The sequence below is a fragment of the Mauremys reevesii genome, linkage group 16, assembly GCF_016161935.1.
Source record: "Mauremys reevesii isolate NIE-2019 linkage group 16, ASM1616193v1, whole genome shotgun sequence".
Classification (NCBI taxonomy): Eukaryota; Metazoa; Chordata; order Testudines; family Geoemydidae; genus Mauremys; species Mauremys reevesii.
The window spans coordinates 8,294,696-8,361,090 of NC_052638.1; the positions used below are offsets into that span (position 1 = coordinate 8,294,696).

Here is a 66,395-nt window from a genome sequence, read left to right on the forward strand (position 1 = left end):
CCTGGGCCTGGGGCACCTGGAAGACTCTGGTGTGCACATCCGAATCACAGTCCTGCGCGTATGAACTGCCCGCGCAGGACGACACTGTTGCATGTCTGGATGGCCATGGAGGAGCTAAAAAGCCCTGGGCAGAGTCTCCCTCTCTAGCTGACGTCACTCGACACGGCACCAGGGATCAGTACTGGGAGGCATACTGGTACCGGGAGCGAGAACGGGACCTGCGACCGGAGCGGTGCCGGGAGGTCAACCGAGATCTCGAGGCTTGACGTCGGGAGTGGCTATGGGAGTCCAGTGCCTGGAGCTGTGCCGGGAGCTGGATCCGCGCCAAGTGTACCGAGCCGGCGAACAGGACGCTGATTGGTGCCGCGAGTATGACCGGTACCGAAATGGAGAACGGTGCCGGGACTGCGAGTGGCGTCGGCACCTGGATTGGCGACGGGACCGAGAACATTTGCGGGACCGCGATCATGAACGGTGCCACTCTGCGGTGCCGACGCAGGGTGGTCTGATCAAGGCAGGCTTGCCAATCGACTATATAAACCGCACCGGCGGTGCCGGGGGTTGAGGCAGCGCAGGCGCTGTCATTGCAATCAACTCCCTTGCCATGGAAATGTCTCCGGCGTGGAGGGAATAGTGAGCTCAACCATGGCTCGCACTGAGGAGCGTTCAGGCACCGGACTCGACGGCTCTTGCGTGGCCGGAGTCAACGGTGCTGATATTGTCGGTGCCACGGCAGATATCGGAGCCGGGCGGTCCGACTTAGTATAGCACTCGGGCTGCGGAACAGGCAGCTCTGACGCAGCTTAATAGTGAGCTCAACCACGGCTCGTACTGGGGAGCTTTCCGGCACCGGACTCGACGGCTCTTGCATGGCCGGAGTCGACAGTGCCAATATTGTCGGTGCCACGGCAGGTATTGGTGCCGGGCGGTCCGACTTAGTATAGCGCTTGGGTTGTGGAGCAGGCGGCTCGGACGCAGCAGGAGTCTTGTGCCTCTTCATCCTCCAGGAGAGGGATCCATGCCGAGCAGACGTCGGTGCTGGCGACGGCCGGTGCCGAGAGGCCTTGGCAGTACCGGCGATCCGGTGCCGAGGGAGCGCTTCTTGAAGACTGACCAGTGCTCGGTGCCGAGACCGGAGGAGTAAGAGCTGCCTCCCTCAGGAGCTGCTTGAGACGAAAGTGCCGCTCCCCTATTGTTCTCGGCTTAAAGGCCTTACAAATGTGGCACTTATCTGTTAGGTGAGATTCCTCGAGGCACTTAGGAGAGGATCTCTTGTCGGCATCGGCTTGTGGTCAGCCGAGCATGGTTTGAAACCCTGTGAACTGGGCACAGCACCCGGCACCGGGTGCAGGGAAGGGGATAATCCCCGAACCCCTGTGAACTATATACACTAACTATACTACAAATGAATAAAATTAATTACAACTGTATAAAACTGAACTATATATACAAAAATTAACAAGAGAAACTACGAGTAGCTAGGGAAGTGGAGGTCAGCTAAGCCGCGCTCCACTGTTCCAACGACCGACACGGGCGGTAAGAAGGAACTGAGGGGTGGATGGGTCGGCAGGAGTATATATTCGGCGCTATAGCGGCGCTGCTCCAGGGGGCGCCCAGCCGACCCACCGAGTGTTGCTAGGGTAAAAATCTTCCGACGAACGTGCACGCGGCGCGCACACACCTAACTGGAATGCATATGAGCAATCACTCGAAGAAGAACTTTTCCTTATCCACTTTCTCAACATCACTCATGATTTTATATACCTCTATCATATCCCCCCTTAGTCTTCTCTTTTCCAAGCTGAAGAGTCCTAGCCTCCTTAAATCTTTCCTCGTATGGGACCCTCTCCAAACTCCTAATCATTTTAGTTGCCCTTTTCTGAACCTTTTCTAGTGCTAGAATATCTTTTTTGAGGTGAGGAGACCACATCTGTACACAGTATTCGAGATGTGGGCATACCATGGATTTATATAAGGGCAATAATATATTCTCAGTCTTATTCTCTATCCCCTTTTTAATGATTCCTAACATCCTGTTTGCTTTTTTGACCGCCTAGAGACCCTAAAATACCCATTATTAGGAACTGTAAACTCATATTATGATTTATTCCTGGCAAGGACTGTGGCTTATCACACCAGTTTGCACAGTGAGCATGCTGAGCATGGTTTTTAATAATGCATCAGTATTTAAACTGGACTTTGAAAACAACACTGCATGTCAGAGGTGTAATTCACACTCCTGCTGCTGCTGGGGAAGTGAGAACTTTCTGCAACGGTGGGTTTGGCAGGGCAGCGGTTGCAGTGGGCAGGCTCCTGGCATGCTGTCAATGAGCTCAACTGTGAGTCTTTAGGGCAAGGAGTATTTCTTTACTATGTGTTTGTACAATGTCAGACTGAAGAAGGCCCTGAGCCCTGAATAGAGCCTCTAGGCTTTCCTGTGTGATAATAGTAGCAATCTGTAAACATTATTCCTTGTACAATGTATCTCTGCTCTGAAAAGTGACCCTAACAATGGCCTCCTGGAACTCTGTCAATTACCTTTCAGTGATCACAGGACAAATTTGCTCAGTATACAAGTAAAACTATGTAGGTTTTTCCCTATTTGCCATCCCCACGCATTCTTGATTAAACAGGGCTCATAACCTCTTTGGATCATCACCAGTAAGGGTCTGCAGAGCAAAATAGCCCCTGCCTGATGTGTGTGCAGCTCCCCTGGTCTTCAGTGGAGGCTGCCTGGATGTAATATAAACAACCTAGAATTTAGTACGCATTTCTAATCTGAATCCAGTTCATTCTCCCCGCAGTGTTGGCTTCTGCTGGGCTAACGAGGTAAAATGCAGCAACAACTCAGCTTTGTCAGTCCAGCCAGCAGATGTAAGTGCATGCAGGAAGCAGCAGAAGTAAGGGCGGGGGAAACTGTGCACTAGTTCCTCTTCAGAGAAGAGCTGCACTTGAAAGCCGTGTTTCTGAGAATGATGAAGGAACCAAAAAAAAACCCCCAAAACAGACATAATCACAGGATCCAGGATTTTATAGATCCCACAAATTTCCACTGCTTTTAGTAATAGCATTGGCAGCTCCGCTAATGTGCTTCAACCCTGACTTGCTCATCCAGTCCTAGTTCTCCGCACAGCTCTGCTGACACATCTTAGTCTTGCTGTGCAGCACCACCCTACTCTTCCTGTCCTGGGTCCCTCAGTTGATCAGAGATTCCCAATCCTGCCATCCCATATGCTGGGTTTGTGATGTGGGAACTACACTCCAGGAGCCATAACGTTCCACGCGCCCCGCACAAAGCGAGGGAGGTACAGGCACTCAGTGCCAGGCCAGGGAATTTACCTTGCAGGGTAGATGGCATAGTCAGCCTGTAGAAGGCAATCAAACTCATTGTCGGTTGCAATCTGAGCCAGCACTTGAATTCCCCTCTCCACAGCCGAGAAGCTGATGCCTTAACCTGGCCGCTTCTCTACCAACTGAGAAAACAGTGAACCAAACCTGGAGAGGAGAGGCTTAGGAGAAAATTGCAGAAGAGGTGTCAGCTCAGCTCCTTCACCTCTTCAATGGCTCTCTGCCTCTGCTCTAGGGTTCCCCACTAAACACTACACCTGGAGTTACAATGTGCGGAAAGGGGAAGAGATTCTTTTGGTCTGACTTGTTCTCAGCCCACAGCTGCGAGAAGTGGGTGATGTCCCGTACTTGGTAGGCCCCCACGATGAGCTCCTCTACCATAAAACTTCCTCCCCTAGAGCCAGCTCCTCCGCTGCCATACAGCAGCCCAGCTCCATTCACTTCAATGGAGTCGTTGCCCCTTGTGCACCAACTGAGGACCCAACCTCTAGCATTTCCTTTTTAAAAAACCTCGGTTGGTTTAATCTCTACATCTGCATGAGGTGGAGCTGCATGAGAGCACTTCCTTTTCTGCTGCACAATGCTGTCTGTGCAGCTCCGGGACTCGAAGCTGCTCTCAGACACACATGCCTTGTGCAGCGATCTAGGCACAGAGCGAGGGAGAGGAGACCATATGCACTAAGGGCAAAGGGACAAACGAACCTGCTTGAGGAAGTCACCATCCTGCAGGAGGATGCAAGTAAGTCCTTTGGTTTGATCTGTGTTGGCCCAGTTCTGATCTTGCACGCAGCAGAGTAAATCAGGAGTTGCTCCAGTGCAGTTACACAGGGTAAAAGTGGTGTGAGAGGAGATCAGGCCCACTTATATTGTGATTGGTGGTCCCCTCAAAGGCTCTCCTGGAGCCAGAGGAGGCAAATGGGGTTGTCAGCCTCTTGGATGCAGCCTGTGAAATGCCCAGTCTACTAAAGGAAACAGAAAAAAGTGTCACACCCTAGAACTGATTTGAGTTGGGATGTGTGATGGGTAACACAGGAGTGAGCACTACAGAGAGATGATTGGGCTCTCACATTAACTCTCCGTCTTAGGGATTCCAGTCCCACCTATTGCTGGGGTGTCTAAGGGTATGTCTCGGCAGCTGGTCCATGGGACCATCCTACCTTGCAGGGTCCTAGAGCCTGGGCCCCAGCCTGAGCCCACATGTCTACACTGCAATGAAACAGCCCGTTGGTCTGAGTCCTGCGAGCCTGAGTCAGCTGGCAGGGGCCGGCCGTGGGTTCTAATTGCAGCGTAGACAGACCCTAAGTGCTCAACAGGTTATTTCTAACTGCCCATAGTGGATCCAGCTGTTTGCCTCTCCCAGGGGAGCTTCCAGTTCTTTCTTCTTATTGTCCCACCCCGTGTCTGCTGGGGTGCAAAGGGGTTTCTTCATCCTTTTCCAGTTTTTCCCTCTCTTTAAGCTGTTTCATTGGGGGAGGAAGGGAGGTGCAGCATACGAACCCCAGCGGGAGGAGGGTCACAAACATGCTTCAGGGGGCTTCAATCACCTTCCCTTTCTTTCTGGCTAACGGGTAGTGGATGCTGGAACCGTGTTCTGCTGTAACACGTAGTCCTAGGAGAAGAAGAAGGTGCGACACACCAGGGCCACCCAGAGCAGGGGGCAAGTGGAGCAATTTGCCCCAGGCCCTGGGCCGTGCAGGGGCCCCCACAAGAATATAGTATTCTAGAGTATTGCAACTTTTTTTATGGAAGGGCCCCCCACAATTGCTTTGCTCCAGGCCCCCAGAATCCTCTGGGTGGCCCTGCGAAGCACTGATCTGTTTCTTTCTTTAGCACGCTGCATCTTTCTCTCCTTGCTGAAGTGAAGCGATAAGAGGAGGGTGTGTGGGTGCGTCTGGCTACCCTGGAGTTGGAGATGTAATTTCCAGCGCAGTGAGACGTACACCCACTAGCTCTGATGGCACTAGCATAGTAGACACGACAACAGCAGTGTAGCAGCCATGGCGGCACAGGCTGTCTGTCCCACCCAAGCCCCTTGGCGTGTATTCAGGGGACTAGCCACCTATGTAGCAGCAGCTACACTCCTATTTCTAGCACAGGAACTTAGATCTGGTGGGCGTACAGTACATCTACCCGAGCCAGTAGTTACACTCCCAGCTGCAGCCTGGACGGCCCCTGTGTGTCTGGCTGTAGGAGAGGCAGAGTTCATGCTCTGCTGGGAAAGCCTCAGCCCCGGTTCCCTGGGGGCACTGGCCAGCTCCTGGGGCAAGCTCTGTGCTGGAGAGCGTGCTAGGCCACAGCGCATGTGAGTTGTCCCAGTTAAGGCTGGTCTACACTGCAGGGGGGGGGGTATCGATCTAAGATGCGCAACTTCAGCTACGTGAACAGCATAGCTGAAGTCGAAGTATCTCAGATCGATTTACCTCGGGTCCTCACGGCGCGGGATCGATATCCGCGGCTCCCCCGTTGACTCTGCTACTGCCGCTGGCTCCGGTGGAGTTCCAGAGTCGACGGGAGTGCGTTCAGGGATCGATATATCATGTCTAGATGAGATGCGATATATCGATCCCCGAAAAATCGATGGCTACCCGCCGATACAGCAGGTAGTTTGGACGTACCCCTAGAGGAGCCTTGGCTCTTGAGTTCAAGCAGTAACAGCTCTTGCTTTGAGCTTGGGAGGTCCCTGGTTCCAGCCTCGGTGCATCAACCGAGATAGCAACTGTCACATGAGAGCACCCTCTGAGCAGCGCTCCATACCCGGCTTCTGCTCCCACTCAGCTGTAGGCCAGACTGCCACAGTGAGGAGTGTCTGCCCCACACAAAATCCAGCCTCCGCTCCATCGGTGGAAAGATCTTTTCCATTGGTTCATGTGTGTACAGTGAAAATGACATTTACCAATAAAAATTGAATCCTTCCAAGCCTACTTGTTGGGGTTGGGTAGCTTTAATCTCTGCCTAGGCTGTGTAGCTGCCTCACCAGCACAGGCTGTCGGGAATACGTGTGGAATCAGCACATCTCCCTTTCCGGTCTGGGCCAGGTTGTTCCAGGGCCCCAGGATGGAAATGGGATTGACAGCAACTTGTGCCATTGCGTTCACGCCCTTGGTGGACTTTCTGCTGCTGTACCCAATGGGCCCAATTCTCCTCTCACACGGCTCGATGTAAATCCACCAACTTCAGTGGGGTTACTTCTGATTTCCACCAGTGACAGAGTTAGAGTCTGAAACTCACTATGAAAATGAAAAACTGTAAGTGGACACTTACTATTATTGACCATACTAAAATGACTCCACCGATTTTAAATCCAAAACCACTGCACTGAAGCTCAGAACTAACTGACAGCGTCACTTTATCGCATAGAAATAGTGCTCAGACTAGCATAGCAAAGTACCACTTTTCTCTATTTGATTCTTACCTATTTTCAGACATGCTTACTAGCCAGTTGTGTTTATAAATATTGCTGCATACCAATATGCTCCTGTCTATTTCCTTTCCATGGCCTAATAAGGTAAAGGTAAAAGTTAATTAAAGTGCCTGGATCAAAGTTGTGCTCTCCTGCCAGAAGAGGTTAGAAGTGGGTGTCTGTGTCCACTTTCTGTTACATTGGAATGACTATTTATTGCATTACATGGGTGTATTGCTGTTTCGTATTAGTTTAATATTTTTGACAGTGCTTTTGGGACTGGTCTACCTGTGCCCTGAAGATGCCACTCTAAGTGGCAAAAATTAATTTATTTTCCCCTTAGATTGTACATTAACATAACACAGATGAGCTGTCCAATGACAAATGGATTTGTGGACTGGCTGCCTCAGAGGAAAGGCACAGGGACAATGGAGCCTTTCACCCCTAGGTTGCCCATTCTAATCTGTTCCAGGCTGCAAACCACTGTCAGCTGGTGCCTCTGGGAAATGAAGGGCTGGTCTCAGTCCTGTTCTTAGTGGACAAATATCCACATCATTACAGCCATCCTCCTAATTGCTAGGCCTGTGGCATCCTTTGTGGGACTCTCACTAACGAAGACTAAAGGACCATGGTGACTGAACTATCATCTCTGGGCTGTCGAGAGAGGATCCCGGCAGCTTTGAGCTGCAGTGGCAGGGCAGTGGGGGGTGAGCGGGGGTACTTGCACTGCTGCAATCACTGATAATAAACCTCAGCCCTTTATGTAGGCACTTTTCAATCTGTGGATGACAAAGTAGTTCTCAAAAGGAGGTCAAAGTCCTTATCCGTGGTGTATGGACAGGGAAACTAAGGCCTAGAGACTTGTCAGAGAGAATCAGTAGCAGAGTTAGGAGTAAACACAGGTCTCCTAATTTGCAGGCCAATGCCCTACTCACAGGAGCACATCACCTCTCCAGGCAGCCAACAGCTTCCGGCCCCAAGACCATCAATCCAGCCCCTTGCAGCAGAACTGAGATAGTGGTTAAAATGCATCAATACTATATTGAAAATTCATACTGAAAAATATATCATTGAATACAGTGAGCATATACACAAAGCTTAGGGAAGGGAGGGTCCTTGGATCAGGGAGCTACCCTAAAAAAAACAAAAACACCTCCCCTTCTAGTGCAGATTTTTGTGTATTCACCATGTTTATTGGTAACAAGGAGCAGGGCAGGAAGGGGAAGTTTTTACCATGCTACAACTTATTTCATTCTCATGCCATATCTTCCACCCTTATTACAAGTGAACTTCCTCTTCTAGATTTAAGCAGTAAAGATGCAGGTGGGCGTACAGTGCATCTACACAAGCCAGAAGTTACACTCCCAGCTCCTCTACAGTGCCCATCACCACCAGATAAAGAAACAGGTCTTAAGATGGTTAAAGAAAACTTAGCTCGATAACATCCTGTCTGGCAAGAAATCACTTATCAATGGTTGTGGTTGTGAAACCCTCATTTCTGTATTGTTTTATCTTTATGGCTCCCACTTTTCTATTGTTAAGCTGTCTGGCTCTCTAGGAGGGATAGCTCAGTGGTTTGAGCATTGGCCTGCTAAACCCAGGGTTGTGAATTCAACCCTTGAGGGGGCCATTTGGGGATTTAGTTAGGGATCAGTCCTGCATTGAGCAGGGGGGTGGACTAGATGATCTCCTGAAGTCCCTTCTAACCCTGACAGACAGTCTATCACATGAGCTACCCTGAAACTTTCAAACCATCTGCCAACAGTTTACACCATGTTAACAGCTGTCTGTGAGACATTTGTTGTTCGTTGTGTGAGCTATACATAGCTCGGGTATAGTAAGAGTGAAGCCAAGGAATTGGAGAAATGCTTCGTTGCCCTCTAAGAAATTCCTTTTTTGGGGGCACACAAGTCACTCAGTTCCCAGCCTAGGAGCAGGGGCGGCTCTAGGCACCAGCAAAACAAGCTGGTGCCTAGGGCGGCCAAATCTAGGGGGCGGCCGGCTCGGCTGGCGGACCTGCCGCAGTCACGCCTGCGGGAGGTCCACCGGAGCCCCGGGACGACCGGATCTGCCGCAGGCATGACTGCGGAGGGGGCGCTCGTCCCACGGCTCGGCTGGACCTCCCGCAGGCATGACTGCGGCAGCTCAAGCGGAGCCGCGGGATCCGCGAACCGTCCGCAGCCGCGGGGGGGTCCAGCCGAGCCACGCGGGACCAGCGGACCCTCTGCAGTCATGCCCGCGGAAGGTCCGCTGCTCCCGCGGCTCCGGGGCGCCTCCCGCGCATGACTGCTTGGGGCGGCCAAAACGGTAGAGCCGCCCCTGCCTAGGAGCATGATGGATTTATTATTTGTACTACAGCCGAATCAACTGCCCAACTCAGACTGAGCTGCTGTTGTGTTAGGCATTGGCACATACATAGGAAGGGACAGGCTCCGCCTCTAAAAGGGTATAATCTAGCAAGATAAGAGAGACAAAGAAACAACATTTAAGGAGGGCAGAGAGATTAAGTGTCTTGCCCAAGGTCACAGAAGACATCAGTGACAGAGCAGAGAATTGAACCCAGATCTAAGGCCAAGCCCACTGCCTGAAACACAAAACCACCAGCTGCAATGATTTCTAGTCCCATCAGTGGAACTCACACTGCTAAATTTTCCCACCCACTGGTTCCAGCTGTTAGAGCGCTTTCCCTTCACCCTCTCCCCTGGTTCCAGCTGTTAGAGGGCTGTCTCTTCACCCTCTCCCCTGGTTCTTGTCATGCAGACAGAAAGCAGAAGACCAGAAGTCCAAAGGGCAGACAATGCAATGTTTTTGGGGTTAATTTCCAAGCGAGCATGTTCCAAAGCCCTTCACACCAGTTGGGCTTATCTCTGTACGTCAATAGAGTTTGTTCCCCAGTGTTCTGTTCCCAGCTCCGACGCCACAGAGCATTTACCCTGCATCCCCCTTCCTTGCAGAGCCTTGCCTGTGTCCCTGTTCCCTATTCTCATTCCCCACCCCTTAGCAAACATGATTTCAATTTGACCCCAGTTTATATAGTAATATTCTCAGCTATACCTTAACCAATCATTTTACTGAAATGTAACTAACCAATCCTAACATATGTTAACATAATTCTCTAACCAATTATATCCCACTACCCTAATTAACTTACACCTAGCAAAATTAATTATACAGCAGACAGAAACAATTAGAGAACCAGACAAATTAACAATAGACAAGTGGGAGCCATAAATTTAAAACAATACAGAAATGAGGGTTTCACAACCACAACCATTGATAAGTGATTTCTTGCCAGACAGGATGCTGTCAAACTAAGTTTTCTTTAACCATCTTAAGATCTGTTTTGTTAACTGGTGGTGATGGGTACTGTAGAGGTGCGGACTCACCCCTGCAGCGCCTCCCGCTGGTCTGTTCTGGGAATTAGCTCTCCAGCCTCCGGAGCGCCCTCTGCAGGGCGGTGATCGGCTGCCTTTTGGCCCCTGTGTCCTCCCAGGACCCGGTGCCCCTTTATCTGGGGTGCTTCTCCCTGGAAGTAACCCCTTTCTCTTTGGGTCTCCCTTCTCCGGGAAACGCTCACCCACTATCCCCACCTTGCCACAGTATCAGGCTGCTGCCAGTCATTGTCTAGCCCCATGCCCTGGGGCAGATTGCAGTATCAGCCAACTCATCACTGGCACTGGGTTTGGATCTGCTGCCTTGGCCTACCCCTGGGCTGCCCTCTGCAACCCCCAGTACCTGTTGCCCTTGTGCTAGGCTGCAGCCCAGGGCTTTCCAGGCTGGAGCTCCCCAGCTCCTCTGCCTTTCCCAGGGCTGGCTCCAGGTTTTCTGCCGCCCCAAGCAGCCAAAAAAACCCCCACAAATCCCCCCAAAAAACAAAACGCCGTGGCAGTGCTATCGCGCCACACCGCTCCACTCTTTAGTGGCAATTCGGCGGCAGGTCTTTCCCTCCGAGAGAGACTGAGGGACCCGATGCCAAATTGCCGCTGAAGACCCAGACATACTGCCCCAAAAGCTGATGGAGGGCCACCCCTTGGTATTGGCTGCCCCAAGCACCTGCTTCTTCAGCTGGTGCCTGGAGCCAGTCCTGGCCTTTCCTCAGCCCTGCTCCACTCAGGTACCTTGTCTCAAGCTCCCTGCAGCCAGGCCCATCTCCCTCTACAGGCAGAGGGACACTGACTGGGCTCCTGGCTCACAACCTTTTATAGGGGCCAGCTGGGCCTGATTGGGGCTTGGCCACAGCTGAGCCTACCTTCCCCAGTCAGCCCAGGCTTCTTGCCCCAGCCACAGCCCTCTCCTGGACTGTTTTCCACCCAGAAGGACAGAAGTGGGTAACCACCTTGCTACACACACACACCCTCAAAACCCCCACCCCTGGGGTTGGGGGCGGAGACTCATGGCCTCAGCTCCCCAAAGTTGGCCCTCTAGCGCCGCTACCCTCCTCTCGGCTGCCTCCCAACCTCGGCCCATCTTTCAAGTGTGCGCTTCCGCCTTCTGGCGAGCTAACTCCGCGGTCTCCAGGCGCGCCCACAGATCGGGGTCTCCCAGGCCCTCTTCCCTCAGGGTCTGGGTCCATTTAGTCCCTTGTTCCACCACCGCCTGGGCCCCAGCCTCTTGCTGGGCCTGCTCAGTCTGGGTTTCATCATCGGCGACAAACCTCAGGCCGGTCTGGGTTCCTCCCTCTCGCAGGGATCCCTCCCCTCCAGGTCTCCACCTCTGGCAGTTTTGGGCCTTCCGGCCTCACAGGCACCTCCTCTGGCCTCTCCTCAGTTCCTCTGACGGGGCAGTGGCTCCTTATATGCCCGGGTGCCCGGCAGCCCCAGCTGACATCCCACCTCCGTGCTGCCCCAGGCCTCAGCATCCCCTTTTTGTCCCTCATCGGGCCAACCCTCCCTGGGTTGCCCTGGGCTGTGTTCCTCAGGGCGGGGCACTCCCGCTCTTGGTGTCCCCTTCGCCCGCAGGCCCAACACACCCACGGCCACCTGGGTTCCCTCACCCAGCAGACTGCTGGAGGGATTGGGCACCGTCCCAGTTTGGGGTGAGGTTCCCCGCCTCCAGCCCCGTCGGGACAGCCCTGTTTTAAGTGTCCTGTTCGACCGCAGGCGTAGCAAGCCTGACGCTCTGCCACGGGCCTCCTCGCCCTGACAGTTGGCTCCTCATGCCCTGCTCCCTGTTATCGGCAGTTCCTCCTAACCTCCTCGTAGAGGAGTTTCACCAGGGCCCGCTGCTCCCTCACCAGCTGAGCTCCTTGGCCATGGAGGGCCTCCTGCCCCTCCCAAAGTCCCTCCTGGGCCTCCCATATTCCCTTATGGTCATTGGTCCCCTTCTATTGGGGCACTGACACCGCGGCCCAACCAGGGATAATCCCTGGGGTTTCCCCATAGAACACCCCAGTGTATCCAGGGTCCATCCTCCCCTGCGTCTCTAAGTCCGGGCAGTAGTCCCACTGTCCTGCCTTGCCCCTTAGGTCAGGGGCAGACCACCTATGCCCACATTATCCACCACATGTAGAGGTGCGGACTCACCCCTGCGGCGCCTCCCGCTGGTCTGTTCTGGCAATTAGCTCTCCAGCCTTCAGAGCGCCCTCTGCAGGCCGGTGATCTGCTGCCTCTTGGCCCCGTGCCCCTCCCAGGACCCGATGCCCCTTTATCTGGGGTGCTGCCCCCTGGAAGTAACCCCTTTCTCTTTGGGTCTCCCCTCCCCAGGAAACCCCCACCCACTATTCCCACCTCACCTCAGTATAAGGCTACTGCCAGTCATTATCTAGCCCCCGTGCCCTGGGGCAGACTGCAGTATCAGCCACTCATCCCTGGCAAGGAGGGTTTGGACTTGCTGCCTTGGCCTACCCCTGGGCTGCCTCTGCAACCCCCAGTGCCTGTTGGCCTTATGCTAGGACGCAGCCTGAGGCTTTCCACGCTGGAGCTCCCCAGCTCCTCTGCCTTTCCCCAGTCTTCCACTCAGGTACCCTGTCTCTAGCTCCCTGCAGCCAGGCCCTTCTCCCTCTTCAGGCAGAGGGACACTGACTGGGCTCCTGGCTCACTGCCTCTTATAGGGGCCAGCTGGGCCTGACTGGGGCTTGGCTATAGCTGAGCCTGCTTTCCCCAATCAGCCCAGGCTTCTTGCCCCAGCCACAGCCCTCTCCTGGGCTGTTTTCCACCCCGAAGGGCAGGAGCGTGTAACCACCCCGCTACAGGCACTATCAGGACAGAATCGTCTTCCTAACAGCCCAATACCACCTTATTTCAATGTGACCGGTTTGGGATGTGAGGACATGACCGTTCTCTTCCCAGCTTATAGCTGCCCCTGCTGCTTAGCCAGCCATTAGCCTAAGAACAAGGCCTCAGACTATCCTAGGGAGAGAAGGCCCAGACACAGGCAGACTGTGATTTTGATTCTTTGTTTTTATACCTCTATAACTAGCTACGTGATAACAATACACCTACGTTCTTAAAGTGCAGGCCTGAAAATCTATATTCTAACACCAGCACTGACATATTATTAGCATTTTAGGTGCAAGATCCTTCCCTCTCACCAGTAATGAGGCATTACATTAGCCAAGAATTCCATCAATCTACACTCAGAGAATATTGCTAAGTCATCAGGGCAATGTCACCTGAAATGACTGCGCACAAGAGCACCAAACTAACGGGGATCTTGACTACCCTCCCTCTCAGTCCCAGACACTGAACATTATTGCAATCTATTATAAAACAAGGAGAATTTCAGCAACTTTTTTCAGAAAAAAAAATCAAATGTTCTCCTCACCGCAAACACTATTGGTCAGTCCAATGCTGCCCTTACCCAATCAAGACCATGGAGCTGCCTGGATCTAACGAGGGACAGAATTTGGTCCTATGTGTCCAGTCCTGACACCTTTTCCTCACAGGCCACTCCCTCCAATGGTTATTTGTTTTAGCCATGCCCACTGGCAGTTATTCTATTCCCCACCCCCAAGGTGGGATCCCTGGAAAATGCCCGGGAAGCAGAGATACCATCTAACCCTTGCAAGGCAAGAAAAACTGTGACGTTGTCTAATTAAAATGTAACCAGGCAAACCATTGTTGCTACCACTGCTATATCATTGCAGCAAATCTTATACAAAATATAACTCGTGGCCAGAAAGGGTTCAACAGCCTGCAGGCTGAATGACCCAAAGGCCACCTTTAAAGTCATGTTAGAAAGGTATGCGAATGGTAATGAGGGCCATTCATGCTCAGTAGGCTAGAACTTTGAATGCAAACCTGTATTGTTGGAAGTTAGATGTAATATTAATGGTGTGTATCTTAAATGCTACCCGTGTAAACAGACAGTTCCTGTCTGTCACTACAGCTAAGTCAGAGATCAAAAGGGAATATTAACATTTAGATGAATCTTGGGTAAAATAATGTCATTGTCTATATGTTTCTTTGAAGTTTGTAATAGACTGACCACTGGATAAATTGCCCTATGCTAATTTGTGTAACTAATTACTGGTGGTATTTAGAAAGCAGAAGGTTACATCAAAAGCCTATTGTTTAACCAGGACTGTGTGGTCAAGTGGATGCTAGAACACTGTATAAAAAGACCCTTGGGCATGATCCTGTATCTCAGATCCAAGTAGGCTTCTTCAGGGGAAGACTGAGGTCCCAGTTATGCTGGTATGCCCTGAATATGAGATTTGAACATTGGACTATAACCTATGAACTATTTCTAAAATAACTCTTTGCAACTACAAAGCTCACCATCTCTGCTATGAATCTGCACATAAGTGGACTGAACTTGTATCTGAATGTTAGGGCTGTCAAGCAATTAAAAAAATTAATCTCAATTGATCAGACTGTTAAACATTAATAGAATACCATTTATTTAAATATTTTTGGGTGTTTTCTACATTTTCAAATATATTGATTTCAATTACAACACAGAATACAAAGTGTACAGTGTTCACTTTATATTTATTTTTTATTACAAGTATTTACACTGTAAAAAATAGTATTTTTCAATTCACCTAATAAAAATACTGTAATGCAATCTCTTTATCATGAAAGTTGAACTTGCGAATGTAGTATTATGTACAAAAAAACCTGAATCCAAAAATAAAACAATGTAAAATTTTAGAGCCTGCAAGTCCACTCAGTCCTACTTCTTGTTCAGCCAACCGCTCAGACAAACAAGTTTGTTTACATTTGCAGGAGATAATGCTGCCCGTCTCTTGTTTACAATGTTACCTGAAAGTGAGAACAGGTGTTCTGATGGCACTGTTGTAGCCGGTGTCACAAGATATTTATGTGCTAAAGATTCATATGTCCCTTCATGCTTCAACCACCATTCCAGTGGACATGCGTCCATGCTGATGTCGGGTTCTGCTCAATAACCATCCAAAGCAGTGCGGATCAACGCATGCTCATTTTCATTATCTGAGTCAGATGCCACAAGCAGAAGGTTGATTTTCTTTTTTAGTGGTTCAGGTCTTTAGTTTCCGCATCAGAGTGTTGCTCTTTTAAGACTTCTGAAAAAGCATGCTCCACACCTCGTCCCTCTCAGATTTTGGAAGGCCCTTCAGATTCTTAAACCTTGGGCCGAATGCTGTAGCTTTAGAAATCTCACACTGGTACTCTCTTTGTGTTTTGTGAAAATGTCCTTAAAATGAACAACATGTGCTGAGTCATCATCTGAGACTCCTATAACAAGAAGGTGTGAGTAACAGTGAGTAATAGTTGGGGATTGGTCCTGCTTTGAGCAGGGGGTTGGACTAGATGACCTCCTGAGGTCCCTTCCAACCCTGATTTTCTATGATCTGTGAACATGAAATATATGGCGGAATGCAGGTAAAACAGAGCAGGGGACTGTGGTGTGGTGGCTGCCCCACCCCAATGCTAGAGGGGGCTGCAGCAGGCCAGTGGGCCTGCGCAGATGAACAGCCAATAGGAAGAGGGCTTATTGGGAGCCAATCAGGGCCAGGCTCAGCCCTATAAGAAATCTGCTTATGGAGAGAACAGTCAGCAGTGCTTCTATATCCTGGGAAATTTCCCAATATCTGGGAATTTTTGAGTAAAATGTTTCAAGTTGGGAAATTGGGAATTTTCATTCAAAACCTAAATAATCCTGAGAAAATTTCATAAAAAGTAAAAGACTTTCCAAAGCTCAATAATCCTGGGAAGTTTTCATAAAAAGTAAAATATTTGCACTTCTTTTAAATTTCCCTCAAAATGCGTCCTTCCATTGGTGAATATTTGTCACGTGATTTTCATAATCGGGCTGTGCTGCTCTCCTATTGGTGGTGCTTCAACGTACTATATCATGATGGCACAAGTGAAGTGACAAGTGCGCACATGCACTCACAACAAACCAACCTCAGGAACAGCTGGCTGGCGGGTAATGAGAAGATGGTTATCAAATTTATCTTCTAGGTAAGGTTTCTTCCAATAATTAAATATATTGCAATACTTACTGATTATGATTAGTTTCTTGATCTGTCATTAAATCTCTAAAATTTTGTCTTTCGTGCTTGCAGTTGCACAGAGAACGTGGACCAGAGCATTCGGCTGTTCATAAATTTGTAACAACACCTTCCTCCAGGCAAATATTAAATATCTTTGCCTACTGTATTAGGTAATAATATATATTAAGTTCCCTTCTTTGATTTAAATATAAATTGAAATATACATTATACTAATTATTGCATTCCATTATTTCAGAGATCTCTTTCCATTTTTTATCTAACGTAAAAAATGAATTAAGAGACCGGTAAGGCTGGTGAGACGAGGAAGAGGACTGCAGGAGTAGACAAAGATCCATCCACGTCGAAACGAAAACAACTGGATAGCACCCCTGACAGAGTAAAACTCAGAGATCATAATAATAAGGAAAATTATATAAAAGAGTGTTATTTGTTCTTTCTCTTTGCTTTTTTATCTTATTTTATAATCATATGTTTACTTTTTATTTTTTGAAAGTAACTTTGATGTACGGTACACAGTACACCACAGGGCACGTATTAATACTGGTGTATTGTAATACTTTAGTGAAATTTGTGTAAAATACATTGTTTTTTATCATTTCAATCCTACTCCTCATGTGTTAAATATTTTATTTACTGAATAAGTAACAAATTTAAAATTGAAAAACATGTCTATACGTATAAAAATTATAATAAATGTGAAATATCTCGAACGAGTAAGAATAATTTGGATATAATATATATTATATAGTTATTAAAAACACAAATATTAAGTCCCCGCCGAGGAGGGAGCAACGTGAGTCCAGACCACAACTGAGGAGCAGATGATGGATGGGAATCACCAGCAGAGGGTGCTTCCCAAGGACTGAGCTAATTCCCGGAACAACCAGTGGGAGGCGCCACGGTGGTGAGTCTCAACCCTGTCACACGGACATATAATTCTCTCCCAAAGAGTTCAGTCATAAATTTAATTAAACATTATTTTTTTAACAAGCGTCATCAGCATGGAAGCACGTCCTCTGGAATGGTGGCCGAAGCAGGAAGGAGTATACAAAACTTTAGCATATCTGGCAGGTAAATGCATTGCAATGCTGGCAACAAAAATGCCATGCAAATGACTGTTCTCACTTTCAGGTGACATTGTAAATAAGAAGAGGGCAGCATTATCTCCCGTAAATGTAAACAAACTTGTTTTGTCTTAGCAATTGACTGAACAAGAAGTAGGACTGAGTGGGCTTGTAGGCTCTGAAGTTTTGCATTGTTTTGTTTTTGAGAGCAGTTATGTAACAAAAAAAGTCTACATCACTAAATTGCACTTTCACAACAAAGAGATTGCACTACAGTACTTATATGAGGTGAACTGAAAAATCCTATTTTTTGTTTATCATTTTTACAGTGCAAATATTTGTATTAAAATAATATACAATTTGATTTCAATTACAACACAGAATACAATATATGTGAGAATGTAGAAAAACATCCAAAATATTTAATAAATTTCAATTGGTATTCTATTGTTTAACAGTATGGTTAAAACTGCGATTAATTGCAATCAATTTTTTTAATCGTGATTAATTTTTGTGAGTTAATTGCGTGAGTTAACTGCAATTAATTGATAGACCTACTGTATGTATATTGATCTTTAAACCATACTCTCTCTCTCTTTTGTTTTTTTAAATAAATTTTAGTAGAGTTAATAAGAATTGGCTGTAGCGTGTATTTGGGTAAGATCTGACACATTCAATAATCTGGGAGGTAATGTGTCCGATCCTTTGGGATTGGTAGAACCTTTTCTTTTATATGATGATATAAGATTTACAGAAATCACCATATTTGATGTGGGTGCCTGGATGGAGGCCTGAGGCTGGATCACTTTAAGTGAACTGTGGTGTTTGGACTTCTGAGTAACCAGTGAGGTAATAAAGAAACTGTTTTATGCTGGTTTGGTAAATCTAAGTATTGGAATATCCACCAGCTTTTTGGGGATTGTCTGTCTCATATTTTGCAATTCACCCTAATTGAGTGACCACAGCTGGCCCCCACTGGGACCCCGGTCACAAAAACATTAACTCTGGGCTTCTTGCAGCTACAGCTCAATGAATCTGCTCTTGTCTTGCTATATATCAGGAATAACACTAATGTACACTAGAGTGCACTCAAAATAAAGGGCCGTGGCTGTTGTCAGAAACATTTCCTCTTTCCTCTAGTCTAATCCTAAATGGAGCAGCTCCCTGTTATGGAAGGAGATCCAATCCTTGAGTTGTCTTTGGAACTAAGCAGCAAGGGTTAGGAAGAGATAGGGTGTGACAGGCACACAGCAGGGCTTCCTGAATGTGGTTACCACCACTAAGATTATCATCAGAATCCAAATCCTCTGTTTACTGTCATCCGATAAACCACCACGCTGGTTACAGTGAGGACGATATCAGAGAGTTTAAAAATGCCCTGCGATAGGCCCCCCTTGGGTTTTAGATCATTTATTTGGATTGTAAAATGCACAGAGCAGAGATTACATCTCCTACTGGCTTGTACAGCACTGTCTGTGCACCTTGTCAGCACTTTAACAACAGTGGTAACTGAATCCAGAAAGCAGAGCCTGTATGTCTCTTGCAGGAGATGAGCTACATTTGGAGCACCACGCGGAGGGACTCACCCTTGCGGACCTGCCTCTTCTTGTATCTTGCTGCTCTTCTGCTCCAACAGGCAGGTATGGATAGTTCTTTATTCGGAGTTCTGACATCTCTGCTATCGTTTCGCCTAGCAGGCCACCCTGACATCTGCCGACAGTGATTATACCAACCTGGGGACAAGTCCGGCATCCCGGTCAGGACCCCCCACATCTGCTCTCACAGGAGTCGCTGAGCGATTGCAGTCACTGATGCTTTCCTTCTAAAAGTTTTGTTTCTGACAAAGTGGCCTTTTCCAGCAAAAAAACATGTTACACAAAACACACACACACACACACACGTGCAGCTGCAGCAGCGGAAGGTCTCTGCGGATCCAGGGGCACATGGGGAGCTGTGGTGAGAATCAGTCTCTGTGAAAGCAGCAGCGTGCAGGGCTCAGCTCAAGCCCCTCTTTCATCTCCCCAAAGGCCTTTGCGACTCTCCTCCCTGCCCTGGTGGCAGGCCACTTGCTCCAAGTACAAATTCATTCACGAGGTGCAGCTGTGAGAAGATTGCAATGGCGGGATGGAGTCCTCACGGCCCTAGCCCAGGAGGGGGAGGGGGCGCTTTTTATCTAAGCCAAGGGAAGGTGGGGGGAGCTCTCCCTCTGCTTTCCTCGTGCTCTCCTGCATACCTTTACTCTAACCCCCAAGATCTGTCAGGTGGCGGCATGTCACGGGATGGCACACGGGTCAAACCTTCCCCACACGGTGCTGCCACTCCACCCATCCTGACACGGCTCGTTTCCCTCCCAGACCCCGTAGAGGCCCAGGAATGCCGTCATGTACCCCCACAAGAGGGAAGCATGAAGGAGGCGGTGAACATGGTGGCTAACATGGACGACTGCATGGAAAAAGGACACTGTGTACAGTGTAGGAAGCTTGTCAGGTGAGTGGGGAGCACACACGGGCTGGGCCACCCAGAGAATTCAGGGGGCCTGGGGCAAAGAAATTTTGGGGCCCCATTCTATAAAAAAATTGCAATGTTATATTTTCCTGGGGGCCCTTGCGGGGCCCATGGCAAATTGCCCCACTTGCTCCCCCCCACGGGCGCCCCTGGGAAAAATAAACCTTCCGCATTTCGGCACAAACCCAGTTTTGAGAAAACTTCTTTACAAGGTATCACTGGTTCTCAGCATAAGCTAGTGCTAAAAGGTGCTAAAGCTCATTAAAAGAGTTGGACAAATATTTTCCATCAAAACTTTTTCAGGTTCGAAAACTAGGGGTTTTTAAAAAGCAGAAAAAAATCACGGACAATGTCTGCTTTCCTTCAAAATTTGTTGTGGTTTTTTAAATTGAAAAGCTGAAATTAGTTCACCAAAACCTGAACATGGTTTGAGGTTTCAGAAGTGTGTGGCCAAATATTTGCTGCTGTGTTTGATTGTTTAAAGAAACAATAAAAAAATTCTGCTTAAAAAAAATCCAAAACTTTTGAACCACCTTAGCTTGTAACCAAACACCTGAGCCCATCCAGGCAGAGATTTTTCCAGGTTTCTGATACTCTGCTGGCTTCCTTGACTCATATATGTCTCCATAACTTTGGCTTCATTTAGGTTAGAACATAAGAACAGTCGTACTGGATCAAACCAAACGCCATCCTGCCCAGTATCCTGTCTACCGACAATGGCCAATGCCAAGTGCCCCAGAGGGAGTGAACCTATCAGGTAATGATCAGGTGATCTCGCTCCTGCCATCCATCTCCACTCTCTGAGAAACAGAGGCTAGGGACACCATTCCTTACCCATCCTGGCTAATAGCCATTAATGGACTTAACCTCCATGCATTTATCTGTTTCCTGGAGACTGGCTCCATGGTGTCCCTCACAAACTGGAGATGGTTACTGTGGGTTTGTCTTTAGTATAGACTATGTACATACTCCACGAACTGAGCATTTGAGCTTGTTCCAGAATCTGGGATGAGCCTATGTTGTCAAAACTGAAATGCTCAAAATAGCACATGCATGTGAATGGACACAGGGTGCTAAAATTAAATTAACCCAGGGGTTCTCAAACTGGAGGTCAGGACCCCTCAGGGGGTCAGGAGATTATTATTGGGGGTCGTGGGCTGTCAGCCTCCACCTCAAACCCCACTTTGCCTCCAGCATTTATAATAGTGTTAAATATATAAAAAAGTGTTTTCAATTTATAAGGGGGGGGGTCACACTCAGAGGTTTGCTATGTGAAACGGTCACCAGGACAAAAGTTTGAGAACCCTTGGTAGGGTTGGGAAGGCTATTGCTCTTCTCATGTGATCCCTCCCCCCCAGTGGCTAATTTTAAATGAAGCTACCCTCCCCTGACATGAATCTCCCTATGGCACTGAAATTAAATATAGACTATAACTTGGCATTTGATAAATGAAAGGGATGGGAGCCCTAATGGAAAAGCTAACAGCTCGGCTCTTCTGCAAGCCTCAAACTGCTGAATGAGCTTTAGGGTAGGGAAGGCTGTGCCTCCCAAACAGCCTGGACCTGCCCCCTATCTGACCCCCACCCACTGCCCCCCTCAGGATCCCCGACCCATCCTGCTCCTTGTCCCCTCACCATCCCCCAGAGCCCCCCCACCACCACCCTGGGATCTCACCCCTGCTCCCTGTCCCCTGACTGCCCCAACCCCTATCCACACCCCCCCCAGAACAGCCACAATCCAACCCCCCCATTCCTTGCCCCCTGACCGTCCCCCCAACATCTGCCCCCTCCCTGTCCCCAGGACTCCCTGCCCCTTAGGCAACCCCCCTGGCCCCAGCCTCTTACCCCCGGCTCCCTCCTCACCCGGAGCCTCAGCGCCTCGCAGAACAGCTGCAGCGTGTGGCCGGCGGGGCCTGAGCCCCGCCCCACTCAGAGCCGCGTGGGCAGGGGGCGGGGCTGTGAGCTCCACGCCGATCGGAGGGAGCTGAGCTCAGCGTGGAGCTCGCAGCCCCGCCCCCTCCCCACGCGGCTCTGAGGGGGCGGGGCTCAGGGGCCCCGCCGGAGACACGCTGCGGCACTGTCTGAGGACGCCGCTTGATGCGCTGAGGCTCCAGGAGAGGGGCGGAGGTGGGAGCCTCAGCTGTTCTCTTGGGGGCCCCTGTGGAGCCCGGGGCAAATTGCCCCACTTGCCCCCCCCCCCCGGGTGGCCCTGCACAGGGGGCTTTGCCAGACTACACTCTGAGGCCAGCTCTCCAAGCCCAGAGAGGCATTTTGAAGCAGAAAACAGCGTTTTGATCACATGGAAATTTGAGTGAAAAAAACTGTTTTTGTCAAAAATTGGGGGCGGGAGGGGTCAACAAACTAAAAACGCAGAGATAAAACAAATCAGGTTTCAATAAAAAGCTAAAAAAAATTTTTTTTTCACAGAACGTTTGCCACAAATGAACATTTTTCTCTTTTACTGAAATGTTTGAAAGGGGAGAACAATTTATTTCCAGCTGCATCCACAGCCTCCCTCCATGTCTAAAGCAGGTTACAAACCTTGCTCCCGCCTCATAACGCCTCAGGGAAGCGGCTCAGTATCATCGCCCCCATTTTACAGATGGGAAAACTAAGAGTGTGTCTACCCTGCATAGAAAAACCCAGGGCACCGAGTCTCAGTGCCAGGATCACTTGATGTGGGCTCATGGGGCTCAGGCTGCAGGACTAACAATAGCAGCCTAGCTCTTCGGATTCGCACTGGGGCCCAGGCTCCAAGCCCCTCCCCCCCTTGCCGGGTTTCCGTGCCCAGAAGGTCCCAGTGGCGCTCTAGGGCTGCTCCGAGCACTCAGAGATTAATTGTGTCAGAGGAATGGCTAAACTCAGAGGAGGAATTAAGCCCCTACGTAAGCAGCTTCTCCCAGACTGCTCTACAGTCCATAGGCTCAATGCAGACAGCCCAGAGTCAGCCCCCTGCCCCAGACCAGAGAGAGGGGGAGAGACAGGATTTGCTGAAGGTTTTTAGGGCTAGCACAGGGGAAGAGCAGAGTCAGGGTTAGTGTAGGGGGCGGAGAGGTGAAGGGGAGGAGGTGGAAAGGGCTGGGGTTCACTCACCAGGGTAGCTGTGTGGCAGCAGGCAAGCGAAGCTGAGACACCCTTGCTCTCCTTCAGGGCATCTCAGCTGAAGGGGGAGCTAGTGAGGAGGGACTGGTGAAGAAAAGCCAGGCCCTGTGTCCCAGTCCTGGTCAGCACTGCCCATATCAACTTTGCATCCAGATTTGGGAAGAAACCAAAATTTCTAACCATTGGAGTTTTCTGTGGGATGGCTCGTCTATTTTTCGACCAGAACTAGTTATTTCTAAGTATAATACTAAAGCCAGACACCCAATATGATACAGACTCGGATCAGCCACACCGTCCCCTACAGACAGGAAGCCTGATGGACAGGCTTGGCACAGTCTCACAAATGAGGCAAGCCCAAAGAAAACCCATTCTGTCATTTGTGTGAGGAACATTTAAAGCTGACGGTGACAGGGTCTGATGTTTGAATCTGTCTCCAATTTTAGTGCCCCTAGTCTGAGGCAACCTCTAACACGTGATCATACCTTCTGGAGATGATCTCAAATACACATCTTCAGTGTCTCTGCCTCTTATCTTCATTCACTCCCTTGTTCTTTTCTCCCTCCTCGTATTGTCTGCCCCAGCCCTGGCCTCTCTGGCCTTCTCCGCCCCTCTGAGCGCCGATTCTTGTTTCTCCATTCTAGATTAAAACAGTTAGAACAGAAGCTGTTCAAAGTCCCTTTCCAAGAGGACAACTTCACTGTCATATGCCCCAACATTCAGACTTTCATATTTAAGATTAAGCGAACAAAGTTACGAGGGCTGAATCTCAGCAAGTCAATAACGGTCAGTATCCCCCTTGCTCTAACGGCGGGCTTTGCTTTCTAACCACTCTTCCCAGCATACGGCATCTCATACTGACAGCGTTCTGGTGCATGGAGCAATAGCACGAGCTTTCGTTTCCATAGGAGTCTGATCTCTGTTTCCATTACTTCCTTTCTCTGCCTCTCCTGCTCCATCACACCTGCCTCTCTCTCTTTTTTGGCCGAGTGCCTAAAGTAAAATCTACAAATGAGCAATTTCCGGAGGAGACTAGATTAGTTTGGTTCCTTCCGGCTTAGTTCCCCCCTTGCTCAGCTGGCAGAGCTGCTGCCCACTGACCACAAGACCCCATTTGCATCCTGGCTGAAGTAGTGTGAACACTTGAGATGTGCCCAAACTCCAGGCCCAAGGACCAAATGGGGCTTCACTTACTGCTGAAATCTGACTCCTGTACGTCTGAGCCAGCAGATATAAATACAACATGGGCAGGCTGGATGGATAGACAAGGTGAGGTGGGGTGCTGAAATCTGCCCTGTCCCACAGGGGATGGCTCAGCAGGGTCCTTAAACCTTATCTTACCCTCCTTTTCTAAACCAAGAAGGAAGGAGTTGCATCCTTTCCCAGCTGTCTCCAGCCACCTGCAGCACTGTTGGCTTGGATGGGTTTCTTTTCTACGTTAAGCCCCTCCCACAGCAAGACTATGGTAATTAGGGGCAGAGTTGGGACCCTAGCCAAGATTGAGCATTTACATTTGCGGAGCCCAACCTAAGTCTCCTTTAAGTGTCCCGAATTTCAGAAGGTGCTGAGCCCCTTCCCTCTGGAAACCAGGCTGCTTGGACATCTCAAGAATCACAAGCCACTTGTGAAAAACTCTGGGCCTCTCAGCACACTCTGGTCAGGGGCATCATTTCAGAAAAATTCTGGTGGGGGGGACAAAGCTGTGTCAGTATATAGACCAGTCTTTGTGGTCATATTATTTCCTTCAACGTCTGCAGGTGGGCGGAAGCAGAGCACAGAAACCTATGAAAAGTTGGGGAGGGGAGGAAACCAATGTTGGGGGAGCAACTGCCCCTCTTGCACATGTTTTCACCCTGTACATGTCAGCCCTTGGCCCTGGGCTTTTTTCTCAGGCAGCCTGGAGGTGTCTCCCCCAGCCAGCCAGCCAGCCGAGCTAGTTGGAGATGAGAGCCATGCACTCTCCCTTCCCACAACCCAAAGCTCCAGGTGCCCGCCTTCCCAGCCCAGTCCGCTCTGCTGGGTCATTAGAATGGTCTCCGGTGGCCAGCTGGGGTCTCAGTCTCCCGTCCGCCCAGAGTGCTTTGTGCCGGGAATGCGACGTGCTGACGCTTCCATCCAGGGAAGAACTTTTGCCAGAGGGCAGTGGGGACAAGGGAGAGATTTCAGCTTTATCTTCTTTGACTGAACACCATGTAATAGTGCAGTAGTGGGAACGGAAAGTCATCCACATGGCCTCTAAAGCATCTGGGGGACTTCCTCAGTGTTAGTCCCTGAATAGATCAGACCGCGGGTTTCCTGCATTTCTGCTCTAATAATATTTTGGGTTGAATTTCCTTCTCTTTTTAGAGTAACCTTTCTGCAGTGAAAGTGAGCACCTACATTATTATCACGAGAAAGTGTGACCGGGGATTGAACTGGGGACCTCCAGAGCTAAAAGCATGAGCCGCACTCCCAAGGGGGCTGTAACAGACTCAGAGTCATTGCTGATTGCACCCAGAGTGGGAACATGCACTCACAATTCCAGAGTTTTCACAAACACACATGGCCACACCTCCACCCATCTCCAATCCCGACTGCCCCTGGAACCCATTGTGTCCACATGTATATTGCATGTTCAAAGCCCACATGCAAATGTGCCGTTTACTACACAAAGCAAAATATGGATTTTCAGTCTAAAATGATCTGTCTCATATTACCTAAGGGAAAACAAGACCAAAGTCTCCAGGGCCCAGCTTCATCAAGGTATGTGTGCGCCTATTGAAATCCATGGATGTTAGACGCCTAAATATCTTTGTGGAGCTGGGCCCAAGATTTTAGAGAAGGATGTGCCAGTGGTTAGGGCACTGATTTAGGCTTCCTGGGTTCAAGACTCCCTGTGCCACCTTGGGCAAGTCACAGTCTGTCGGTACCTCAGCTCCCCATCTGTGAACTGGGGATAAAAGCACTTCCCTACTGCCCAGGTGTTGTGTGCGATGCTCAGATGCCAAAGGAATGGAGACAAATATAAGTTATAGCAGATAGACAGGAGAGATCTCAATGCGTGTATCTCTGCTGCAGCCATTTCTGGGAGCAAACTGGTTACTGAACTCTGAACCCAGGGAGTGTTCTCGGAGATTTAAAAGTGCATGTAAGTGTGGCTTTGAAATACTGGATCTGACTATCAGGTTACAGACAAGGGTGGGTGAGGTGATACCTTAGGGCATTTAGGGGTAGGAGTGTGCAGCCCACAAGAATCAAAATCCAGCATCTGGAAAGCATCATGCAAAGGTGCAAAAGGAACCAATTTTATTTTACCACCATTCCACTATTAACAAAATAAAGGGTGATTTGGGGCACTTCAGTGGCAGGGGCACGGTTTGAGACACCTTAAAGGGATTGATTTCCAGAGAGACGAGCTCCAAATTTTCTGAAATTCAGGTCCCTTTAAGGTCTCCAGCTCGGCCCCTAAAGATTGACGCATTCAGAATCACTAGTCACTTTTGAAGACCTTGGTAAAGCCTAATTTAGGGACTGGCCCAAACCAAACCCTTTGATCCAACAGCACCCTTGCAGGGCATGGCTCCAAACTTTGCAAACTGGGTCTGACCTCTAAAGCAAATGGTAAGTCACGGGGACCCAAGAGAATCATTCAAATGTTTCTGTAAATGAAGGTCTGAAGGAGGGAGCCTGTGGCTTCCATCTGCCCTGTCACTTCTACCATAAGGCAACCTAGAAAGTGGTGATCCTCAGTCACAATCCCAGTCACAATATTTGTTGCCACCATACAAAATCCTAAACTTATCACGGAGCAATAGGACATTCAGGGCTTCTAAATCCTCTTGCTCCAGCTTCTCAACCTTTCCTCTTTTTGACCCAGGTGGCAAGACAGAGATTCCCAGACACTATTTCACCCAAAGCTCTGAGAAAAAGCTTCTACTGGTCATTTATACCACACCCATCACCATGGTATTCTTATATCTGACTTGCTGGAGCCCTGTCTCACAGACCTCACCTCTCTTCATTTCCCACTCTTCTGTTCCTCTGATACTGGTCTCCTCGCTATACCTCTATGCAACCGCGCCACCTTCTCCCCCACAGCTCCTGCTGTGATCGTCAATCATCTATATTACTGTAGCATCCAAAGCACCAGTTAGGATCAGGCCCCCATTGTGCTGGGCAGCGTACAGACATAGATGAGGAGACATCATGGAGAATGGAGGTGTTTGTTGCCCCTCTAGTAGCTGGTCCATGAAAAAGGTTTAGGAATCAGCTACAGGGCTTCACTTAGATCTTTAGCTCAAGGGGTGGCAATTCATGCTTTTAGTGCAGAAGGTCCTTGGTTCAAACCACACTGTTGGCCCAGATGGGTTCAAGTACATGAATAAGTCTCTCTCCCTCCAGCTACAAGTACATCCGACCCAAGCACTGCTCTTTTCATCCTTGCCTCATTTCTCTTCTCCCTCCCTCCACTATCATTTATCTCATGCTGACACTGTGCTTCGCTCTTTCCAGCATGCTGGCACGCAGGGTGTTTGAAAGATACTACAGTTATTGAGTTGCACTGCGGCCCCCTGCACTCACTCTTTCAGCACTTGCTTCTTGTCTTTAAATCATAACCTGGCATTTCTCAGTTTGCACCTAGGAATGCTTCTGCTTCAACCTCGCAGTCCAAGTCCAGAACCCAACACTCCATGCGTTTCCCAGCTGAACTGATGATGAAAAGCCAGAGTGGAGCAGCAGAAATGAAACTTGTCTGCATTTATCTCAACACCCCTGGCCTGTTCCAGGTTAGACACTCTGAAGCTTTCCCAGCGCGGTGGGTTGGGGAAGCAGAGAAAAGACATTAGTTTGCACGTACGCAGCCCCTTTCTTTCGAAGAGCTGTCTAGACTAATGCACCAGACCATACGCACGGGGCCCTTCCCCAACACCGAGATGCAGATGAAGCAGGGCAGCTGCTTAACAGCACACAGCAGCCCTGCACAACGGTTTGCTCATTTATGGCACAGAAGTCGAGAGGAATGCCATATCCAATTGGAAGGGCAGGGGAATTTAGAGAGGGCAAGGGCCTCAGGTATAAACGAATTGTCTCAGGGGAACCCCAGGGGAACACCTCTCTTCTGGTAATTAAAGCCCTGGGAATCTGTAAAGATGTGGTTAGCCCATGGTCAAGCAACAGCAAGACTTGTCTGGCCTTGCTCACCAATTGGCTGCTGCAGCCCCCTATGACCAATGCTAAGAAAATAGCTTCCACCGGTGTTTCAATGAGATGAGCAGGACGGTGTCTCTAGCCCATCCGTCTATCTAGCTGGATCCTTTCATTAACAACATACCTCATGCAGGTGCCCACAACACCCACACATGTAGTGTAGAGGACTCTTAGGTATAACATGGGAAGCAGCAGGGCAATCTTCTCTGTGCAACCTCAGTAAGATGCGTTGTGAAGGGACACCTCTTGGAGCGGAAGGGTAGTTCGGCCTCTCTGACCATTCTGTCCATGGCCTCCCTGATGAAATGGTTAAGCATCGTGGTGTGGGAGGTCTGCAATGTGAGCACCTGCCTGCAAGGAACTGGATTGAGACCAACAAACTCATTGCACATAGGCCATTAGATTGCCCATGGATAGGAGCAGCGTTGGTCATCTGCAGATGAAAGGCTCCCTATCCCAGTGACCTGCCCACTCCTGGTAATAGTCTTTATGGGTCTGTGCATTGTTTCTTCTGCTCTGGCTTTGCAGGATGGGAAGAATAGCTCCCTGCTGAACAATGACATCTTAGGGGCCACCCTTGAAAACACCAGCGTCACCAACCTCACTGAGCCTGTGGAGATCCGGTTCTGGCATAACCAAACACTGGTGAGCTGGTGATCATGGCCCACAAAGGCATTTAACAGCAGCTATCACTCTGGGCAAGGGAAGGCAAACAGCTCTCCAGGGCACCGGAGAGGGGAGGTCAGTGTAGCTGAAGTCTCAGGAACAGCCAGGGCTCTTCAAACCCAGTGGGAATTCAACCTGCTGCTTGAAGGGTGGATTTGGGCCAGTATCTCTCTGCCTCGGTGTGCAAAGAGGTGGGAGTGAGAGCATAAGGAGCTCCCCCTCCCTGAGCCCGGGCACCATTAACTGCCTGGGATCCCAAAGGGGAATGCGATTCCTGCTCCCTGCTAGCAGTGTGCTCAGGTAGGGGCCTGGCAGGGAATGGCAGGCTAAGAGCAAGATCTCCCCTGCTTTGTACCACCCAGTAGAACTGGCCTGGCACGGAGGAGGGAGCATGCCACTTCCTCGAAGGGGATGCAGCAGGCATGCCCATGTGTGCTCCCTGGGAGGAGTTCTAGCTGAGGCAGAAGCTGTAGCAGAAAACAGAGTAGCTGCTGCAGGGAAGGAGTGGGGCTTTTGAAATGCTTCTCTCCTCCTCTGACCTCACCTGGAGCTACGGGAGAGAGGGGGAGGTCCTGGCTCATTGCAACCAATAAGGTGTGTGGTGGTTGGTTGGTTTTTAACCACAAACCCAGTGCAGCCCCACTGACCCCTGCCAACTCTTCTCTGTGAAGTATTGCTGAGACTCTGGGGGTCAGCCCACATGCAAGTTGTCTTTGTCCGGACTGGGGAGCAGGTGGGAATCTTTAGCTGGGAGAGACGTGCTCCCAAAGTGGGCACCAAGCAATGTAACCAAACTGTGCAGACGTAGGAGGAAGCATTTGACCTTTGTGCTCTCGGGTATATCGGAGACACGTCAGAGAGCAGCAATGAACTGATTACGGGGATTTAGAGGAAAAGATTGCAAAGCAGAATGGCCAAATGACGAAGGAGCTCTAAGACAATTGCTTGATAAGTATGTAGGGCCAGATCCTCATCTGGTGTAAATCTGCTTCAGGGAAACTACGCTAATTTACACCAGCTGAAAATCTAGGTGTAAGCAGGGAGAAAGAACAGAGCACAGGGTACTCCAAAGGGGTATTATTACTTCAAGGGGTTATTATTACAAACTCAGAGTAACGGGATAAAACTGATTAACTATCAGATATTTCCTCACTACACTGCGGAATAGTCTCCCAAGTGACGCAGTGGATTCCTGTGATGGAGCTTCATGTTAATAGTGGGCAGGAAAAAGTGCTGGGAAATTTGCTGTAGGGAACAACACTGCACAGGCAGGAGGGACCAGTCACAAGACTTGTCCCTAACGAGCCCAGGTTACGTACATTGCTTGGAACAAAGGGAGCACAGACACCTCACCATGTGCCTCATGTTTTCTCCCCCCGCCCCCCAACCAGGATAACTCAAATGCGAGCTGCGTCTTTTGGGTGGAAGGAACAGGTAATTATGACACTCATGGCATCACGCGGTACCCGTGCATGCATGCAAGGAAGGAGGAAGAGGCAAAACAGAGATGGTGGGAGTCGTTCAACGAAGAGCGCATTGCCTTAGGGCTAGTCTACACTTACGAGCCAGGTCGACGCGGTGAGTTCGACTTCTCGGAGTTCGAACTATTGCGTCTAATCTGGACGCGATAGTTCGAACTCCGGAAGCGCCGCGGTCGACTCCGGTACTCCACCACTGCAAAAGGCGGTGGCGGAGTCGACCTTGGAGCCGCGGACTTCGATTCCGCGGCGTCTGGACGGGTGAGTAGTTCGAACTAGGGTACTTCGAATTCAGCTACGCTATTCACATAACTGAATTTGCGTACCCTAGTTCGACCCCGCTTCTTAGTGTGGACCAGCCCTTAGACACCAGGGGGACCTAAGGACCAATCATGCAGCTGCAATTTACCAGACAGACTGTGGGGTTTCATGCTATGACCATCCCTGTCTGCTGCCAGACTATACTCACCCCAGCCGCCTTGCCAGGAGAACCTGGGAACCCCGACCTCCCTTGGCTCCCAGTGACAAACATCCTCCTGCCATCCCAGAGCGGCAACAAGCTGCCCAACCCTCCTCCGCTCCGTGCTGCTTACGGAGAAGCCCCCTCTGTGCACAGAGCCTTGCCGAGCGTAGGGCTATATGGAGACCCACACTGGCACCTTTTGGAGGACTAAACCCCACGCCCCTCAGGGTTTTCCTGAGTGAGTGCCATTGTCACGCACAAAGCGGGTGGAGAGCAGGCCCAGGTCAGCCAGAGCCACCTGCAAACAGCCAAGCAGGGCACAGGCACTTTCCACAGGCTTGTAAAAGCAACTCCCATTTTTATGCCCTGCTTCCAAGGAAGGAGTCATATAGAGACCCAGGGCCATAGAATTTAAGGCCAGAAGTGATCCCCAGATCCTCTAGACTGGCCTCATGGATCATTGGCCACTAAAAACACAACCAAGCACCAAACCACCACCCATAGAGCCCTCAGAGACTGAACAATTGTGTGCCACAGGCAGAGAACAGGGACTCACGGTTCCCCCAGTGCCCGGGGCCCCTGCAATGGCTGGGAATTAAGTGAGATGCACCCAGATAAACCTGGCCAGTGACCTGCCCCCGACGCTGCAGAAGGCAGCACAAAAACTGCTCCAAGGTCCTTGGCCCTGAGAACTGGAGGCTCCCTGCTCTTAGAGGGCCTGAATGTGCCCACGGCTGGATCTTAGGGGATTGCAGGGCAGGGTGCAGGGAGAGGGGGGAGGGGACGCAAGCGGTCCCTCTGGTGCAGGATTTGGGAGCAGTGTGGGGGACATTTTGTCCTGCTAGCTTTATTTCTTCCCTCCACGATATGCCTGAGAACAGCTCTCCAGGGTTGGGCACCAACCCATGTGAAAGCTGTACAGCCTTGAACCACAGATAGCCCAAACCCAACCCCGATCCCAACGCCAGCCCATGTCTAGCGTCAACACCCCCCTGCCGCAGTAGCAACACTGGAGAACACACCTTGCCCCACACTCTGATTGTTTTTGCTGTTGGAAACACAGGGTAACATTTTCAAAAGTGCCGAAGCCCCACTGAAAATCAATGGGCCTTGGGCTCCTAAGTGAGTTGGTGCTTTGGAAAATGTTGCCTATGGGCTTTCCCGAAGCTCTGCCCCACTGCTCTGTGGCTGTGGGCTGCTTTCCTTAAGGCCGTTTCTCCCTCTTGCAGAAAACGGCAGCTTGGGGAACTGGAGCAGCGCTGGCTGTGAGACCATCCACTGCAAAGACGTTGTGCTGTGCCAGTGTAAACACCTCACCTACTTTGCCGTGCTGCTGGTAGGAAGGCTGTTTCTCCCCCACTGCTCTTGCTCTGTTTGGGGGTGTATGAGGCTCTCTCCCCCTCCCCCAGCCACCAGACACAGTCTTTGCTCCCTCTCAGTCCCTGTCTCTCAGGTGTTCTAGTGCAGTGGTTATCAAACTTTTTTTCTGGCAACCGAGTTGAAGAAAATTGTTGATGCCCGCAATCCAACGGAGCTGGGGATGAGGGGGTTGGGATGTGGGAGGGCTCAGAGCTGGGGAAGAGGGTTGGGGTGCAGGGCTGAGGGCTGGGGCTGGGAATGAGGGGTTCAGAGTGTGGGAGGGGCTCTGGGCTGGAGCAGGAGGTTGGGGTGTTGGAGGGGGTCAGAGCTCTGGGCTGGGAGTGCAGGCTGTGGGCTGGGGCCAGGGATGAAGGGTTTGGGGTGCAGGAAGGGGCTCTGAGTTGTGGGGGTCTCAGGGCTGGGGCAGGGGATTGGAGTGCAGGGTTGGGGCTTTCCTCGGGCAGCTTCTGGTGCTAAGGCAGGTTTCCTGCCTGTCCTGGCACTGTGGACCACGCTGTGCCCCGGAAGCAGGTCCGGCTCCTAGGCAGAGGTGCACAAATGGCTCCATGCGGCTCTTGCCTGCAGGCACCTCCCCCCAGCTTGGTTCCCAGCCAATGGGAGTGCGAGGCTGGTGCTCAATGCGGGGGGAGCGTGTGGCACCCCGGAGACCCCCATGCCTATGAGCTGGACCTGCTGCTGGCTGCTTCCGGGCGCAGCGCGGTGTCAGAACAGGTAGGGACTAGCCTGCCTCAGCCAGGCAGCACCGCCGATGGGACTTCTAATGGCCCAGTTAGCAGTGCTGACTAGAGCCGCCGGGACCCAGTGCCTTCCATTGGGTCACGACCCGCGGTTTGAAACCCACTGCTCTAAAGCACTCACCCCTCTCCCAGGGCTGTTTCCTGTTTGCCTTCTCCCTGACTCATTCCCCGCCAGCCGCTCTCAGTGCTCTGAGTGGCTCATTTCCCCGCAGCTGGGCTCCACCACAAGGCCTGTTTCCATTTCCCTTTCCTCTTTCACACCTGCCCTGCAGGGGCTGAGAGATGCGCAGCGCCATCCTCGCTCCAGCACCCCAGTTACACTGGGGGGGGGGGGTGGGTGCACATGTGTGCACCCCCACAAGGGTTACACTAGGACCCACTCTGCCCCGCCCCCCCTCTGGAGGGAACCTCTTGGACCTGCTGACCAACCCATCTCACGGGGTCAGGACAGGGGGGTCGAGCTTTGAGGAGGTTCCCCTGTCCCCCTCTGAGCTCTGGAAGGGGGGAGGAGATAGGACAGAGGCTAGTGACATCCAGCAGCCTCAGGGACGGGTGCCAAGCTGGGGGGTGGAACAGGCTCCAGGCCTGAAGAAGCTGGAGGGGGTTGAGGGGAGAATGAAAGGCCAGGACAGTCATGAAGGCTGAGTACCAGTGCAAAGGGCAGCATTCATTCCTCACCCCTTCCCCTCCTCATCCCATGCAGAAAATCTCCTCAGTGCCCATAGACGAGGCCATCCTGGCTCCTCTGACCTACATCTCCATGGTGGGCTGCAGTGTCTCGGCTGCTGCCTCGCTTCTCACTGTCCTCCACTACCTCACCTCCAGGTAACCGCGTTGCTGTGCAGAGAGGCTCCCGCCCGGGGTGCCTGGCTGAGCTGAATCAACAGAGGCTCCCTCAAGAGTGATGCTAAACCACATTCATCCCCGATGGGGACACCCTACTGAGGCCCCTGGGGTTTCACCTGGGGAGTTACACTTGCCATTCCCACCCCCCAAGTCATCAAGTTCCTGCTTGAATTTCTGCACCGTTCTCTCATCTGCTCCCAGGAGGGATCCAGTTATCCCTGGCCACATCCCTCACAGCAGAGACGAGACAGGGGCCAGAGAGCAGCAGGTGTCAAGCAGCCAAGCTCCATTGAAATCTATGGAACAATTCCAGCCCACAGCAGCAGAGGATCTGGCCCAGGGTTTGGCTGTCATGAATTCTTCACTGAGGCTGCTGGACACAGACAGATCTAGTGGTTTCCTGGCTTTTTAGCTCCCAGCCTCACTCAGGCCTTGTCTACACTAGAAAGGGTTTGCTGGTACAATTATGCGCACCAACCTTCCTCGGGCAGGCTCGGCCAGGGCCAGATTAATTCTCCTGGGTGCCTGGGGCTACTAGATTTTGTGGGACCCCTGTATACAAGTCTTTTTCCTGGGAGGGAGCTTGATGCAAGAGGGGCCTGGAGAGGGATTCTGACCTGGGGCAGGGGGTTGGAGTGGAGGAGTGGGTGCAGGGTCTGGGAGGGAGTTGGGTGCAGGAGGGGGCTGGGGCAGGGACTGGGGGTGCAGGAGGGGATTCTGACCTGGGGCAGGGGGTTCAGGTGGAGGAGGGGGTGCAGGGCCTGGGAGGGAGTTCGGTGCAGGAGGGGGCTGGGGCAGGGGTTTGGGGTGTAGGAGGGGGATTCTGACTTGGGGCAGGGGGTTCGGGTGGAGGAGGGGGTGCAGGGTCTGGGAGGGAGTTCGGTGCAGGAGGGGGCTCTAGGCTGGGGCAGAGTGTTGGGGTGCAGGAGGGGGTGCGAGGTGCAGGCTCCGGCCGGGAGGCGCTTACCACAGGTGGCTCCCAGCTGACGTTGCAGCAGGGCTCAGGCAGGCTGCCTGCCTGGTTCCCCCCCAATGGGAGCTGCGGGGATGGTGCTGGGGGCAGGGGCAGTGCACAGAGCCGCCTCCTGCCCCGCCAGGGGCCCCAGAGACGTGCCAGCAGCCTGCTGCTTCTGGGAGCAGCGTGGGGCCAGGGCAGGCCACCTGAACTCCCCGGGGATCGCTGCCTGTGATTTATTTTCCGGGAGCCCCCTTGAGCCGGGGCCCCAGGCTGCAGTCCCTAAAGCCCCTGCCTTAATCCGGCCCCGGGCTCGGCTGTACTGCAACTGGTATCGCTTATACCTGCTGCCCGACGCACTTTGAACGTCATCTACACTAGGGGTTTGGCCTGTAAAGAAAGAGAATAAAAGTCACACCCCTAACAGACATTGCTAGAGTCACCAGTGGTTCTAATACAGACCGGGCCTCACTCAGTGTGCACTGCCTGTGTATCACCACGTGGTCTTATGGACTCAGCCTCCAAGGAAGGGACAGGACATTTCCACACACTCCCCAACGTGGGCCCTATCGAGATGAGGCAGCTCTGGCGTTCTCCTGCAGCACACGCTGACTGGAGGGGATGTCCCAGGTGGAGGGGCTGGGGGGGGCCAGGAGTGGATTGCGTTGCCTGCTTTGCACCCCCTCCCGTCCCCATTTTGAGGGCAGTCAGAAGGAACTGAGTTCTATTTGCGGTGTTCATTTTAGGAAAAAGAGCAGAGATTATACAACCAAAATCCACATGAACCTGCTGGGTGCCCTCTTCTTGCTGAATGTCTTCTTCCTGCTCAGTGGGCCCCTGGCCCTGGTTCAGTCCACATGGCTCTGCAGAGGCACTGCTGCCTTCCTCCAATACTCCCTGCTCTGTTGCTTGACCTGGATGGCCATCGAGGGCTTCCACCTCTACCTGCTCTTGATCAAAGTCTACAACGTGTACATCAGGAGATACGTCCTCAAGCTGTGCGCCGTTGGCTGGGGTAAGTGTAGGTTCTCTACCCAGAAAGATACCTCCCGCACAACCCATGAGGAGCTCCGTCCCTCCTGCCAAAACCACAGCCCTTCCGCTGCACTCTCTGCAGTGTCACCAGATTCTAGTGAGAGATGTATCCACATTTCAGTCACTCAAGATCTGGGGGGTGGTCAGAGCCAGGCATTGGCCTATTTGAGGGAGGCTGTCCACTGCTGATCAAAGTGCTCCTTTAGCTGCATTCTGAGAGCCAGAGGACCACGGCTCTAGAATTATATAGTAATTGTCTGTTTGCAGTGCATTAGCTTGTTGCAGAGTAAAGAAGTAGGGGCTGGTTGCAGAGTTTATATCCAGATTTGGTTTCCAATCCCTCCCCAAATGCTCAGGGGTTTTGATGGGGCCCACCTCTCATGTCTATGTTTCCCATGCTTGACAGGGTGGTGGGGGAGAGAATCTACAGTGCCCTACCAACGTCTAATATAAGACAGCCTGGTTTACCTGGAGTGTGCTGGGACAGCAGAAACTTTTTTGAGGGACATAACTGCATCCTGCTCACACAGCTATGACCTGCCTTTGTGTTTCTGCTCTCTAAAATGGCCCCATATTCCATCACCATTTGTCCCATCTGCCTTACTGGATTCTTCCTTCCTCCAATATACTCCTCTTCCTACCTATGTCCAAGGACCAACTCCTTTGTATGCTACCCAGTTTCCTATCCTCCAATTACTTGGGTCCTTCTTATGTATTCCCATCATGTTCTATCATAGTCAGTGTGTATGTCCCTCCCACACAGGACTGCCAGCCTTAACTGTGGTTAGCATTCTCATCTTCAAGGAAGAGACATACGGGCTGCACATAATTGAAACCGACACGGGCTACAACAATACAACTATGTAAGTGTTAGACATGGGTTTGATGGTCTACACACAATCACGTTCTGCCATAATGGGGACAAGCAGGGGTTGAGGCTGGGTTCCCAGTGGTACAGTAGGTCTCCTAATCATTAAAAGCTTCTGTGCTCCCCAGTCCTTCCTGGTTCTTTTCCACATGGTCCTATCTTCTGCAGAATGCAGGATAAAAAATGTGGTTCTATTCTCCTAAGCCTTGGATCACACCTCCAAGCAATGTGCCATCCATGGAGCGCTCTGATCAGATCCATGTGCAATGAAGATTAAGGCTCTGGCTATGCTACAGAGCTTACGGAGGTGCAGAAGCTCTCTTGCCAACATAGCACTGTCCACTCCAGTGTTTAGGTCATTATAACTTACATCACTCGGGGGTGGCTTAGTAACACCCCTCAGTAACATAACTTATACCGATGTACGCTGTCGTGTGTACATAGCCTAAGTCCAACTCTCCAAAACATGGCGACTTTCCCGGGTGCATGGTGCTGGTTTAGAACAATTGTGCTATGTAGCCAGCATTGTCCTCTTTCGGCCTCTCCCAGGATTGTGGGATGGTTTGAAAACTACAGTGCCATTCACACATCACTAGACCATTTCTGGTGGATGGTGCTGACCTCTGCCCAAGACATGCTCCGACTCCCCAGAGGCAGTGCAATTTTGCAAATATGTTGCCCTTCCCAAAGAACAAGGCACGTCTCCAAAGCAAGGTTCCAGCCAAGAACCACGATGCCATTTCCCCACAGATGGTGCTGCTCCCTTTGCATTGGCATTGAAATCCCATCTCAGCTATGGCGCGATAGGCTTCCCCCAACACGACACCCTTCCCATGCACTGCTGTGGTCCCCCCTTTCCAAGGCATGCAGGGGTTTACTAAGGCAAATTAGAGCCTAAACTCACCAGCAACACTAAGCAGCCCCAAACGCCTTTCCACCCCATCTGAGACAGATGTCCCTTCTGTCCTCCTCATTGGGAATCCCGTTTGCTGGCACGCAAAGCAGCTGGCTCCCCAACAGCCTTGCACGGATGTCTGCTACCCTATCTGGGCTCTGACCACCAGACTTGGATCCCCGGGGCCTTGCTGGAATGGTGTAATTCTCATGGCGTGGTGCCATTCCCAAAGCAAGATATCCCTCCCCAGCCACGGGGCCAATCCCCACAGTGTGGCATAATCGTCATTAGCGTACGAGAGTCTCCTCCTCTTCTCCCACAGGTGTTGGATCACAGACAAGGCACAGGATGTTCATTACATCCTCAACGTGGGCTACGCTGGTATCACCGTACTCTTCAACATGGTCATCTTAGTCACCGTCATGAGGATGCTGAGAAAATTGAGATCCAACATGAACAGTCAGAAAGAACAAGTGAAGAAGGATCTGGTGACAGTGCTGGGACTGACGTGCCTGCTAGGAACGACCTGGGCACTGGCCTTCCTCAGTTTCGGTGTCTTCTTGATTCCTCAGCTCATCCTCTTCACTATCATCAACTCCCTCCTAGGTCAGTGAGGCTGCAGGGCCCCGTGTTCAGGCAGTGGGATGAATGGGATGGAACCAGAAGTAGCTTAAGACCTGAAGCAAAGCCTTGTCAAGGGGTATTCTGCAGAAGGAGGCTCAGAGGGCAGGGCTGGATTAGCTCCAGGGTTCTATTACCACTGATTTAGGAGCAGCAGAATCCCCTCGAGGTTTCTGCTAGTTCTTGGTCATTGTGGTTATAAGTAGCACGGTTTTCAGCCACCACCAGGTCAGTGTGCTTCTGCTGCTGCTGCCCCCACCTCTGAATCCAGGCGTGGGGAGGGGAAAGGACATGGAGGTTGCTGTGAGGTCAGAAGTCAGAGGGCCCTGCTGCTACGTTACTCACTTATTGACATCGGCACCATGGAGCAACCCTAGTTACCAAAGGCTTACAATGTGCTTTCCACCTGCAGGGTTCTTCATCTGCCTTTGGTACTGCACTGTCCACCGCCAGCCGGACCCCAGCCCCTCCACCGGGAGTTCTCAGATGACAAAATAACCAGGCCAGCCAGCTGGACTGTGCTCCCAAAGGGGCACAGCTCACCCCCCAGGAGCAGATTCACTTGCTGGAACTGGCCTGCCCCAGTTGCCCCAGGCAGGTCTGCGCTTCCAATGGGGGATTTAGCAAGGAAAGAGAGACACTCCTCAGTGCCTTCACACACGTGGCAGCAAACAGTGCGACAATGAGCCTTCAAAGCAGCTTATGCAGAGTTGTCGAGAAGGTGAACAGAACCTGTGTGAGACTGAGGGGTAACAGAACAGTCACTCTCACAACACAGGGAATTGCTGTTCCCTAAGAGGCTATAGGCAGACAATGCTTGGGGCATTGATTCCCGCTGCATTGCACCTTGTGTCTTCATTTACACCTGTGCACAGTGTGTACAGAGAAGGTGCACATGGCTGCCAAACCAGACCTCCCCACCCACTCACACCAGGGGTAATGTCGTACAATTACTTCACACACACCACAAGGGGCAAAGCAAGGAGAATCAGAGCCTCTGAGCCTGTCCCCTCCAGGAAGCTATAAACACCCCGGTTTGGTACATTTCCTTTTCAAATCATGCGATGATTCTCCCGTCCCGGTCACGTCACCATGGAGAGAGATTCTATACTCAGCTAACTGCCTGGCACAGGCCCCTACCATTGAAGCTAAACGAGAGGATCCGTTAGCAGTATGGGACTAATGACATACATCGGAGCAGTTCTGATTCCATTCAGTAGAGGGCAGTGGTGTATGCAGGTTCGTGCACACACCGACCTGCTCTCTCCAACACCAACTCATTATGAACAAATCAGAGGTACCCTGACTTTTGAGGATGTTGAAACTCAAATCCGAAACCTGCTGCTCAAGCCCATCTCTGATTTAAAGAGGACAGGTGAACAACAGGGGAAGGAGATGGAAGGAAACTGCAGAAAGGAAAGAACTAGAAATTGGAGAAGAGGAATTACAGAGCAGGGCAATAAAGAAACAGCCATGGTGAAACAGGGAGCACAGGGAAAGGAAGGAATAGCAAAGGGGCTGTGAATTCCTGGATGCAGCTGGAGACTGTATTGTGGGACATCAGCCACTGCTAACTGGTCAGTGAAGAGATCCTGCCGCAAAGGTAGATGCTGCAGCTGAGTTCTCTCTCTCTCTCTCTCTCTCTCACAGACAAGTCCATAACCTGGATGGACTAAACCTGGAACCAATGTGCTTTTGCTTTTTTAATGACTGTGTGGGGAGTTTATGGCTCTTTTGTACCTAACCAGAGGCTTCCATTAAACTGCTTTACAATGGGGCAGCCACCCCACCCCCACCACTGCCTTCTCTGGCCAAAGCCCATTCCCAGTGTTGGACTTTGTTACATGCAAATGACTGGAGCCAGCCTGCTGGAGTAATAAAAACAAACAATGACCCTAGTGGCTGCTCTTGAAGCCTGCCAGTCTGTTATGCATTTGAAACTGGGCCTGTGTCAAAATTTCCTTGCTGAAGGGTCCACCACAGAATGAGTGTGTTTAACTGAGGCCCTGCTACTCATGCCCCTTGGAAGGCTCCACAGACACATCATCACAGCTGGGTTAGTAGTTGTAGCAGAGTGGTCCAGTGATCATAGGAGTCCTTGTGGCACCTTAGAGACTAATACATTTATTTGGGCATAAGCATTTGTGGGCAAGAACCTACTTCATCAGATGCATGGAGTGGAAAATACGGAAGCAGGTATAAATACATGAAAAGGTGGGAGCTGCCTTACCAATGTGAGGTCAGTCTAACGAGACAGTTCACTTAACAGCAGGATACCAAGCGAGGAAAAATAACTGTTCTTTAAGTTTTTGAAGTTTTTTTGTTGAAGAATTGCCACTTTTAGGTTTGTTATTGAGTGACCAGGGAGACTGAAGTGTTCTCCTACACTTTCTTTCTTCAACAAAAAAAACTTCAAAAACAGACTCCAACATGAAACTGCAAAACTGGAATTAATTTGCAAACTGGATACCATCAAATTAGGCCTGAATAAAGACTGGGAGTGGTTGGGTCATTACAAAACGAAAACCTAATTTCCCCCATACTAATTTCCCCCTACTGTTACTCACATGTTCTTTTCAACAGTTTGAAATGGGCCACTCTTATTACCACTACAAAAGTTATTTTTCCTCCCTTGGTATCCTGCTGTTAATAGAATTGTCTCGTTAGACTGACCTCACACTTGGTAAGGCAACTCCCACCTTGTCATGTATTTATACCTGCTCCTGTATTTTCCACTCCATGCATCTGATGAAGTGGGTTTTAGCCCACGAAAGCTTATGCCCAAATAAATGTGTTAGTCTCTAAGGTGCCACAAGGACTCCTCGTTGTTTTTGCTGATACAGACTAACACGGCTCCCACTCTGTGCTTGTAGGGATTCTTTTGCCTCCCTCCTCCTCACCCCCCGTCTGACAGCCCTTCATACAAGTGATGGGAGCCTAGAACACATACACGGTGCCATGGAGCAGAAGGGTTTTACACCCATCCCTGTGGGCTCATCAGTGTTGAGACTGTTACTGTTACAAGTACGTAGCTACTAAAGCCAGTTGGAAAAAATATATTCCTGTGGAAATTTGATGAAAATGGAAAAAATAATCATTTTCTTATAACTTTAAGTCTCCAGTGACTGACTTGTATGTGGAGCAAGTGAGAACAGCCCCAGTGGTTTTGGACACTTGCTTGATGGGAACAGGTGGGTCATGGGTCTCACTAGGTTTAATAGGCAAAGACATCGAAAACATTTTTTTTGGCAAAAGTTCAAAAAAATAGAATACTTTGGTCAACTCCCCAAAATTTCCTTTTGGATGTGTCGCCCAAATGCCGTATGGGAGTCCTGGTGTGTCATGTTCTCATTCCCATTACAGACTGGGGTTCTCCCTGAGGAGAGAGGGGGCTGCATCCCGGGAGATGGAGTCCAGCCTGGGAGCCTGGTCCAAAGAAGAGAAGGGGGGACATGAGGCAATTGAACTACAACTCCCATAAGGCACTACGGCAGTAACTCCAAACAGAAATGTTTGGGTTTTCAGTTGAAATATTTCAGTTTTTGAGTGCTCAGTTTTTGACAGAAAATTGAAGTTTTCCATGGAAAACAAAAACTCTTTGTGAAAAACTTCTGTCAAAAAACCAGTTCTGATGGGAAATTTTCAGCCAGCCCTAGCAGGGATGCAGTCTGTATTGACCAGGGACCGCTCCAATCTTGATAGCTATTTTAGCACAACATCTACCATTTTCTGACTCAGTCTCTGCGGCATGCTCCTCTAGTTACAACTTCATTTGGGATTTTTATCCCTAAATGTCCTTGGCACCCACCTGCCCTTCCTTTCCCATCTTGCCCATGGCAGTATGCTGCAAAGGGAATCCCGTTAAGGCCTTCCCAGCCAGAAGGATGCTAGTGAAGTCTTCCAGTCTCTGTCAGGGACCTGGAGTAGAAGATGAAGACAAGCTGTAGAGAGAACTTCCCGGTTTTATAGGCTCATAATTCACCTAAAGAACTACTAGATGTCACTCGCAGTTCAAATGAAAGAAGTCTCCAATAACAAACTTGTACACCTGCGGCAAGAGAGAGCAGCCCCAGGGGGCTGGGACAGCTGCTTGCTGGGGGCAGATGGGTTGCAGGAGGGCTTGCTGGGTTAACAAACAACACCAGCTGCCTCAGGGGAGTTCAGAGAGGCCAGAGCAGAAAGTGAAGACCGCAAAGGGAAGTGAGAGCCACGACCAGGCTAGGGGCCTACTTCTCAGGTGCCATTCCTGTGGCACAAACCAGCTGGCAACCCTGAGATGAGACCCTCTCAGGATTCCCCCTGGGCAAGGGAGAGCTCCAGGGAGCTAACCAGTCCCTTTCCCAACCGCCAGGAGACGGGGAGCTTCTGGGGAGAAGGCATGGCCGGAGCAGCCTTACTCTCGGCTGTCAGAACAGCCCCTTGGGTCTACCTTGTGCCAGAGGGCTAGACCCAAACTGCAAAATCACCTGGATCGCCCTTCCCCCCAGATCTGTGCAGAGTCCCAGAGACTCTGGGACCGAGTGCAGGAAGAGAGACTCTTCTCCTCAGGAAACACTGGGGACCTGCCATGCCAAGAGACAGGGAGACAGAAGCAGCCACATGAGGCCAGCGCTCAGGACAGAGAAGCTCCACCCTAGACAGCTACAATATTGCCAACTCTATGCATTCAGGTCATAAGTCAGCCCCCTCTTCACCCCCACCCCAGTCATGGGCTTGCGCTTAAAAATCACAAGATTAGAAAAGTCACAATAGTGTGGGGTTATTTATTTGCCCTCCAGTTTCTGGGCCCTTAGGTTACACTCAGACCATGTCTTCAAGATTTCTTCCTCTGCAACCACAAGGGTGAGAAAAACTTTTTAAAAAAAAATGAAAGCCAAGATCCTCATAAAACACGTGACTCCAGGAGCTGAGGCTTTAAGCAAGATACCAAATATGACGGCACAGTCACTAGAATTGCGAGAGCAACTCTAGATTTACAGCAAGCTGGGGATGGCTGTGTATGGCCTTATTTCACACAGGGCAGGGACGCTGCTGGGCTAGAACAGAAAGTCAGCAGGACTTGTGCTCTGGCGTCACATAGGGGTTTGAGACTCCCATTCCAACTGCTTACTGACTGAGGATTCCTGATCTAATACCACCTCCTTTTCATGTGGGCCCCTTAGCTCATAACTCTCCCTGGAGGCAGTCAGCCAGTTTCACCTGTATCCTCTCCCATGGCCTGAGAGCATTTCCCTTTGGTCTTGGCAGGGAGTGGGGGAGCCCATCTGATTAGGGCAGAGGCCACAGCTGAAGAAGCAGTGTGGGAAAGTCCATGATTAAATATCGGAAGAGGGCGACTTCCCTTCTTGCACCAGAGGAGCATGGGCCTCGCAGTGTGACACTGGTGCCCTCTAGTGCAGCAATGTGGGGGAAGCCAGGGCTGAATGTGGGAAATTCCTTTTGCCCCAGGCGTCAGTGAGCGATGAAGGGCTCTTGGCAGGGCACAGCAGGGCACGGCCAGGTCTGTGCAGCTGCAGCGTCCCTTGGCTGTAAGCAGGAGTTTGTTACATTTCCATCCCTATATTTCAGCTGCACAAATATCCCCCACCCACCCAACACATGGCCTGAGCAGAGGTAAAACTGGTCCTGGGGCACTCAGATCACATCACTGATACAGCTAGACACTCAACAGATGGGAGACGCTTGGTGAGCGCCGTTACCTCAAGGGGAATAAGGCAACGCTTCAAAGGAAAACTTTAGAAATGATAGGGGAGAAATAGGAAAGGAAAGCCCCTTTTCTCAGAAGGTACAAACTCGACTCCCTCCTGTATCTATCACCAGTGGATTTAGCCTCCCTCCTTGTGTGCTGTAAATAAAATAAAGAGGAGACAAGGTGGTTTGGCACAAACAAAGGTAAGTGTCTTCAGGGTAAAGGTACAGAAAACTGTGAGGAATAGGGGAAAATGCAAACAATGAATCCAATGAAACAGTGACTAGCTTTGGGAGCTTCAAGCTCAGGCCCATAAACCCTCCCTTGGAAACTGGAAAACACTAAATGATGCCCCAACACAGAAACCTTTTCCCACTGTTCAGGTGCAGTGCATCCCACGTACCAGCGCGATGCCCAGGACCTTCCACTCGCCGGCTGGTTTAGAGCCTTTGAGGAGGAGCACTGGGGAGTCCAGACGACGGTTGGATTTCGTCGCTGGCAGGGAGGCCCTCTGGGATGGTGGACACCGGGAATTCAGGACGGCAGGAACGGTGGTGACAGGCCTCGTTTTCCTCAGTCTCACAACGAGACCGAGGGGGTTCCTCACTCTCCGGCTCGGCAGCACTGTGAAGACCCGACCGTGTACGGGCTGTCGCTGGGGTGGACAGCCCTGCGCAGACACTGAACACGTCCTTATATCACTTTTGTGGCGGGAAAAGTTCTGAGGAGATGGAACGCTGAGGGCTGGTTTTGGCGGGAAAAACTGGTTTTGACTGGTTTGAGCCTGTGTCTTAATGGTAAACACGTCCCCTCTCAGAGATGGAGTCCAAGGGTCAATAGCTCATATACTCCATATTGGATCTTATTTTAAAGCCAGTGATTTACTTAACATTACTTCATAAACACCTTATTATACAACATATTAAACAGTTCATACTTCTTACACCTAACAGCGCAGTGCATCCCCCATCCAGTATAAATACTGGATCATATAGGGATTCTCAACCTGTCTATGGATGACTTAAAGAACATCAATGTTCAACTCCAAATTATGCCATGCCATCTGCCGCGATTTCTCCCTAGGTTTGCAGTAAGGCCTGTGATACAAATGATGACTTTGCTACATTAATAATCTGAGGCTCCACCGGTTCTAAACTGGGTTTATTCGAACTGAGTGTGCCTCCTCCCCGCACCAGGGAGCTCCACTAAGGTGCACACGCACCTATATAGCATTATACATACTCAGCCGCAAACAAACTCTCTACTAGGAAGGTGCAGGAGGGAGGCCAGCACAGAGCTTCAGGGAGAAAATTGCTCCAAGGTTCCAAGCGATGTTCAAGGCTTCAATCCTGATCTTCAAAGTACCGCTTGGAAGAGGCTAAAGCTACCCAAGGGGCTTCCTCACACTCTGATCCCGACTGCCCTTTGCAACAATGGACCCATCACGTAAAAGGGAAATGCCGAGTGCTGGAGACATGGCTCTCTCAGCACAACTATGCAACTCAGTCCCAGTGGAGACAAACAGCCACTGGTCGGGCTGCTGGGAGAACGTAACATGCTTCCTGCCCCCTCCTCCCCCAAACGCAGCAGACACAAGACTCTCCACACGCAGACCAACTGACAAGGGTGTTTATTTTAGAATCCAGCAGGCATTTAGAAGGTGCAGTGGAAAGCAGCTATCCACCTACCATAAGTACTTATATAGCACCCATCACCTCCCAGTCTGCCGCCTCTATCCTCAACACCCCCGAGAGATCGAGCAGGGCAGTTAGCCCCCCTGTCTGCGGGGGGAACCGCAGCACCTAGAAGCTAAGTGACTTGCCTAAGGGAATCTGTGGCAAAGCAGGGAATTGAAGCCAGGTCTCTTAAGTCCTAAGCTAGTGCCTGAGCCGTTGAGCATCCCTCGTCTCTGCCTCTGAGCCCCAGCCCTGCTGTACATTCTTCCTGCGTGTGTCTATATCTCGGTTTTTCCTACAGGGTCTTACTGACTTTGTTCCCTTTCAGTGGTAGCTGGTGAACAAGCACAGGGGTTAAGTAATGGTTTAACCCCTCTAGGCTCCAGATCTGTTTCAGAAGCTTCTCCTAGAAGTCATGTCCAAACAGCCAGCTATCTTTAGCCAGCAGGGGGCATCTCACTTCACCTGCAGGAGCTCAGTCACAGCCTAGTGTATGAGCAAAAGGGCAAAGGAATGGAAAGCCCATTTTCTGCACCTCAGAAGCAGGCAGCAGCTCATGGCCCAGCACAGAGACAAGGCTGGACTTTGGGAGCCCAGCATTGGGGAAAAAAAATTAGGGGTGTTAAGGCTACTCCAATGACGACTGCACAAACAAACATTTTGCCACTGCTACATGGTGATTCATTCACTTGTGCAGCACATGGAGGCTCTGCTGGCTGCCGGGGACAGGGGTTCTATCACCTCTCACATTGGGGTGGAGTTCTACCAACTTGTCACGGACATTACATTGTAACCAGGCTGGCTTCATTCCCAATGCAAGCGGTGGGTGTTTCTGGTATGTTACAGAGACACTGAAATGCAGTTGGGTTCAAGACTACTATTGACAGTAACACTCTTTTGTTTTCTGCTTTAGATTCAGAGCAGGGGAAACCAGGAGTTCACCTGCTACAGACACCAGTAACATTCACTCTGTTCCTCAAGTCCCAAAAGGATGTGACCTCCTTGCCTATTGAGAGCCAGCCAGGATCGGTCGCTGCCTATGTCCTTAAGGTGGTCTGGCTGGATAATCAGTTCATCTTATCACACCAGGGCTTTCAGCACCCATCCGATCACTGCTGTGCAGTGGATTCCTTGGTGGCTTCACGATTCATTGTTCTTCATTCTAACAATATGTCCATACCAAGAAAGCCGCCAAAACTGAACTAGTGCTGATGCAGGTGGCTGCTGCGTTCAGCTTTGGATATCCTCATTTCTGATCTTGTCCTGCCCATGATGAAGATGAGAATCACGTTGCGTCATAGCGATTCCATTAACTTCCCTGCATCTCTGAAAATGGCCAAGAGACTGGGTCTGTCTAAAGCTAGACCCTGGCCAAGTAGGGGTCACATAACCATCCTTCTCTGTAGTATGTACGGTGGGGAGTTAGTCATCATTTCATTAGAAGGTGGCTTCTTGTTAATGAATATGAAAATTGACTTTCAGATTCCTTGGTTCCCAAAGATCCCTGGTTAGAATGTGCCATTGTCCCAGAAGTAAGAACGGGAACCATAATGGGTGGTAGGAACATAGGAACAGTCATTCTGGAGAGGACCATCTAGGCCTGCATCCTCTCTCCACCAGTAGCCAGCGCTAGCTGCTTGAGATCCAGGTGTAAGAAACCCAGAAGTGGGCAATTATGGAATAACCCGCCAAGAGGAGGAAGTTTCTTTCCAACCCCTTCAGTCAGATGTTGGTTTATGCTCTGAAGTGGTGAGGGGGTGTGTGTTATATCTCTTGCTTTTGAACCTTATCCTTGTAAGTCTGGATGTCCTCATTACCCATAAACCCTGCTCTGCGCTTGGCCTCAATGATAACCTGTGGCAGCAAGTTCCAGGGGCCATCATGTAGTCTGAGACAGCCATTTTTGGTAGTACTGAATGGGAGCATTATTTTGAAGTGTGCTGCCTTTCATTTTCATTGATTGTCTTCATGTTCTTGTGCTATGAGAACGGGCGCTTCTACTCACCTTACCTACCTTCTCGATACAATTCACCTGTCCTTTTCTATCCCAGTCTTCATCTCATAAAGCTTTATTTGAGCTGATTAAAAAAAATTGGGGAATTTTGAAATTCCAATGAGATTTTGACCTTTGACATTTCAAAATTCAAAGGAAAAATTGACATTTTTCCTGAAAAAAATATTCTAAAGTCAGATGAATGTCAAACGTCAGAATATAAAGGAAACATTTTCATGACTTTTTTCTCCCCCTCTTCTTCACTTCCTCTCCCCCCCAAACTGCTATCATGGCGCCTCTCATGCTTATGTAACCCTTCTGCCTGTCAGAATTGGTAGCAACAAGGGCCGGGTTCAGTATCTAGGGGTTCCTTTTCAATAACACAATGCAAAACTGGCTCGAGCCCCCACCCAGTGACCTGGGACAATTACATACCACCCCCTTGGGCACCTCGAAGAGGCAATACTTCCCCTCTTGCAAGCACAGAATCTGAGTGTAGCAAAAGCCTTTTAATAAAGGAGGGAAACAATGCAGCATTATGTGGGGAAACACCACAAACAGGATTCATAACACAAACCATGAGCAAAAGACCCATCCCCAAGTAAGTTTGGCAGTATCCTTTTCCCCTCAGGGTCTTAAGTCCAGCAACCCAACAGTCAACCCACCCCACTTGCTCACTGCAGCCCCCAGAGTTCAGAAATTCATCTGCAGAGTTTACCTCCCAGCCTGGGTGGAAGCGGGGATGTATGGGGGTGCTGCTCGGGTCGACAGCTGCTTACCACGCCTCTCCATGGGGTTCTGCTGCAGTCTTCACCGCCAGCTGCACCTCTCCAGCAGCCACCCAGCTGGCTGCTCCTCTCTGCTAGGCGTCCTTCTAGCCGCTCCTCTCCACCAGCCATCCTGCTGGTCACTTCTCTCCGCTAGCCGTTCTGCTAGCCGCTCACCAATATGTCTTCAGCCTCCCCCTCCCCACAAACACACTTAACACAGCGCTCAGTGATTTCAGCTCTTAGTAACTTCAGCTGTCAGTGATTTCACTGTTAGCAGGGGGGGCCCAGTGCTGGTGCACTCAGAACCACTAGCCCAAAGTAGGTCTAATGCTTAGACCCAGATATCAGTGATTTCAGCTGTGCAGGATGTAACAAGACCCCTATTGGAGTCAAAATTAACTCTGTTATTACACTGTAGTGCAGGGGTAGGCAATCTATGGCATGCATGCCGAAGGCAGCACGCAAGCTGATTTTCAGTGATACTCACACTGCCTGAGTCCTTGCCACTGGTCCAGGGGGCTCTGCATTTTAATTTAATTTTAAATGAAGCTTCTTAAACATTTTAAAAACCTTATTTACTTTACATATGACAATAATTTAATTATATATTATAGACTTATAGAAAGAGGCTTTCGAAAAACATTAAAATGTTGGGGTTTGGAGAGGGTCCCCTATGAGGAGAGATTAAAGAGGCTAGGACTCTTCAGCTTGGAAAAGAGAAGACTAAGGGGGGGATATGATAGAGGTATATAAAATCATGAGTGATGTGGAGAAAGTGGATAAGGAAAAGTTATTTACTTATTCCCATAATACAAGAACTAGGGGTCACCAAATGAAATTAATAGGCAGCAGGTTTAAAACAAATAAAAGGAAGTTCTTCTTCACGCAGCACACAGTCAACTTGTGGAACACGTGAAGTGAAACCTTAAATCAGAGTGAATAAATGAAGACTTGGCACACCACTCCTGAAAGGCAGCTGACCCCTGCTGTACAGAGTCAAAGCCTAGGGCACTAACATCTGGGGGGCGATGACCACAGCGGCTGGATCTTCGGCCGCCCCGGTCGTCATCGGTATTTTGGGGGCGGGACCTTCCACTGCCTAGGGTGCCAAAAAAGCTGGTGGTGCTCCTGTCTAGCGACTTTGTGCTGACAAATATAAAGGGTCAGCCCCGGACAGGCCTGCCGGACAAAGCTCCCTATACAACAGCAGCCCTTTCCTGGGGAGGGAAAGCAGGGACTAGGTGGTTGTGAAGGAAGGTGCAGGTAGAAGAGGCTGTCTCTGGGTGTTGTATATCACCACTACATCACACCCCTCCTCCTAGGGTGAAGCTCTGACCTCATTCTCCCCTTGGAGCATGTGTGCATGCTGCTCATTCAGATGTCAGCGGTTCTCAAGCTGTGGGTCGAGACCCCAAAGTGGGTTGCTGCAACCCTGTTTTAATGTGGTTGTCAGGGCTGGCTTAGACTTGCTGCGGCCTGGGGCTGAAGCCAAAGCTCATGCCTCACTTCTCAGGGTCAAAGCTGAATCCCGAGTGCTCTGCCCTGGGCAGCGGGGCTCAGGTTACCGGCCTCCTGCCTGGGGCTGATGCCCTTGGACTTCTGCTTTGGGGCAATAGGGTCTGGGCTTTGGCCCCCCCAACCCAGGGCAGCGGGGCTCAGACAGGCTCAGGCTTTGGTTCCCTGTCCTGGGGTCATGGAGTAATCTTTGTTGCCACAAGGGGGTCATGGTGCAATGAAGTCTGAGAACCCCTCAACTAGCTAAACATTCCAGAAGGGAGGGCAGATTAATCAAAAGGTTCCTATGGGACAGAGATCCCTTTGGGAGCTGTGTTACCCTGTCACTCCAATCCCCACCAGTATACACCACTTCCGACCTGACTGAAAGTCAGGGAGGTGGCAGAGTGCATCAATTAACTCAGTAGTTGGGTGGAAGTAACCCCAGCAGGCACGGCTGGGATTACATAAGCAGACAGGAAGTGCTAGAGAGGAGAGGAGTGAGCCTGAGGCAGGAGTAGCAGGACTGGTGACTGCTAATTCTGTCACCTTCCTGAAAAGCAAGTGGGGGCATCTCTTGATTGGCACTCCAGGCTGTGGCTTGCTGAAGGGATGTCAGAAAGCACAGTGGTGTAAGAACACCTGGGTTGTAGTGGTCAGTTACTAAGGCTGGAAAAGACTTTCAGGGGACCATCCTGTGACAAATTGTACAAGATATTTCCTGAGATTGAGGGGGGAAGAGGGGGGAGCAGATACGGCAAATATAAATACAGTGGAAAGTGTGAAATTCACTACTGTGCCGAGGGGCCCGTCTGAAGTACCACTAAATCCCCCAGAATGGAGCTGGAAGAGCGCGTAGGCCGTGGGCCAGCCCACTGTGCAGCGTCACTCTGCTCTCCTGGATACTATGCTCGTGAAGAACAAGAAGAGGTGGTACATGGTGAGCTGCACCAAGTCCCCCCACAGCCAGTTAGTCACGACAGCTGCCTGTGTGAGCTAAGCTTGGGAAATGGCTGAACAGAGGATATATAGAAATGGGTCCACACTAGAGCTGGGTGCAACTTTTCAACCAAAATCCCACCACCCCCCAAGAAAAAGGCAGATTTGGGGACATCTAAACTTTTCATGAACTTGCATCAATTCCACCAGTTTGCACATTTTGATTTTTTAGGATACTTTTTTTCAGAGCCAGCAGGTTTGAAACAATGCTATTCTAAACACATTTCCCTTCCCTCTTATTTATGAAAAAAATGAGAAGCATTACAATGCTCAAGATCACAACGAATATTTTGTTCAACCAACAATGATTTCTCCCCCCAATTTCTCAGAATTTCCTGGGAACAAAACAAAAAAGAAAAACAAGAAAAAAACAACACAACCCTTATTTTCCTACCTCAGGTAATCACTAGATGGCAGCCACCCACCAGGGAGCTGCTGTGGAGACCCCACCTGTCTGTCTGTGTGGTTGATTAAACTCACATCATCAGTGGTTAGTGACTTTTGTTCTGCACAGTGCTTCTGGTTTCCTCCCGGACAGCACAAAGTTCAGCGCTGACTGGTCTTGCGATTGTTCCTTTGACACACGCATTAACTAAATAGTCCCCGCAACAGTTCTGGGAGGCAGGCAACTGTACTCATCCCAATTTCACAGGTTTGGGAAGCTGACTCAGAGATGGAGGCATTTCCTCAAGTCAGAGAGAGCTCATCTCAGTGGCTCCTGGCTCAGGCCACTCCCAATGACTCTGCCTCTCACAGGAAGGTGACAGAAGGAAGACTAAGGAAAGGTTTGGGGGGGGGGAACCATCAAAAATATCAAGACAAACGTTATTCATGAAGTACAAGGACATCAGCAGTATAAGCCCTGAAGGGACTCCCTTATGGAAAAATCTTACAGAATTTAATAAAGAAGGAGACTATTTCTATGGAATTTTGGGACTATCAATTTTGGGAATGTCATCACTATTCAGTCTGATGGGGCTTTCCGGTTATGAGAATGAGTGGGGTCAGGGTACCCACCACCAAAGAGGATAGGGAGAGCTCAGAGTAGCAAAACGATGTCTCGCCACTTGCAGCTGCGGCCAGAGATGAGAAAGAGAAGGGCTGGAGAGGTGATTAAAAACAGACGTGATAAGCAAACATTTATTAAATTTAGATTGAGTAAATGTGCAGGAGTAAACAGCATTCATCTCCCTGCACCCCAGCCACACAGTCTGCAAGGCACAAAAAGACTGAAGTACCAGTAGCTGGGTTTCACACATCTCACTTGTCATCAAAGACAGTTACCGCGGGTGACTTATGTCAGGTAGCATGACTCATAATTGAGAAAGGATGAGGAGCTCCTTAATGGAGCATTAAGCACTGGAAATGACTAACAACGGGGACAGATTCCTGTGATTTCCCAAAGTAGATGAGGCGTCTTTCTAACCTGCTAGAATTCTGACAACTGCCCAAATACACAATGGCTAAAGGAGCCTGACTATATAAGTCTGATTAGACATTTTAAAACTGCTTTGGATAGAGGGTCTGCCCAGAGGGTATTAAAGGGTGGTTACGGTGACTGAAAATGGCATTGTGGGTGGGGTCCCATATTTACTGCCTCTCAGAAACTCCAGAGAAAACAGAGCTGGTTAAATGCTCTTCAAAGTTTACCTGATCCACTGGAGGGAAATGGGCCAGAGATATCATGAAGTCCCCTCTTCGACAATTTTATGTGGGAGGCCATCAGATCTACAATGAGGGCATCAGTACAAAACTGTAAGATAGACAAATGGCATTTTTTTGTCAAATGATATGCATTGGGGGGGGTTGCAGTACCAGTGGCTCTATTTGGCCAAACACTTTTTCTTGCTATTTAACCATCTGTATCCATTCTAACTGCCAGCACTGCAAACTCAACCTGGGCTCTGACAAGCTAATGGGGCTCTTTTCTTCTCAGTTATCACAACCTCGAATAAAGGTTTTGTAGGTCAAAGTGGGGCTTTATCTGTGCACCCCATTGCCTGCACATTATGTCCTCTAAGGCACCTAAACTGCTTGAACTTGCATCTCTTGGATTCATAAAAAAGGAATCAAATCCAGCTCAGCCTCTCTTAACCCTGCAGAAAGCAACACAGTGAATGGTGATAACACAGGCAGTAAAAAATATTCAGGGCTTGAACCAGTGTCCATCAAAGCCAATGGAAGGACTCCCAGACCCTAGATTGGGTCCTTAATGTGACAGATGGTCTGTGCTACACAGAGCTGCAGAGTAGTTGAGTAAACAGGTGTCGTTTTCACACAGGCCTAGATGCTCAAAGGTATGTAGGCACCTAACACCCATTGAAATCAGTGGGCATTAAATGTTTAAATACCTCGGAGGATCTGAGCCAGAGAGGTAACCATATACTAAGAAACTTATAGTTACAAACTGAGAGGTAGTATCCTGTCAGAGATTAACAGAGAAGAGGACAGTGCTGGATCTGGGCTAGCTCAGTGTAGTGATCTGGAAGAGATGGACTGGGTGGTAGCAGCATTTACCAATGTCACCAAACTGTAGTACCTAGGTTAGACCAGCCCAGAAAGCCTCCTGACTAAGTCATTCACTATAATGGCAGATGAAATTTAGCCTCGAGAAAGGGCAAGCTGATGATCACCGGGGAAACGACTGAAATGCTCGTACCATAGCCACTAGAATGAATCAGGGCTATATCTGTACAATTTAATTTGTGAAGTTGTATTATGAAAACCTGCTGCACCATGAATGCCTACATGTATGTGGGATCCAGTGTTGTAGCCGTATTGTCTCTCTAATATCGTGGGACCAAGGTGGGTGAGGTGACATCTTTTACTGGACAACTTCTGGGGGTGAAAGAGAAGCTTTCAAGCTCAAGCTTCCCCCACCCAATCAACACTCTGCAGGGAGCCCACCCCCTCAGCATAGTGGGGACTCAGACTCAAATCCTACATCCATCTGTAGTGCCGTTGCACTGGTTCCACTGCATCTGGAGCCTTCCAAAGCTGTGGAGAAGGAGCAAGATTTGCCCTGCAGAAGTGAAGTAGCAGGTAAAAACAAGCAGGAGGATCTTGGAATGCTGGGCCAGATGCTCAGCCGGTACAACTCAGCCTGCCTACGCTGCTAACAATGGAGCTATGTTGATTTACACCAGCTGAGGAACCGGCCCCAAATGTTCCCTTAACCTAAATATAGATTGGGGGGCGGGGGGGGGGGGGGTTAAAGTTAACAAAGCATTAGAAACTGGCAATTTTTGCAAAAAAAAAAAAGTCTCCTCTGAAACAGCAGCCTCAGAGAAACACAGTTATTGTCTCAGATGTTATCATGGCAGATGAGGTGGTTTGCCATCCCCAGCCCACAGCATCTACCTCATGCAGCTTCTTTTAGATCAATGGCTGTCTGAGATAAGCCAGAAATATCTTCTAGCTGAGACAAGCTGCTGGGTCAGACAAAGCAAAAAAGGCCCCCCGCTGCCTTCGCTAGCAGAATGACACACTAGAACCCTGGAGGTTTTGTGCACATCCCACCTGCGGTAACACACATGGTGCTCGCACAGCTTCCCCACGGCCCGAGTAGGGAAAACCTGCTGCTTATATCTGTTCTGCTATCTAGCCACAAGTCAGCTTACACAGCAAGTTGCATTATACGGGTCAAATTCAGGGCTGTCATGGAAGCCAATGGAGTTGCACCAGCTTACATGTGACCAGGCTTCCTGAAAGCTGAGGGAAGAGCAGTTTCCCATCACAGGCACGGCCATGCAGCTGACTGCTTGGAAACTAGGAGCAGAGAGTGACAAAAGATGCCTTTGTTACCTCCCTTCCTATAGAGCTTTCAGTACAGCCTTTCCTTCACTCTGCTCCTCTGGAGGCAGACGCAGAGATCCTAGCACTTACTCATAACAAGTTCTGAGGCTTGGAACTTGTCACACACCTCAAGAGAAACCTCACCCGCACAAACACACTGTGAAACAGAAAAGTTCCTTCTGTCTCACACCTGGTAACGCTACTGCGAAATAGGGCCCTGCTCAGAGCAGCTGAGGGAAGCATCAGGTTTCTGTGCTTTACCAAAGCCATTAGTGCTTGCGATCATCAGTTCAGCCAATTTGTATTTCAGTAGCCTCTTGATGACCCCATGGTGTTAAGTGCTGTACGAATGTAGAACTAGAGCTTACAGTCTACAACAAGATAGAATAGGTGGATACTGACAGATAATGCCTAAAGGAAACAATGTGACTTTTGCGGGGGGAAGAGATTTCCTGAGGTTTCATAATTGTGGAAGAGGGAAATTGAATCATAATACAGCTGAACCTTACTAGGCCGCACTAGCATCTGGAAGACTAGCTGTGAGTCACCACAGTCACTAACCAGTGTGATAGGGCCCCATAGGGCCTTCTAATTTGGTGAGTGCGGTGGGGGGAGGTAAAAAAAATTTCCCCCTCTGTAACATCATAGAGTTACATAGGTGTAAGAGAATGGAGCACCAGTCCCCTGGTTTGGGGGTGGTGATCCAGGGAATGGGGCATGCTTCTGCTGCTGTCTACATCATAAAATCTAACTTAACGCTGAGCATTTAGCTCAGTGGTTTGAGCATTGGCCTGCTAAACACAGGATTGTGAGTTCAATCCTTGAGGGGGCCATTTAGGGATCTGGGGCAAAAATCTGTCTGGGGACTGGTCCTACTTTGAGCAGGGGGTTGGACTAGATAACCTCCTGAGGGTTCCTTCCAACCCTGATATTCTATGATTCTATGCAGGGGTTCCCCTCTCTGCTCCTGTATCCACCTTCATGAGATGGGGTTTGAGGGGCAGCAGCCAGTGGAGGACACCTTCATACCACAGCTCCATCTGGGACTGTATAGCTGGAGCCCAAGCCCTGGGACCCTCCCACCCTGCAGTGTCCTAGAGCCTGGGCACCAGCCGAAGCCTGCACTGCAATGAAACCAACCCCACAGCCTGAGGCCTGCAAGTCTGAGTCAGCTGGCACAGGCCAGCCATGGGCTTTTCTTTGCTGGGTAGACACACCCCCAGTTTCTGGAAGACTGCAAGCATTAGCACGTGACCCAGTCAGTCACTCCTGGACCCCAGCTTTGCTGCCCTGGCTCTGAAAAACAGCTCACTAGATTGCTCCAGTCTTCTTCTGGAAAGCCTGGAGGCTGCTCATGCATTCTTTGTAGTTTGTCAAACTCGCCCATGCAAAGTGTTGCAAGGGTACATCTGTCCTGGCTAACGGAACCTGATTGATACTAAAGAGAAGGTGGCAACAGAAATATAGAAGAGAGGTGAGAGGAAAAAGGAAAGGATGAGGTTAACACACCCGAGGACGTGGGACTGGAGTAGCAAGAATGGTTCATGCCTTAAGAGTTTTCTCAGGAAAGAGTAATGGGGATGGAGATATTGCCTGGAGTGCTCTCTTCATCAGATCTTTCAGAGTCAGGAAAGAGGCCCAAGAATATGCTGATAAATCTCTGGGTGCCAGCATATGTTGGTGTCACCCATGGTGGGGGATGGTGAAGGAGGATGCCCTTTGACAAGGTGACTGATTAAAGACACCAAAAGTGCTTCCCAGAAATGGAATGTCCTGAAGGGATGGCATCCTTGTCCCATACAAAGCGTCCAATCAAACTGAACATCCAATAGTCCACATTGCCTGCTATCTCAAAGCGATCCTGGTCTGTTGCTTGAACAATGTGATGAACTCCATCAAAAGCCGCGAGAACTCCCAAGCAACAGTTCTTTAGGTCACACAACTAACCAGAGTTGATCGCATGGGGCTCAGGTAATTAAAACACTTTTCTACAACCACCTTTGAGTTCAGAAAGATCTGCCTGGCGCTCAACAATTTCAATTTGAAACCAGGGTAAGGATCACGATGATTTTTGTGTTTTATGTTGCCGAAGCGGGACTCCATTTCCCCACTTCTCACGTATGTGGTTTGGCAGATGCCTAGCGCAGGTGAACGCAGAACACAGCTTGACAGCACACAAGGTTAGTGGTTGACTAGGTCTGGTTTGAGAAGCGAAATAAGTTTGGGGCCGGTGTTGAAGCCAGCAGCTTGGAGGATGCATCACAAGTGTGGTTTCCAGGGGCAGAGATCACAGGATGGCTTAGTGAAGCCAACGGCAGGTCTGTTTAAAACTAATAAGGAGAAATGCACTTTCACAGAGCGTGTTCAGCCTGGGATGCTGACAGTTGGGCTCTAGATACGGTAGCTGAATTTAGGAGGTGCTGGATTGCGTGAAGGACTAAGGCCCCAGCTATGTCTTGGACATCTCCCCGACCCTGGAAGTCCCTCTACCTGTGCTAGCTCAAAGCGCCAACAGCTGAATTCATTTCCTCCAAACCCTCCCACCTCTCTTCCTTTCCATTTCTGTCAACAATGCCATCGTCCTCCCTGCCTTGCACCCTCCAAGGTTTGCGACTTTGGTGCACTCTCTCCTCCTCTCCCAACTGGATACTGTCCCTACATCCTGCTTGTAGGCATCATCGTCTCCAAAGTCCATCCATTCCTCTCCATTCACACCACAAACTTCACATCCAGCAGTGATCAGCTCAGACCTCCACTGCTACGTCCTCCTCCAGCCTCCCTGAAGTGCTCTCAGCCTTCTCCAGTTTCCTGTGAAAAGCCCTCCACTTCACGGGAGGCTGTGACCATTCTCTGCCCCTCTTAAAAGCCATGTGGACAGTCGCCTCCTGGGGTACCCTCTTGCAACAGGCTGCAGCATGACAGGTGCTCCTGCCTCAGTTTCCCCTTTCTCTGGGATATGCAAAAGAACATAGTATCTCAGTGTCTTATATGAAGCCTGCCTCTGGCCACAGTGTATTCATACCCACCAGTGCAGTACTCCCCCCAAAACCTTGTAGTAGAACCATTTTCCAATTTCCACAACAAACATACAGCAGGTTTTCCCCAAGGCCGGCAAGTCACCCACCCAGGAGTCACAAGCGGTACTTTTTGTTCTCAGCACCACTAGCCCCTGAGCCAGAGCCCCACTCTCCCGGCCTCCCTGCCTGCAAGTCCTACCCTTGCAGTGAAATTATCCTGCTGTCTCAGACAACCCAACACCAGCAGAGCAGTTTCAGGGTGTACAAGGGGTAAATTCGGGGGAGAGATGGACTGGCTCAAATGGAGAGAGGCATTTGAGGGAATTGGAGGGTGCTGTGACATCACCTGTGAACAGCATTTAGTACAATAGGCAAAAATCTGCCCGGGATCATAAGCTGTTTGGGGCTTTTTGTCCTTTGCTTATGCAGCCTCTAGCACAGGGGTGGGCAAACATTTTGGCCCGAGGGCCACATCGGGGTGCAAAACTGTATGGAGGGCCGGGTAGGGTAGGGTAGGCTGTGCCTCCCCAAACAGCCTGGCCCCCACCCCCTATCCGCCTCCTCCCATTTCCCACCCTCTGACTGCCCCCCTCAGAACCTCCGACCCATCCAATCCCCCTGCTCCCTGTCCCCTGACTGTCCCAACCCCTATCCACACATCCCTGCTGACAGCCCCCTCCGGACTCCCACCCCTTATCCAACCGCCCTCTGCTCCTCGTCCCCTGACCACCCACCCCCTATCCAGCCCCCTCCTGCTCCCTGTCCCCTGACTGCCCCGACCCCTATCCACACCCCCACCCAATCCCTCTGCTCCTCGTCCCCTGACCACCCCCTTCCGGCCCCCCTGGGACACCACCCCCTATCCAACCCCCCCTGCTTCCTGGCCCAGACCGCCCCGACCCCTATCCCCACCCCCACCCAATCCCCCTGCTCCCCGTCCCCTGACTGCCCCCCCCAGAACCTCTGCCCCATCCAATCACTTCCTGCTCCCTGTCCCCTGACTGCCCCCTGGACCCTTATCCAACCCCCCCACCCGCTCCGCGCCCCTTACCCTGCTGCTCAGAGTGGCAGGAGCTCACAGCCACGCTGCCCGACCGGAGCCAGCCATGCTGCCGCACTGCCCGGCAGGAGCAGTGGGCCAGAGCGCTGGCGGCACAGTGAGCTGAGGCTGCGGGGAGGGGGGACAGCAGGGGAGGGGCCGGGGGTAGCCTCCCCGGCCAGGAGCTCAAGGGCTGGGCAAGATGGTCCCGCAGGCCGGATGTGGCCCGTGGGCCGTACTTTGCCCACCTCTCATCTAGCACAATTGTGTTGTGACTGGGGCTCCTAGGTTACTGCATTACAAATAAAAAGTCACGCCAAACAGAACTGGGCTCATCTACTCTGACAACTAAAATGCCTGTCCTTTAATTACTGATGAAATTAAACCAAACTTAGACCAGGCAGAAGGAAGCATGAGGCAGAAAGTCCAGCGCTATCAAGCCAAAGACTCAGTGCTGAATTCTGGAAGCACTCTGCTGAGGTTGTGCCAGTGGAAGTCACATGCCTAGATCCCTGCACAATGGTTGGCAAGTCAACCTGCAAGGCAGATCAGTACAAGTCTGAATCAACACAGAGGAGAATCAGAACATTATACAGGAAGATCTGGATGACCTTGAAGTGACAGAAATAGGATGAAATTCAATTTACAAAGTGCAAGGTCACACACTTAAGGCCTAATAAAAATTTCTGCTGCAAACAGGGGGCTAATCAGCTGAGCCGACAGAAGAGGAGAGAGACCTGGGTGTGCGGGTCGATCACAGGGCGACTATAAGCCACCAATGTGATGCGGCTGTGAAAAAGGCAGATGTGATTCTAGGATTGTATGAGGCAAGGCATTTCCAGGAGTGATAGGGAAGTATTAATGCCATTGTACAAGGCACTGGTAAAACCTCATCCGGAATAGTGAATGCAGTTCTGGTCACCCATGTTCAAGAAAAAATATTTTACACAGGAACAGGTGCAGAGAAGCGCTACTAGGATGCAGGGCCTGTCGTATGGGAGGAGACTGGAAGAGCTTGGGTTGTTCAGCCTAGCCAAAGGAAGCCGAGAGGGGATATCATTGCTCTGTATAAATACATTGGGGGGGGGGCTCTGAGGTGGCACTGACTGTTCTCTCTCTAGGGCACTTGGCTGGCTGGTTCTTGCTCACATGCTCAAGGTCTAACTGATCACTGCCATATATGTCCTCAGGAAGGAATTTCCCCCCAGGTTAGATTGGCAGTGACCTGGGGGCAGGATTACCTGCCTCTGTAGCACATGGGTGCGGATCACTAGCCAAGATTTTCTGGGTCCATCTCTGTCAAATCATTTCCCTGGCATTGCAGGAGGCCAGAGGTGCTAGTGCACCTCAGACCCTCCTATTCTCTGCCTGTAGCACATAATATAGCTTCCTGGGGGCTGTAATTGGTCTCATTTCAGTTGTTAGGTGCAGCGTGCGGGCGCTGGGTGTTGTGGTTGGCCTGCGGCATGCTGGAGATCAGACTACATGATCTAGCGGGTCCCTTCTTGCCTTCAATTCTATGATTCCACGCTTCTGAGCACAGACGTGAGAGGTGGCTGCGGGTTGAAAGAAGAGATGAAAGCCCTCACACCACGAATACGACTGCCCTTTAGCTGGAACAGGAGAGGCCCGAGTTTTTGCTGCAGAAATTCATGAGTTCCTCTTCCCCTCACCTCATGGACATGGTGGCATGGCTGTAATCCTTCACCAAACCCAAGAAATGCATGGGGAGCTGCAGAGCATGGGTCTGAGACGTGAAGGGAGTGGGCTGGTCTGGCATAGACACCCAGCACTCAGAGGTTGCAGTGTGCGTGTGATGCCTGTCAGTGCCGAACAAGAGGGGAGCAGATGAACTTTAGAATGAGTTTAAGGACATGGTGACCAGTCACAGATCCATGGGTACCCCCCGCCCCACGGGTTTGCTCATAGTTCTGAGGTCCTGAACTAAGTGATCTTGGAAATGTTGATAGCCGAGATCAGTCCTCGCCATGTCTTGCTTATGCTTTCCAGAGGAGTGGTGCTCTGGTAAGGGAGGGGTAAGAGCGCCATTCCTCCTCCTCCCCCCACCTCCTGGCACTAGGCCCCTGTAGCTGTGTCATCCATCTGCTGCTCAGGACCCATTCCTAGCATGTGTATGAATGGGGGGCGAACCGTACTCTTTACCAGTTCTTTCTTTCCCCCTTCTCTCTTTAAAGCAGGGTGGAGTTTTGTTCTTCCAACCCCACCCAATAACCCAGAGAAAACCATCCTATTTACCGTCTGTTATCCCTATCAAAAGAGGGCTTGTTTGACTCTTGGGAAGCTAGAATTTGTCTCCATGGAGAGGAACAAATTAAACCCTTCCATAAAGGGTGAGTAAGTTAATAAATAGACCCAGAGAGAATTCTTCAGATCCTGGGATAAAAACTAGGGTTAGACCCAAGTCAAAGCTCAGACCTAAATCCCAAGGTGGGCTGGGGTATGTGCTTGGATATGGGCCCTTCTCTAGTTTTAAAGTATCTATCCCACAGTCCATCTTCCAGGCAGGAATTCATAGGTTTGGCTGCAAATGACACAGAATTCTGTGGTTTCAGTACTAGATCGGAAAAAGCCGCCTTCAGCTAGAAGTTTTGTTTTGAGTTTGTGGGTTCATTCAGATGCGCCACTCATTCTGCAACACCGGGGGAGGAGTGCGGACCTCACATCCTTTCAGACAAAAGGCCAACAAGCCTCTCCACAGCGAGACCTTGCTCGCCCCCGGCAGCCTCTCACTGAGTGGGCAGGCTATGCACGGCTGTCACTCCCCTGCCTCTTGGGCCTGTGTCAAACATCACTGCTGCCACTGATAGGCCTTGTTGCTGGCAGCTCAGCAGGGGGGTCATAGATGCTGAATTGCCCTGCTCACTGTGTCCCTGGGCAGGGAAGGAGGCGCACTGCTGGAGCAGCCTGGGGAAATGGAGGGATGATTCTGTTCTTACCAGCACTAAATTCACTGACGTGACTGTGTTAAATGCCCACTTGATTTGCAACTCTCAGACAGCTGCAGCAAGAGCCGTGTCACCTTTATCACAGGGGCTGCCCGGGGCTATAATCCGGTTCAGATTGCACACCAGTGCGTGTATCTGGTCTCTTGGCCATGTCTATGTTAGGGGAGTTTAGAAAGATGCTCCTCGTGCAGCGGCACTGGCAGTGGGCTCCCAGCAGGAGCCCTCGTGTAGACAAGGCTTTAGCAGCCCATTTGCCACCATGGCAATCCCAGTGTGCACAGGGCGAGCAGTGTTTTAATAATAACACCCCACTGAGCTCTTACATGACTTATCAGTAGGATCCCAAAACGCTTTACAAAAGGAAGTCAGTATTAGAGCTGATAGGGAATTAAAAAAAAAGTCATTGGAAAATGCTAATTTGTTGAAGTAAAAATGGTTAAGGGCTAGTTTTAACTAATTTCTCATTTCAAAAGAAAAATGGGAAAAAAGTTTTAAAATCCTCAAAACATCCCGCTCTGACATTTCCAACATGAAAAAAATCTGTTTTTTTCCATTCAAAATTATTTTCCATTTAGAAATTTAAACTAATTATTGTAAAGTGTTCAAATAAACGTCAAAAATCCAAACAAGATGTTTTGATTTACCTCAACTGATTTTTTTGGGGGGGAGGGGGGAGAGAGAGGAGTCAGAGAATGCCAGTTTGCTAACAATTGAGATGGACTTTTCACATTGATTTGGGAAAGGAAAAGTTTTTTCAAGTTTCAATTTTTTCCCCAGAACAGGAAAACTGTTTAGCAGTATCATTATGCCCATTTTACAGATGGGGAAAATGGAGGCACAGAGAGGTGAAGTGACTTGTCCAAGGTTGTGTAGCAGGCCACTGGCAGAAGTGGGAATACAACCCAGGTCTGCTTAGTCCCAATCCAGTGCTCTACCCACTAGCCCACACTGCCTCCCATATTATGTGCTCAGCATGAAGTTAAGCGAACCAGCTACCTTAGATGCTGGAAATGCGGGGGAGGGAAGAGCTGCTGTACCCCCTGGCTTGATGTGGTTTCCATTATATAAAGTGTTTACATTTTGGCACAATGGCTTTTAGCACCCCACTATAAAAATTGTTCCAGCACACCTGCCAGCTACCGTGTACTAAAACTATAAAGTTGCTCTATACCAATGTTCAGGGGCAGCTCTAGGCACCAGCAAAACAAGCTGGTGCCTAGGGCGGCAAAATACAGGGGGCGGCAAAAGGCTGGGGCCCCAGCTCATCCTGCCGCTGCGAGCCGAGGAGCGGCCCGTCCCCTGCATCCGGGGCAGGGCCGCGCTACCGGCTCCACTTGGGGGAGAGGGATGGCCCCTGACCGGTAGCACGGCCCCGCCTGGCTGCAGAAGACGGGCCGCTCCTCCTCCGCTTGTTCGCGCCCGGGTCCTAAACAGCGCGGCAGCAGCTTGGCTGGGGGGGGCTGAGCCCTGCCCCGCTCAGAGTCGCGTGGTGAGGGGGCGGGGCTGGGAGCTCCGGGCCGAGCGGAGGGAGCTGAGCTCATCCCGGAGCTCGCAGCCCCGCCCCCTGACCACGCGGCTCTGAGTGGGGAAGAGCTCAGCCCCCTCCGGAGCCACGCGGCTGCCTCGCTGGGCAGGGCCGCTTCTCGAGGCGCGCAGTGAGCCGGGGATAAGCAGCCGGGGCCGGGGGGGTGGCTAAGGGGCAGGGAGTCCCGGGGACACTCAGGGGGCACAGGTTCTGTGTGTGGGGGGGGGCGGTCAGGGGCCAGGGACGGGGGGGGTGGATTGGGGGGGTCTCAGGCAGGTGGTTGTCAGGCACCCCCTGACCCCATTACCCCCCAGGCCCAGCCCTGACCCCCAGCTCCAAGCCCAGCCCCTTGGACCTGGGCACCCCCCCAAACCCATCCTCCCCACCCAGCCCTGACCCCCAGCTCCAAGCCCAGCCCCTCGGACCTGGGCACCCCCCCGGCCCCATCCCCCTCACAGCCCTGACCCCCAGCTCCGAGCCCAGCCCCTCTGAGCCGGACACCCCCCTGTACCCATTCCCCCTCACAGCCCTGCCCCCCAGCTCTGAGCCCAGCCCTTCTGAGCCGGACACAGCCCTGACCCCAGCTCTGAGCCCAGCCCCTCTGAGCTGGACACCCCTGGCCCCATTCCCCACAGCCCTGACCCCAGCTCTGAGCCCAGCCCCTCTGATCCGGACACCCCTGACCCCATTCCCCACAGCCCTGACCCCAGCTCCGAGCCCAGCCCCTCTGAGCTGGGCACCCTGACACCATCCCCACAGCCCTGACCCCAGCTCTGAGCCCAGCTGCTCTGAGGTGGGCACCCCCGACCCCATCCCCCACAGCCCTGACCCCCAGCTCTGAGCCCAGCTGCTCTGAGGTGGGCACCCCCGACACCATCTCCCTCACCCCAGACCCCCAGCTCCGAGCCCAGCCCCCGTTGAGCCGGGCACCCCCCGACCCCATCCCCCACAGCCCTGACCCTCATCTCCAAGCCCAGCCCCTTTGAGCTGGGCACCCTCCAACCCCATCCCCGCCCACCCCAGACCCCCAGCTCTGAGGCGAGCCTCTCTGAGCCAGACAACCTCTGACCCCATCTCCCCACAGTCCTGAGCCCAGCCCCTGTGAGCCGGGCACCCCCCAGAGCCCAGCTCCCCACCCAGCCCTGGGCAACAGCAGCACCACCTCCAGGCAGTGACAGCCCATTGGCACCAACCATCACCATCACCCAGCAACAGCCCATTATGTAATTGCAAATGTATACAGACCAGTAAAGCATTTAATGTTTTTAAATAATGTATTTGGTGTATTTTCAAATGATTACAAATTAATTTTCACTAGTTATTTTTTACATTTCCAAATACATGTTACTATAGTATTGCAACTTTTTTTTTATGGAAGGGGCCCCCAAAATTGCTTTGCCCCAGGCCCCCTGAATCCTCTGGGCGGCCCTACCCAGTGTGTGTGAGGAGCCGGGGAGGGATGGAAACGGGGTCTCCTGGAGCCGAGCCCGGGCTGCGATGGCGGCGAGGGGCTCCTGGAGTGTGTGAGGTGGTGAGCAGCCAGCTGGGTTCGTCGGTGCTGAGCAGGTAGCCCCACAGCCGGAGATCCTTGCCTTCCCTCCTGCCGGGGCTGGGCCAGGGCACCGTGAGGCTGAAGAGCAGCAGGTCCAGGGGGCTCTCCAGGTCCTCGGCCGCCAGCATGTCAGGGGTGAGGGCGGTGAGCGCGAACTGATCCACCTTGGCCACCAGCAGTGCTGCGAAGCCCAGGGAGGGGGCCGTGTTCTTTGCGCCACCCCGTAGCCGCGCCGCCACCTGGAAGTACTCCCGCTCCACGCCGCCCAGCAGCTCCACCCGCATGGGGACAGAGTCGCAGCTGGGCCAGGGTTCGGCTGCAGTGTGCTGGTAGCGGATCCCACATTTGGGGGGGAGCCCAGTGCTGGGGCAACAGGGGGTGTGAGTGGGGGGCACTGGTGGGCGAGGGAGGCTCATGTCTCGGGGTGGGGGGGGGCAGCTAAAAAATGTTTTGCTTGGGGCGGCAAAAAACCTAGAGCCGGCCCTGCCAGTGTTTTTAAAAACATGTTAGTTAAAATGTTCAAAACGATCCCATTTATCCCAGCATAGACCGGCTCTGAAGTTGACACCATGCTAGCAAGAAACTTGTAATACAGCTGTGAGTTACTGTTCCAGACCTCAGCTCCCATTGTAGCACCAACCTGAGTAGCCAGCTTTACAAAGCAGTTCAGCATGTTGAATGCTGAGCAATTCTGAAAATAATAGGAGTGACGGGGGAGGGGATAAAAATGCTGAAGTAAACCAACAATCCCTTATCTGTTTAGCAGAGCCCTGTCACCAATGGTCTAGTTCTGTGACGGAGACAGCCTGTCCCTGGAGTCTTTGGATTGTTAGTGATTTCCGGTAAAGCTTAGAGAAAAGATCATTGCATATCCCTAGGCAGGTTGGTGTGCAGACGCTGTAAAGGAATACTAAACTGCATTGTACTGTTCAGCCACTAGGTGGCACTGTGTAAAATACAGTAATTCCTTGCTTAACGTAGTTAGGTTCCTGAAAAATGTGACTTTAAGTGAAACGATGTTAAGCGAATCCAATTTCCTCATAACAATTAATGTAAATGGGGGGGGGGGTAGGTTATAGGGAAAAAAAATTCACCATACAAAATACTGATATATATACACACACACACTCTATAAATTTTAAACAAACAATGTAGTACTGTACACAGCAATGATGATTGTGAAGCTTGGTTGAGGTGGTGAAGTCAGAGGGTGGAAGAGGGTGGGCTATTTCCCAGGGGATGCCTTACTGCTAAATGATGAACTAGCACTCGGCTGAGCCCTCAAGGGTTAACACATTGTTATTAATGTAGCCGCACACTCTACAAGGCAGCAGGAATGGAGGGAGGGGAGACCGCATGGCAGAGAGAGACAGAGACACACACCATGTGTGAGAGAGAGACACGGGGTACGTCTTCACTACCCGCCGTATCGGCGGGTAGCAATCGATTTCTCGGGGATCGATATATTGCGTCTCATCTAGACGCGATATATCGATCCCCGAACGTGCTCCTGTCGACTCCGTAACTCCACCAACCCGAACGGCGGTAGCGGAGTCAACATGGAGAGCCGCGGACATCGATCCCGCGCCGTGAGGACGGTAGGTAATTCGATATAAGATACTTCGACTTCAGCTATGTTATTCACGTAGCTGAAGTTGCGTATCTTATATCGATTTTCCCCCGTAGTGTAGACCTGCCCACGCATTGCTCCTTTAAGTACACTGACCCCACTCTAAGTACATTGCCTTTTTAAGTAGATCAGTGAGTTGAGACAGCAGCTGCTGTCAGCAAGCTCCCTCCCGTGTGTCCCCCTGCTCTCTGGAGATGGGATAAGCGGGGTGCAGGAGCAGGGGGAGAGGGGGACACAATGACATTAGCCCCCTCCCCCTGCCGCA

At 50.8% G+C, this 66,395-nt stretch overlaps 1 protein-coding gene and 2 long non-coding RNA genes across 6 annotated transcripts; 2 read left to right on the plus strand and 1 right to left on the minus strand.

Moving 5' to 3' along the window:
* The first annotated feature begins 4,007 nt into the window (after positions 1-4,007).
* Positions 4,008-40,042, plus strand: LOC120384364 (adhesion G-protein coupled receptor G5-like). Of its 3 annotated transcripts, none has more exons than XM_039503027.1 (14): positions 4,008-4,087; positions 18,798-18,891; positions 19,606-19,738; positions 20,403-20,513; positions 23,499-23,640; positions 27,465-27,620; positions 28,570-28,686; positions 30,099-30,141; positions 31,878-31,984; positions 33,469-33,590; positions 35,313-35,581; positions 36,365-36,464; positions 37,687-37,970; positions 38,398-40,042. In XM_039503027.1, exons 1-14 carry the CDS (start codon positions 4,082-4,084, stop codon positions 38,481-38,483), a joined length of 1,770 nt encoding a protein of 589 aa, XP_039358961.1. In that variant the 5' UTR covers positions 4,008-4,081; the 3' UTR covers positions 38,484-40,042. The 3 variants fall into 3 exon arrangements, with proteins under 3 accessions (XP_039358961.1, XP_039358963.1, XP_039358962.1); XM_039503028.1 differs by lacking the exon at positions 4,008-4,087 and adding an exon at positions 17,230-17,258; XM_039503029.1 differs by lacking the exon at positions 28,570-28,686 and having other exon boundaries at positions 38,398-40,041.
* Positions 15,506-16,897, plus strand: LOC120384407. Of its 2 annotated transcripts, XR_005588865.1 has the most exons (3): positions 15,506-16,134; positions 16,239-16,336; positions 16,423-16,897. It is a non-coding gene; the product is annotated as an uncharacterized LOC120384407 (long non-coding RNA). The 2 variants fall into 2 exon arrangements; XR_005588864.1 differs by having other exon boundaries at positions 16,086-16,336.
* On the minus strand, positions 18,866-44,474 carry LOC120384413. The gene is made up of 3 exons (XR_005588873.1): positions 44,078-44,474; positions 23,340-23,494; positions 18,866-18,984 (listed from the first exon to the last, which is right to left on the minus strand). It is a non-coding gene; the product is annotated as an uncharacterized LOC120384413 (long non-coding RNA).
* Positions 44,475-66,395: the final 21,921 nt, after the last annotated feature.

Coding starts and splice junctions, on each gene's coding strand:
- LOC120384364 (XM_039503027.1), top strand. Junction 36,465..37,686: donor GGCTACAACAATACAACTAT/GTAAGTGTTAGA, acceptor CTTCTCCCACAG/GTGTTGGATCACAGACAAGG. Junction 37,971..38,397: donor TATCATCAACTCCCTCCTAG/GTCAGTGAGGCT, acceptor TTCCACCTGCAG/GGTTCTTCATCTGCCTTTGG.